The following is a 62598-nucleotide window of genomic DNA, read 5'->3' as shown; positions in this document are numbered from 1 at the left end:
TAATCCAATTATTTGAAAGGCTCCACTGGAGGTTGAGAGCAAGGCAAGCCCATAACCGCCTCTGGCAGTGTTTGCAATGATGGTAAAGTTATTTCATCACTCAAAATAGTCCCAGCTCCCCTGTCCTACAGACACTCATCCAACTGCAAAAGAGGAGTTTTATTCTAAGTGTATATAAAAAGAGTAATATACCTTAAAAAAAAATCCCTCGCCCCCATGTGGTATTATTTTCTCCATGTTATGTACTCCATTTACAAATAATTATGAAACCTAGACACACAGATGTATTCCAAATTAGCAATTCAGCAAAAAGCACTGCTGTTAACACATTTAATAGATACTTTACTTCTTTTATATCTCTCTAGTTTTCCCAACATCCTCTCTGTAACTATGGGTTCTATGATTCAGCAGTTAGTGACTTTACTATTATGTCCACAGTGGCTATTTTATAAGTTATATATTTTCACCTATAGATAATATGAAGGAAATTATGTTTCCCATAAAATTTTTAAAAGCTATAAAAAACTTAAAAAAATTTTAAGTCAATAATTAACTTTAAATTTCAACCTCCTTAATTGAGCAATATAAGACATATCCAGAAAAATGCATATAAACAAATGTATAGACCAATAAATAATTTTACATTGCCTACTTACCTGTACATTCACCAACCAGGCCAATAAATAGAACATTCCAGCACACCAGATGTCTCTGGGAGTTCCTTTCCATTTATTTCTCCCTCCCCACCAAAGTAACCCCTATCCTATCTTCTATGATAATCAGATCCTTCATAATTGATTGTGGAAGCACGTTTCTATTTTTCGCTATTCCTAGTGTCGTTTTACTTGAACAGCTACAATGCACCCTTAAGCAACATGGTTTAAATATTTGTGTTTTACTCACTTTCTTTCACCAACATGACTTTTGTAATAGTCATCTGTGTTACTGCGTGTAGTTGCAGTTTATCTGTTTTCATTACTGTATGGCTGTCAATATATCAGTACTCAACAGTGTGTTTATCTGTTTAAAGGCTGATGCACTTTGTCTTATTTCCTGTGTATGGCTTTTGAGAGCAAGCCTGGAGCACACTCTTGTGTGCGTCCGCCCAGGTGTACATGTGTATGCAGTTTTCTGGGGCTGTATTTCAGGAGCTGAATTTCTGGGTCAAACACTGAGTTTGAAAAATGAGAGCAAGCTACAGAAATGCAATATATATATATATTTACTTTCAGTTAATAACACAACTGAGCTATTTTTCAAAGCAGTTCATTCTACTAATGTTTAACAGGTAATACATGTACCAGAATCAAAATTTAAAGGAATGCAAGGGTATATAGTGAAATATTTGTTTCCTATTTCCCCCAGCCCCAACTATTTAGTTCCATATGTACTATTTTTTTCCCCACATGATCTCCTCAGTTTGGAAAACAACTGGAGAAGTGCTAACTCCTAATAAGCAAAAAGAAGTGCTTATGAGAATACATCCTCCTTGTCTTCTACTCAGCAATCAACAGAGGGTGACAGGCTGCAGCACTGAATGCTGCTTGCAAAAACTGAACAAAACCTTACTAAGTGCTAAAATGTGGAAAAGTAAATTAGGGGGTCTGTTGTCTGCATTCTATAAAGTTTCTTTTTTAAAAATGCATGTTTGAAAATAAGGGAAGTGCCACAAAAGTGGCATTTATGACATTTATTTTGTCCTTTCCAAATGCTTAAGACTTTTAAGGGCCACCAGAAACAAACTCTGAGCGACATGCTAGGTTAACAGTTACAAAATAAAAACTTAAACTCAACTTTTCAGGACTCATCTGGTGTGTAAAGCTGGGCACACCTACAGTGGGTCTTTAAGCCCTAGAAAAGACTATAGTGCAGGTTCAGGTAAATGTTTAATGAAGAAAATGATTTGCAAAGGCCTCTGGCCCTGAGCCATATTAGTACTCTGAAGCCACTGCAAATACTTCTTTCCACTGTAGTCTCTTCTGACTGCAAGTTTTCCCACGTATCCGCCCCTTACAAATCCGGTCCAAGTCTTGACTGCTCCAAATGTCAAAACCTTTAGAAATTAAATCCCCCCTTTTTAAGTTTTTATTATAGAAAATTTTAAACATACGTAAATGTAAAGAGAGTGATAAAATGAACCCCCAAGTACCCATTACCCTGCTTCAGTAATTACCCACTTACGGTCAATCTTGTTTCATGTGTATCTTCCCTCCCCCCACTCTCCCATCAGGATTATTTGGGAGCAAATCTAAATCATGATACTTAATCTGTGACTACTTCCCTACGTACCTCAAAAATAGAAGTATTCCAAAAATAGCTTACTATTATTATCAAATGCAAAAAACTAATTATAATTCCTTCATTTCATCAAATATACAGTGAACATGGACATTGCCTTGCTTTTTTGTTTGTTTCTTTATTTAATCAAGGTGACTGTTCTAGTTTGCTGGCTGCCGGAATGCAATATACCAGAATGAATGACTTTTAAAAAGGGAAATTTAATAAGTTTCTAGTTTACAGTTCTCTGCCACATAATCTCCTAAATTTTGAAAATAAGTGGAGAAGTGCTAACTCCTAATAAGCAAAAGAAAGTGTTTATGAGGATACATCCTCCTTGTCTTCTACCCAGCAATCAACAGAGGGTGACAGGCTGCAGTATTGTCATTTTTTTTGCAGCAAGACTGAGAAAATGTCCCAAGTAAAACAAGTCTATAGAAATGTCCAATCTAAGGCATCCACGGAAAGATACCTTGGTTCAAGAAAGCCGATGAAGTTCAGGGTTTCTCTCTCAAGTGAGAAGGCACATGGCGAACACAGTCAGGGTTTCTCTCTCATCTGGAAAGGCACATGGAGAAAACAGCATCGTTTGCTACCTTCTTCTCCTGGCTTCCTGTTTCATGAAGCTCCTCGGGAGGCGTTTTCCTTCTTCATCTCCAAAGGTGGGTGGCTGGTGGGCTCTGCTTCTTGTGGCTATGTCACTCTGCTCTGCTCTCTCTGAATCTCTCATTCTCCAAAATGTTTCCTCTTTTATAGGACTCCAGAAACTAATAAAGAGACACGCCTCCAGCTAATCCAGTTTAACAGCCACTCTTGATTAGATCACCCCTCCAAGGAGATGATCTAATTACAGTTTCAAACATACAATAATGAATAGGGACTAGAAGAAATGCTGCCTTTACAAAATGGAATTAGGATTAAAATATGGCTTTTCTAGGGTACATACATCCTTTCCAACTAGTGCAATGACATAAAAGTTTGAAAGTATACAGAGGAGTTAGCATGATTTTAAAAAGACATTTTTTTAAAAGTGCGTAGGCATTGTCTAAAACAATAAGGAGGGAAATGGTCAACATACACATTAATAGTATATTGGTCTGATATACCTTGCTTTTGACACAAACATTTTTGTTTGTTTACGATTTGTTTGAATCAGGGACCAAACAAAGTCCATACATTGCAACAGGGTAAATTGGAAACAGCAACAATACAGAGAAGGGACAGCCTCACCAGACATTACAATATATTCTTAAGCTTCAATAATTCAAGCTGTTTGATATTGGCTCAAGGATAGACCCCCAGACTAATGGACCAGAGCAGAAAAACGGAAAATTGACTCAATTACATATGGTAGGAGGGGAATTTGGCAATATCTATAAAAATTATGTATGCCTTTATCTTTTGATCAGGCAAATTTCACTTCTACAAATCTACTTCCAAGGTACATGAGCCAAAATATAAATATATATATGCACAATGTTTATTTTTATTTATTTATTTATTTTTTGTAGCACTATTTGTAATGGCAAAAATCGGTAGATGACCCAAATGTCTGTCAATAATGGACTGGTTAAACAAATTGTGGAACTTTGATGCAATGCAGCTGTGCAAATGAAGGGAGAAGACTTCTATGCACTACCCTAGAGTATACTCTAGGGCATACTGTTAGGGCCAGAAGCAAGCAGAGAAAAGTCTTTATTACATGCTGCTGTTTAAACAAAGATATCTATGTATGTTTAAAAAGGGTGAATTTTATGGTATGTGAATTATATTTCAATAAATATGTCATAACATGTATACATTTAAAAATGGAGGAATAAGGCATAATTATTTTAAATACCCACCAATTAGAGGGAGGGAAGGATGGAGGAAATAAGGCAAAGGAGGCAAAAATAAAAGGTAGTCTTTTTTAAGATACCAAGTTTTACAGATTTTACTTTGGGGCCAGTAAACATTTTACATTATTACAAAACAAAATTAAATCAAAAAAGCAATTCCTAAAAATTGAAAGTAAAATGAAACAAATAAACCAAAGTGTACATCCATACCAGAAGGAACTAATCCAAGTGACTTCATAAAACTGTGATTTGGCTGTACATGCTTGGGTTATACCCTAAAAACAAAAGGAACTGACAAATAAAAACATCTGAAACTGCTCATATGTTGATGGTTGTGATGGCATCTTATTTTGAGACTGTTGGTCTGTGTGCACTGTGGGAAAAATCAAAGGAGCAATATGCTGGGACCCGAGGAACTTAAGGTAAAAGATCACGAAGTTCAGTAAAACCCTGTAACCTTGGGTTGGAACTGAAGTATCAGTATCAGTTTAGGAGGATTTTAATGGTTAAAAACTAATGCATATTTTCTAGTTATTGACAAGGCCTGGAAAATAAGGCCCATCTAGCAGTAACCGGCCTTCCCTGCACACAGGACTGTTGCATTTCCCACGAAGAGGAAACAGGAATCCTCTGAGAAATGGCTGATTGTGGTGCATTTTCTGCCAGAAAACAAAGAAGCTCGGAGTCTCCTCAGGTGGCGTCAAAGGAAAGGACCCGGAGCCAGGGAGAGGCTCTTGTTGGCTAAAGACGGGATAATCTGAACACTAATGAGGATGAAAACCACCATGCATCGAAACCTGTCAGATGCGTGAAATCCCGTGATCCAAAAACCCACATAACAACAGCAACTCACTGGTTATGTTTGGATGGTGCTGAAGTGACAAATGTTTATAGAATTTTGAGAACTGGTAAATCAAGGGAAAGAAGAAGCATTTGTCCTTCATTTCCTATATGGTCTGCGCTTCAAGCTCACCAAGGTTTGATGAGAAATGTTTTTCTTGATATTCCACCTAAATGGATACAAGAAGAATTAGAATATCAGCATTTTGTAAGCCCAAGTAAGTTAATGAATGGAGGTAATAATCACCAACAGTTTTAACACAGAGCAAAAAGCGATGTCATGTACTTCTTCATGAAAGGACACTTGATCGCCTATGACGCAGTCTGCTTACACACATACACCCACATGCACATCATGTGCATGCACACACCTGAGCAAGGCTGTAGATCTGGGAATGTCAGGGACAAAAGAACCTATTAAAAGACACCACGGGGCGGGCCACGGTGGCTCAGCAGGCAGAGTTCTCCTCGCCTGCCGTGCCGGAGACCCAGGTTCGGTTCCCGGTGCCTGCTCCATGCGAAAGAAAAGAAAACGATGCCACAAGAGTTCTACCAGCAGAATTCATCCTGCAGTAAACTCTAATGATTCAGTTTCTTCAAGACAGGGAGGGTGAGGGCAGGGGTGTGGATTTATAGATTAAAAGACACTCAAGAGACGGATCCCAATCACAGATCTTATTTGGATCCCAATTCAGACAAGCAAATGGGAAAACATTTATTAGGCAATCAAAACAATGTGACAGTGACTGGACATTTGAATGATATTATGGAATCATTGCTAACTTTTTAGGTGAGTTAATAATAATAGTTTGTTTATGATTTTTAAGAATTTTTATCCTTTAGAAATTCTTATTGAAATATATATGGATGATGAGATGCCAGGGATTTGCTTCATAATAACTCAGATGGTTGGGGTGGAGAGGGGAGTGGGGCGTGAGAATCAGAAACAAAATTTAACAAAAGTGTTGAAGCTGCATGATGGGTGGACCAGGGCTCATTCCACTGTTTCTTTAGTTTGCACACTGAGGCTTCCATCTGCCCCACTCACGGCTCTCCCTCCTCCACCCAGGCAGACAGCAGCCCCAGGAAGAGCAGCTCAGGGGGAGCTGCAGGGTGGTCCGTGCTCCCCCCCCCCCCCACCGCAGGGCGCCTGGCCCCGGCCCATCGCTGGAGGGTGCACGGAGAAGGGGCCGCGGCCTCAGGTGTGCGGCGGGTGGGGCGGCAGGATGGAAAGACCATGTGGCATCTTCTAATCCAGAGATAACAGATCTGTAAATCATAGGAATGCCAGGCCAGCTGAGTCGCTGAGGTTCTGTTTAGATACCAGAGCAGATTGCCGATGAGGCCAAGGAGAACAGAGTCGCCTTAGGAGTAAAGGGGACGCCAAACACCCAGAGCAACGGCTGAGGGTCTTTTTCCTGCTAGAAATTGCACTCTGCTCTAGCAGCTCCCTGCAGTGCATCCTGCCCCCTCCCACCTCTCTCTCTCTCACATGCACACGCGCGCGCACACACACACGTGCCGCGTGACAAAGCCACTAGGCCACATGGTGAAGACCCTGCGGGCCCGAGAACTCTGATCCTCTGGCCTCTTCTGTCTGTGCCCCCGTTTCATAACAGCCCAGCAGGAAGGGAAAAAGACTTTCCCCCTGTGATTTAATAAATGTCCCCACACCCGACCACGCATCTCGGCCATCTGTTGTTGGGCTTACCTTAAGTGATGGGAGATTTATGTCCAAGAACCCAAAGCACATGTCCCCTTTTCTTTAAAAAAAAAAAAAAAAGAGCTGGTGTTACTGCAGCTGAGACGTGTATGTTAAAAATCTTCCAAACAACAGACTCCTCCAAGATGCTCTGTCCTAGCATAGTTACTCAGACTGCGCAGGAGCTGGTCTGTCCCAGGGCCAGCCTGGCCTGAGGTGGCAGCTCCCGGGGGCTGGAGGGCGCCCCCCTCTGTGGCCGCCAGACTGGCCAGGTGTGCCTGAGAGCGCTGAGGCGTGGGGCCCCCGCCCACTCACCCTGGGCTGCAACCCCTGTCAAGGCAGGGCAGGGCTGAGGTCCAGGGGACAAGAGATGGCATGTAACCCGAGATGCCCTGCTTGCCCCTCTCCTCCCCAGACCCCTCAGACTCTCTCACACAGGTGGATGCCATGAAACCAGGGGAGGGTCTTTGTCTGTGACCACCAGCGTCGCTGTGGCCACGTGGCACAGGACTTAGAAGGGGCTATGAAGATAGCAAATGGTGTATCGGGTAATTTAGGCTAAATATATAAAAAACGAGACATCCCTAAAGCTCCCGCCTTGCCCTCTCTGCACTCTGCCCTGTCTTTGGCTCCCTGGGGCTGCTCCCCTGCTTCCTGGGGTGGGAGGGAGAAAGGACAGTGTGTAAACCACATAAGCACATTTCTGAGCGCTTATACACGTTGTTAACTCTTTGGGCTCACAGCAAATCTACATTTTAGGTACTATTTTATGAATAAAGAATTCAGGATTATCCAGCTAGAAAGTGCAGAACTGAGCTTTGAACCCAGCAATCTGCTCCAGAGGCCATGCTCCCTTCCAGGGACCCCACTGTCTCCCTCATCTAATCCGATCTCCAAGCCCAGCTTTCCAAACCCTCCTTAGCCCCCAGCCTGCCCCCTTCTTGTCCCATCCACACACTGGCCAGGTGAAGCCACCTGCAGCCCTTCAGCCATGCTGCACTCCCCTTCCAAGAGCCCCTCCCTCCTCTCCACCTGTTCAGGTCTCTTGGGATTCCCTGGTCCCCCAGATCCCTTGCTCTCTGAATTCCTGTGCAGTTATAAAGCTTCTCACACCATTCGGCCCTTGCTGAGCACACTTCCTATGTTTCTGTCTTTGATCACTGACAGTGTGACTATGTCCTGTGATGCATAAGGGACCCATTGTTGATTGGCTAATTGTTCGGACTCAAAGTCCAAGGGCGCTGGGGTGATACAGGGCAGTTTGGATGCAGGAGTTAGAAGTCCACGCAAAGTTAATGTTTCTTTATATTTTATGTTTAACACGCACATAAATGTTGCATTCTACCCTGTAATATATTTGTTTGGTTTAGAAGAAAACTTAGGTCACGTGCCATAATGAAAACAGAATCGAAATGTGATTTTAAAAATCTTTGACTGATTTGTTAGGAAAGCAAATCAGGTCTTTTGTTTTCAGTTGGAAACTAATGTGAATCATTCCATTGTCAGATCCAGTACTGAATAGTATTTAAAAAAAAAAATCTTTGATTGGGACTCACCCTTCGGGAAGCTATGCCACAGTTCTCATCTGGTTTCTTGCCACCCACCCCCTCTGCTGGCACAGCACCCCACCAGATACATGCCCCAAGGAATATGTAACAACCTTACTTAGGAAGCCAGGGGTCAGGGAGCTGTGGGGGGCCTGACTGTTGGACCGCCCCACACACACTGGGCGAATAGATTTCTCCACCCGTGGTAGACTGAATTATGTGCTCCAGCAAAAACAAGCTCTTAATCTGTGTCACTGTGCTTGTAAATAGGACCTTTTGAAGAAATCATTCGTCAAGGTGTGATCCAATGGAATCAGGTGGCCTTAATCTGTATTACTGGAGGCCCTATAAAGAGAAGAAACCAGAAGCCAAGAGTCAGAGAAGACCACAGAGGAAGAAGCCAGCAGCAGCCCCAACCGGAAGAACAGACAGGAGGAGACCAAGAACCTCACCTTCCCACGGGAGGCCCCTCTCCCATCTCTGCGCACCCACCAGTAGGCTGGGGCCCCCACCCGCCCCCATCCCCACCCTGTAGGAAAGAATCCACCCTGCGAAGGTGGGGGGAAGTTGACTGAGCTTGTCAGGCTCTCCCCAGATCTGCTCGTCCTGGTCCCCGCCCCCCAGTCCCCCCCCCCCACCCCACCCCACCCACCCCTGTCAGTTCTCTGGGAAGAGTGCCTCCATTCAGTGACACGCACCGCGGCAAAATGCTTCACTACAAGTTGCTTAACTTGTCCAATGATGAAGCTGCAGAGAGGGATTCGAAGCCAACACATCTGATTTCACAGCCCCGGCCCTTTCCCTGCACGGTGTCTTCTCGCTTATACAATGTTTATTTTTCTTGGTACCCAGGAGGCAGGATCCCTTTCTCTTAAGAGCTCCCCAGCTGGGCGGGCACCGCTCGGTTGTTACTTCCTCACCCCGTGTCACGGTACAAGGACCCGCTCTCTGGCCACTCAACAGCCCCCATGGGACCCAGTGTCCCCATCGCAAAACCATCGCGGGAGGCACCATGAGGGAAGGAGCAGCAGGAGTGCAGAGGGCAGCCGGTCTCGGGCTCTTCCCCCGGGGAGCTGGGCTCCGGGGCAGCGACCTGGAGAGACCCCGCCACTGGCACCAGGAGCCAGTGCTGGGAGGGTGGTCAGTGCGTCCTAAAGGTGAGCCCGTGTGACTCCTTCCAGAATGATGCATCAGCCACTTCCTTACTTTGTGCTGTTCTGTGGTTACCAGGTGCAACTCAGAAATCAAACATTAGCCTGTTTTACAAACAAGGAAATCCTAGGGAGGCCACCAGAGTGGCCAGGCTTAGCCTAGAATTTGTTTGAAATCAAACTAATTCTGGAAAATAAAGATATTTTAAAGACTGAGCAGGCTTCTTCGTGAATTTTCTTACCTGTTCTCCGACAGAACCAAGCTGATCTCTACCTGGCAAGGCTGATCCTGGAATCTAGGAAACACCCACGGGGTTCAGAAGAAGGTTTCAGGGGGCTCCTGTCTTCCGGAGGCATCGTTCCCTGGTGAACAAACGTTGCAAGGCAGCGTTAAGGGGCACACGCTGTAAGGGGGGACAGGACCTGCTGGATTTTCCCATTGCATCTGCCAGCTCACTTTCCTTATTAGCACAGGGGTAATCCTGGTGTGCTTTTTGCAACAAAGTCTGCCAACCTTTCCTTCTGAGCACAGCAAATCATACACTATGTCATCAGCACAACTTGCTGCCACGGGTCACATTTTGTATCTTTACTTGGCACCATGGCTCTCTTGGGATATTGCCTTACATGGATACATATATTCTTGGGGAGAATTTATCTTTTTAAAAACATGAGTATGCATGTGTGTGCACACTCTGAAAGCCTGTGGTCAACCATCCCCAACTTGTCCTACTTTTAGGGACCGTGTCTTATTCATCCCCCAAGCCGGTCCTGGCTGCCTGGTGGGAGTGGGTGTCCGTTAAGTTTCCAGAATGAATGAATGACCCTAAGATGCTGCCTGCTGCAGGAAGCTTCCCTGAGGAATGTGGCTCCTTAGGGAAACCCTCCCTCCGTCCACCTTCCCAGACAGATAAGTGGGCCACAGAGGCATTTCTTAGAGAAAAAACTGCCTTCAAGCCCCTTATTAGTGTAACCCCCTTTGGTCCCTTAGAAAGGAATTTGCAGTCTGGAAAAGACCTCCCAGCCTCGGGCGATTTATCTCCAGATGTTACAGAGGCAGCAACCCTACCTTCTCCCACAGGTTGGAGTGTGGGGTCGCCCCCCCGCCGCCAGGTGGGGGACAGGCGACCCCTCCTGGGGTTTGAGCCTGTGATGTGGGGGCGGACTCCCACCCCAGAGGAGGCCAGTTCCCTGAGGGAAGGCGAGGACACCCGGCCCACCATCCACCCCCCGCCCCCCCACTGATCCCGGCCAAGTGAAGGGCGGGTACCTCCGTCTCCCCACCCCGGCTGTAAACACTTTTATTTTCGCTGGGGTTTATGACCTCCCCTTCCAAGGGCTCACGACTTGTTTAAACCAGCTGTAAACAAAGGGCCCTGGTTATTACAGGCAGGCTGCGGGTTTATGGAGGGCTTCCTTTGTCTGATTTTCTCGGCTCTCTTCCTTCCTCCCGCCCGCCCCCCCCACCAGGTACCCCGAGTCTTTTAGGACAGCCCCCCTCCCCCCCCCCCGCCCGCCGCCGAGCAGGGAGGGGGGCTCCCGCCCAGAGCAGCTGGTGCCCGAGGGCTGCGGGGGCTGTGGTGGCTGCAGCGGGGTGGGGTGGGGGTGGCCCGGGCCAGGCTGGAGCTTGTCCCTCCCTGGGAGTGGGAGGGGCATCTTCGGAAGCCCTCGGGGGGCTCACCTGCCCAGCATCTCCAGCAGAGCCTGTGGAGCCCCAGCCCCAGCTGTGCCGGGAAGAGAAAAGGAAGAGGCCTGGGGGCGCGCGGCCGGCCCTTCAGCCCTCCCGGAGCGCCCCTTGGGGTAGAGCATCGGATCACGGTGTCTGTGCAGCCCCTGCAGGTCCACCCCAGCGTGGAGGGCTCCAGGCCTCCCCAGGCGGCCCGGCCCTGTCCCACCAACCCCAGACCCTGCCCCCAGGCCCCAGAGGGCGGCGGGGAAACAAGCTCACCTCTCCAGCCGTCAACCCCTCTGCTGCTGTTTCCGAGTCGTGAGCTCCCCTCCCAGCTGCTTTCCGGGTGTCCTGGAACCAGGAGGGGTGCTGAAGGAGCTGCAAGTGCTCGAGGCTCCCGGCCTCACCTGGGGTCTGCTCGGCACTAGGGAGAAAGGCCACCTGGGTAAGGTCACCGTCCCGCTGGCCGTTGACCCTGCGCAGTGGGGGCTCCTCCCCGGGGGGTGTGCGGACAGAGCCTGGGGGACCGGGAGAGGGGAAGGAGGCAGGGACCCGTGGAAAGGAGAGGCTGTCAAAGTGCAGTTTCTTCGTCTTCTTGCAGCCTGTGGATGCCTCTGCGGCAAGAGTATCTGTTCATGAATTTCAGTGACTGCTTGGGCTTAATGCCTTTTTCCCTGTTGTGGTGCCTGGCCATTTCACCTCCAGGTGTGTTTCATCCCACACAGCATAAAACAATTGGCAACTCCAAACTGTACCCGACACAGAGTGTTGGGAAAATAAATGCATCCTGTCATTCTCTTCTCAGAGCTTCCAGGCTAAGAGGTAAAGACAGAGAAGGCAAACGCATGAACAATCATTGTAAGAGAAGATGGCACTGAGAATGAGCTGGGATGGTGGAGGCAAATCTCACCTGCCCTACTTTACTTCGCTGAATTCCAGCCTCTGGGTTAAAAGCCAGCGTGAAGGAAAGAGCCCCAGTGGAGGTTCTCACGGCCCAGTGGGGAACCCCAGAGCCGGGTGGGGACCTCGACAGCAGTCCAAAGTATCTCTGCCCTTTCTAAAGCCCATTTAAAGCCTATTTTGTTCCTGTCATTTCTCTTTTTATAATAAAATCCAGCATTTTGGTAGCTTTTTTTTTTAAAGTCTATGAATACCTCATCTCATGCAATCCTCATGATAGCTCAATATTTTTGTCCTATTTTTCCAGGAGAGGAAAGCAGGACTTAGAATGACTAAACAGCTTACTCCCCAAATTGACCTACAGATTCAGCACAATCCAAATAAAAATGCCAGCAGCTTATTATTATTATTATTATTTAGAAATTGGCAGTCTGTGTCTAAAATGCCTGTGAAATTACAAAGGCCCAAGAACAGCTAAGACAGTCTTAAAGAAGAACAAAATTTGGGGTTCTACAGTATGGACATCATGACTTATTTTAAAGGTACAGTAAACAATTAAGGCAATATGCTACTGATGCAAGCACAGAAAAATAGCCAATGGGCAGAATAAAGAGTCCAGAGATGTATCCAGACACACAGACGCAGGACTGATGACAAAAGTCCAGTACAGAGGAGACGGGAAAGGATGGCCTTCTCAACATTCATTGTCAGAACAAGGGATTATCCATAAAAAAAAAAAAAAAAAGAATAGCTCTTGGCCCCTTTGTCTGACTCCATATATAAAAATCAATTCCAGATGGATCAATGGCCTAAATGTGAAAGATAAAACAATAGAGTTTCTAGAAGAAAACAGAGGAAAGTATCTTCATGAGCTTGAGGTAGAAAAAATTGTTCTTAATCAGTAAGTTAAAGACCCTTCACGTTGCCCCAGTGTCAGTGGAATTGGAGTGGTCTGATCACTGGCATTTGGGGGGTCCTGCTTGGGGAAATCGAGTAAAGATGTGTTTAATGAGGGTTGGTGAGACATACTTAAGGGGTTGACACCCACTTCTGTGTACAGTTTAGTTATGACTCGCTGTCCTGGTGTAGGAATGGCTTCCATGGACATTTCCATTGCCCACCGCTCTGATTCTTGCAGCGTCATGACACGAAGTTGGAAACTCCTTCCAATCTTTCAGCATGTATAATTTTCAATGGAGAATTTGGTTTTTGGCAATGCTGAGCCAAAACAGAAATTCTCTCTTATGAGGAATATATACAACCATGCAAGAAATAGAAATATGAATGCAGCATACACATTTTTTTATGGAAATCAAGTGTCTATTGGGATTGCTGTGTCTGTAGGTATGATAACAGCCCTGAAGCAGTTATCATACATGGTGAATGGGTCTGCATAGTGTCATATACTTTATGAATTCCAACCACCAAGCTGTGGGAAAGACTGGAGTATCTGCTTTAAAAAATGATATTACATGCCCTTGATCATGGGGCTTACTCTTGTGAAGCTTATGTAGGTACTGGAGAAGCTTAGACTACCTATAGACATATCTAAGAGTTACTTCTGGAGGACCTCTGTTGTTGCTCAGATGTGGCCTCAGTCTCTCTAAGCCCAACTCTGCAAGTGAAATCATTGCCTGCCCCACTACATGGGACATGACATCCAGGTGTGAAAGTCTCCCTGGCAAAGTAGGAGACGACTCCCAGGGATGAATCCAGACCTGGCACCATGGGATCAACAATTACATCCTGACCAAAAAGGGGAAAAGAAATGTAATTAATAAAGTATCAGTGGCAGAGTGAGTTCAAATAGAGTTGAGAGGCTACTCTGGAGGTTGCTCTTACACAAGCTTCAGGTAGACCTTGCTACCTATTGTAGCCTGCCAACCCCCAACCTAGACCATTCCAGCCAATCTTAAAGAACACCTAGGACAATTTATAAGGTTCCACAAGGGTTCCAGGCACTAGAGCAACTTTCCAGAAACGTACAACCTCCAGATGGGTCCCTGGTCCAGATCTAGCGCAGCCTCTCCAGAACATCAGATAGTTCCATCTCCCTACCCCATATTAGTGACAGACCCTTCCAATATAAAAAATTTAGAATTGCTGTAACCCAAACAACCCCAAAGAGAGATATGGAAAGATCAAAGGTGATGGTGCAGTTATACAGAGAAGATAGGACTTAAATGAATATAAATGCTGAATCATTAAATTTATACCTCCTTTAATCTTCAGTATTTTAGAGTAGCTAGAAGTAAAAACCTAAACTTGTGAAATTGTAACCCATGTCAAAGTTAGAAATATGTTCTACAACTAATTGTAGTGCTGTGTTTTGAAATTTATAGCTTTTTTGTATATATGTTATTGTTCACAAAAAAAGAAGAAAAAAGAAGTCGATTGTGATGATAAAAAAGTATTTAAGCCCTCTAGCCTCCTATATTCTGGAGCAGCTAGAAGGAAAAATAGAAGAGAATTGTATGGTAGCCGATGACAAACTCTGGGATCTGTCCCATAACCACTTTTTGAAGAGTGCTTTGAAAACTGTTGCTTTTTTATTTCTTTGCTTTGTATATATGTTATAGTATAAAAGTTTTAAACTTTTAAAAAGTTTAAAAAAATGATATTACAAAATCATTGGCATGTGAGGAGAAGATTAAAACGTATGAAATTTAAAAATAGGATCATATAGAAGTTTATTAGCTAATTAAAATACTACAGTGTTTTCAGGTGGGTTGCAGTGGCTCAGCAGGCAGAGTTCTCGCCTGCCATGCGGGAGACCCGGGTTCGATTCCTAGTGCCTGCCCATGAAAAGAAAAACAAATAAATAATCTATATATTACAGTATTTTTCTGGAATTTAAGATTTTTATATTTGTCAGGTTTTTAAAATTTGTGATTTTGTGATTTTTTTTCTCTTATTCTAAATAAACATTCATATTCACGCCTCGTGGTTTTCAATGCCATTACTATTTGTGTGAAACTCAGTCCCCTTATCTGAAAAATGGGGTCAGTAATATACAATTTATATAGTTTAGTACGAACTTGAAATGAGTTTAAACATATAATACAGAATAATATATTATGCATAATAGCTAAATTTTAACATATAAAATAGGGTTAGATTATTTCTTGAGAGGCTTGACTTACTGCCAAGTGTTCTTTTGCGTCGTGATAAATTAAAAAGGGTTTTAAAAGCAAATGCAAAAAAAAAAAAAAAGAAAGAAAGAAAGGTATAATGGAACTTGGTAACAGCCCCTTTCGTGTGATTTTAAACTTTGCAAATCCATCAGCGGTGGGTCCTTGGTGCGCTGCCCGGAGCAGCCTGCATCACCTCGCTGCACGGTGCCAAGTCTCAGGCACGCACAGACGAAGCTGGCAGGAGGACGCGAGACAATTTCACTGCAGTGGCTGGTGGGCTCTTCCCTTCTGCCCTAATGGCGAGATCGTAGTCCATGGGGACCGAGGAAGTGGAATCCTTTTGCGGGGAGGAGGATGGGGGTGAGTGGGGCGAGGGAGGGAGGGGACGTAGGAGAGGGAATTGAAGGAGAGAAGGGTTGCGCCCCCTGGTGGCGAGCTGTGGGAGGGCTGCGGGTCCCGTCCAGGTGGTCAGGGGCTGCCTTTGTCTTAGCCCGTGCTATTACCAGGGCGGTTTACAGCTGAGGCAGCCCTTTCCCACTCACTCTTTAATTTTTTCATTTCTGCGGACATTCTTTTGTGCGTCACTGAATGCATCTGTCCCTCTTGGCCAGACAGCTTTTTTTTTTTTTAATGTTATTGATATAAAGATTTCTCTTCTTCCAGCGTAAAAACATTCTTTTTTTTTTTTGGCGTAGGTTAAAATAATAGGGTCATAAGATATTTTGTTTATATGATATTTTCGTTTTATTAGCAGTAAACACATACACACAATTAAAACTTCATGTTCTAAACATGGTTTGTAGAAAAAGATTAGTTTTCAAACCGACTCAGGGAATGCAGAGCGTAGAGTTGGTGGCAATATCGCTTAGTGATTTAGACCCAAATGACAATATTCAGTGGTCACGTCAGCACTAAAGAAATAGCGGTTGATGATTTCAATGAGAAAAGATATTGTGAAAAGTGTTGTTTCTTTCCAGGTGTCGCGTCCAGGTAAGGGGCAGGTGGTGGAGCCCTGGGAAGGTGCTGGGTGGCTACACAGCGGCCCCTACTGCTAGGACCGCCTAGCGGGGAGTCGAGGAAGGACCCTGCTGCTGATTCCCGAGAGCAGAAGTGTGTGGGGCGGTGCTGTTTTTTCTGTACTTTACGAGCCTAAGGATCCCTCAAGCCATCGGACACAAAGGGAGGCTCGCAGGAGCTGCTGACCCCACCTGCATGAGGCTGGGCCAGGGTGGGTCGGGGAGACACACCCCGATGGGCGATGGGCGCAGGAGGGTGCGGGTGTTTGTTTGCTTGCAGGGTCAAGCAGCTGATTGGCTCAGCAACGGCTGGAGGAAACTAACCCTTTCTTCACCTTTGCCAGGAAATGGCACTTGCAGGCACCAGAGTGTCCAGGGCTGGGCGTGGAGCCTGGGGTGTGACGCCCTATTGATGGCCGGCAAATCCTGTAGCCTTCCACGTCCTTCCATAGAAGACTCTCTGAGGTTTTTCTGGATCCCTCGCTGGCCAGCGCAGGGCACGCCTCGGGCTGGGGTGGTGGCTCACAGAAGGCCTCTGTGGCAGAGGGGAAAGAAGGCCAGGGGTCTGACAAATGGCCAATCAAGGCAGCTTGTCAGCTGTGCAGGCAGTGTGAGCCTAAGGGGGAGCTTGCAGTCCTTGTTGGCCTTATTTCATAAATCCCACTTTATCTTGCTGTTGATTAAAGCAGTGTGGCTGTGGAAGGCATTGCCTGACATTCTACCCATGCAAGGGCCTCATGGCTCTCAGCTCAGCTCTAAATATTTGTCTGTCACTTCTAAGCTGGAATAAAATAGTGTACAAGAAAACCCTTTGTAAACCGCCCACGCTTTCCTCAAATAGCGATGCAAATTTAAGAATAATGGGGTATATAAGTAAATATTTCCGGACTGGTCTGGCTAATTTTAAATTTCTACAACGAGTCAACTCAGAAGAAAAATCAGATGGTGCCTGGGCTGGATGGGCCTGGGGGGTGACCCACAGGGCTGCCTGCAAAGAAAAGGAGACCAGAAGCAGCCTGCTGAGTGGAAACGCTGACAAGCACCCCTGGTCCCAAGTTCACGTCCTTCCGCTGGACATGACGGCAGGCCGCGTCCACCACACCCTCGCGCCCAGCGCTTTCGGCAGGAAGACAAGCAAGCACGGATGTCCAGCAAGAGTTCATCGTGTGCCAGACCCTTCTTCTTCTTGGTTGACCCTTATGTGTTCTAGGGACCTTATGTCTATTAATTTACTTAATCCTCCCAACAGGATCATTATCCCCATTTTACAGGTGAGGAAACTGAGGTGCAGTGCGCACTAGCCACCTGCGGGGAACCACGGTCTGAACCGGGCGGGCTCGCAGCAGGTCTGCCTTATTCCCCACCCCAGGCTAGACTTCCTAGCAAGAAAGAGGACGGTCTGGGACAGCAGGGTCATGGCAGGGCACATGTATTACTGTCATTACACTGTATACACAGGTTTATATATGCTTTGGTGTAAATGCTTTATTTCTAGGTGTAATTTTTTTTTTTGAACCCATGCACCAAGGAAAGTGCCTGTGAAGCAGCAGCCAGCAGCACCTGCGGGAGCCTGCCGCTCCCCCGGGTGGAAAGTGCTCCCCGAGGCTTGCTCAAGGCGGCGTGTTTGCTGACAACACACAGTGCAAACAGGGACCCCGGTGGGGACGTCAGGGGAGCAGCTGCTCGGTGTCGAGGAGAGCTTGAGTGTGGTTTGCAAAGTAAACGGACTCTAATTTGGACAAATACCGCGGTGGCCCGGGACCTACGAAAGCGGCGAGGAAGTATTGACCTGGATGTTTCCATGGGTGAAGGGGGGGTGGCACAGCGGGCAGCTGCCGTGGGCAGGCCGGCAATACCAGGGCTGGTTCTCTCCTGGATCCAGACTCCCTACTGCCAAGGACTTTATCTGCTCCAACCAGAGAAGAAGTAAACCTGACGCTGTTGGCCCTGCCTGGTGGTCAAGGAGAGATGCTGGCAAAGGGGAGGCAAAAGTTGCTTGGGAGGAGGCTGTGTTTGACCAAGGCGTTGCTTAAATGCTCTTGCTGGACAACAGCCTTGCAGGTTAGCACAGGCCCAGATCTCCCAGAAGTCAGCTGGTAAAAGGAAAGAACACAGATGAAAGCTGTTTTTAAAAGAGAGAGAGGGAGATCTCAGTGTCCTTTTTCTAATCTAGCGCTTCACAAACTTGAAAGTGCATGTGTGCCACCTGGCGACAGAGGAAGTTGAGCTGGGTTGGAGCCGTGGTGTGGCTGTGAATCCTGGACACGTCACCCCGCTGTGCCGGGGAGGGATTTCTTCATCTGGGAAGTTGGTGACGCCCGCGGAGGACACCTTTACAGACCGAAGGAGTAAAGGCCAGAGCTTGGTGCTTTGCACAGAGGGAATGCACAAAATGGCAGCTACTTTTGTCTGACTGTTATTTATCAACACACATTCACTCAACAAACACTCACCCGGTGCTGCTGGTGCCCCCCTGCCCAGCTAGTCCCTCCCCAGGTGCTGTCAGTGGCTCCTGACACAGCTGCACCACGCTCCTGACACACCTGCACCCTGCTCCTGACACAGCTGCACCCGCTCCTGACACAGCTGCACCCCGCTTCTAATACAGCTGCACCCCGCTCCTGACACAGCTGCACCCCGCTTCTGACACAGCTGCATCCTGCTTCTGACTCAGCTGCACCCCACTCCTGACACAGCTGCACCCCACTCCTGACATAGCTGTACCCTGCTCCTGACAGCTGTACCCCACTCCTGACAGCTGCCTGCATCCCCTGGAAACACCCGGGAGCTTCACCCACTTCCCGGGCCGGGCTCCAGTGCGGACACGCAGGAGTACAGGAGCTGGCCCCTTGCGCCAGGCAGCTGGACTCTGGGAGCCACTCGTGTTCCAGAAGCCTCCAGGGCGACGGGGAGAACCAGGCTGCGCTTGGACTTCAGTCGAAGCCACATTTTAGCTGAGCTGGTCCCCACCTAGCTCCCTCCCGATTCCTGCTGAGAGAGAACCCTGTGCAGGAACCCCGTCTCGAGCTCTGCTTCTAGGGGACCTGCCACGAGACAGGGCCTGCCATGGCCAGGTTGGGGCGGGAGAACAGGAAGCTGGCCATCGGCCTGCCCTCGGGGAGCCTCTGCTCTCCTGGAGGACACGGACAGGCCAACAGCTCATTGGGAAGAGTCGTCCCCAGTGACCCAGAAGCCCCAGGCTGGCCCCTGTGCAGAGCCACCGCGCGGCCCCCGGGCTCACGCTGCAGGGCTTAGCGGGGGGCAGCGGCCTCCTGCCGGAATGACCCTTCCTGGGGGGTGGCCCTGCCCTGGGTGAGCCCTCGGGTGACCCTCCCTCCCACCAGGGCAGAAAGAGCCAGGCTACTGCTTCCGGGTCGGGAGACCCTGCACGTGACAGTGTAAGACTCAAACTCCCCCAAACAAGTGCTTTAACACCGGCAGGCAGGGCGCCCGGCGGACAGCAGGTGCACAGTGGGTGTTTCAGAAGGAGGAAGGGAGGGAGGGAGGGGGGGAGTGGGGGAGGGGGGTGGGGGGAAGGAAAAGGGTGGGAGGGAGGAAGAGAAGGAGGGAGGGTGAGGGAGGGAGGGGCGAGGAGGGAAAGAGGAGGGAGGGAAGAGGTAGGGAGGGAGGCTACCTCCAAGGCAGTCCAGCGCCCGCCTCCTCCTGGTTCAGGTAAAGGCCAGTTGGGTCCAAGCCCTGGAGGCGAAGTTCAAGGTCACTGGCATCAGGCACCCCCGTGGCCCTGCCGTTACAGGAGGGCCCCGTCCCGCACAGGACAGCGTCACTGCCTTTCACTGGAACCGCCACCACCCACCACCCAATGACTTCAGTTAAGGCTAATTAACTTCCACCTGGATTTACTAAGCTTTTGTGTTTCTCATATTTGTCTCTTTGATACCTGGTGTTTGCCCAGGTAAAGTAAACTTTTTAAAGATATGGAGCAGGGTCAGAAGGCCTTGCTTTCTACACAGCGATCAGGCTAGGAGAGGGGCTGTGTCTCCCAGTGTTCGTTTGACTAACAAATTGAGGCTTCCTGGACCTGCATCCTGCTCCCAAAGGAAGAAAGAAACAAACAAAAAAACCGGGGGTGGGGCGGGGTGGGGGGCCACCAAGCAGCGGCCCTCCCACATTATCCCCTTTAATCCCTAAGGAAACCTGGATAAATCATTACCCACCTATCCGATCCGGCCGAGGCAGCCGAGCCTCAGGGCCATGAGCTGCAAACTCAGGGGGTGGGGGGCTGGGATTTAAATGACACAAATAAAGAACTCAGTGAACTCAGCACCTTCTTCTCCGACCCCTACCTTCTTGCCCCTTGTGCCACCGCTTGGAAGGCTCCATGTGCACCCGAGAAAGTCCCAGCCATTAGGGTGGGACTATAGTCAGGTGGGGGCAACATGACAGAAACAGGAAGAGAACCAGCAAATGGGGGTTATTTGTGGCTCAAGCCCATGAGGTAAGAGGGTAGGGAGGGTGTTGTGCAATGAACTGGTTAATTTGTGTCCAAACACCAAACGTTGAGACAGTTAAGAGATATGACGGCTAAGGCCCAAGGACACTTTTAAACCAGCAGAGCGGCACGCCAACGGGTGGGGACTGATAAGCTGGGGTCCCCTGAAGTAGCTCCCCTAGCCCTGTGTGCCTTTTTCCACCAGCAGAACAGAAAGAAACTGCAGGGAAGCCGATGCCTCTCCAGCTAGTGAGCCACCCCGAGCCCCTCCACCCCACCCCCACCTTCCAGCCAGGAGCCCAGGAGCGTGGGCAGTTGATGGGCTCTGGGGAGAGCACCATTCCTTTGAGGTTTATGGCCCCACCTTCTCCAGTTGATGAGTCAGGAAGAGCTACCTGGAATACCTGGCGCCCACCAGGTGTTCCTTTTCATCGTGGCTCATTCCAGGTTCAGCCGCTTAGGCCCTTGGGCTGGAGAACTCTTAGAAGAGGGATTTCAGGTGAAAAACACAAGGCAAAATTTCAACAAAACATCGTGGGAACCTGGTATTGTGGGAGTTTTGCAGGGATCAACTACTCTGGCGTAATGCTCTAAATTTGCTTCCAAAGTGGAAGTCTAGATGGAGGTGGTATGGTCAGTGCTGAGAGTTTGTCCTCCTGATCGGGTGGCCTGCACCCTGTCCTTTTCCACCCTGGTTGCTGCTGAAACTATTTATTGAAAGACTGCGCAAATATGCCCCGCGGTTCCAAGGTCATTAATAATCCGCTGGGCAGAGCCGGCTCCATTCCAATTGATTTTTGAATTTTTGAAAATGTCACATTTCTGGAGCAGAGATGAAAGGCCTGGAGGGGTTGCCACAAACAGTGAGCTCATTGCCTCCCCTGGGGCCAAGCCAGTGGGAGCAAGAGATCAAGAGGCGCAGGGAGGGGGCATCACAGACAGATACTCTCCGGACAGGTCTCATGACACAGGGCCGGGGTGGGGGGCTGCCATTCTCTACGCTTCAAAAGCAAACACCCATATCCAGACTCTTGCCCCATCTGCTGCCAGGTGTCCTGCTGCCTACCAGTCCACTGAGAGGTGGTACCCAACACAGGCCATCAGGGCACCTGTGGGAGGAGGTGCGGTGACAGCTCAGCCTTGGGAGCAGGCCTCCTGGCTTTGGAATCCAGCTCCCTGGGATGTAACTTTGAGCAAATCAATCTCTTTGATGTTCTCTGATGGTCATTGTGAATTGAGGGTTTCGCCATCACAAATGTCCTGTTTCAGAAAAATTATTTTCTCAGGACATTGTTTGCTTAAGAACTCAAATTCTAAGGATGGAGAAGAGTATCGGAGAAGGCCGTTGGCCACTGCAGCTGTAAACTCCATAAGCAGGTGCGTCATCAGACATGCCCAGGCCACCTGTCCAAAGAACATGCGCGCGCACGCACACACACACACACACACACACACACACACACATCCGAACACCAGGTCTGTTGCCCCAAGTTTTCATCACATCAAACAGAAACTCTGCACCCATTAAGCAATACCTCCCTGCCCCCTGCTTTGCCCCTTGCAACCTCTAGTTCATCATCTACCTCTATGAATTTGCGCATTCTAGTTATTTTATATAAGCAGATCACATAATAGCTGCCCCTTTGTGTCTGGCTTATTTCACGCAGCACGAAGTTTTCAAGGCTCATCCGTGTCTTTCCTGCCACCAGCTGGGAGATCTTACATGGTCAGAGCTCACATTTCTCCATCTGTTTCACAAACATAGCAGACACTCAAGAAAATACCCAAGGGCATGATCTAGCAGGAAGAACACAGACATTCGTTACCCACCTCCCCGCTTCCCATCAACAGACCCGGGGCAAGTTTTCTATCTTCTCCGAGTCTCAGTTCTGTCATCTGCAATCCTGGCAGAGGGCACCGCCCCCAAGGAGCTGAGATGGATTGAATGAGAACAGGGGCAAATGCCAGAAAACACTCATCAACACAGTCCACTTCTTTTCCCTCTAGGGAATGCGAATAATATTGAATTGCATACTCAGAAGTGGTTAAAATGGGAAATTTTGAGTTGAACATATATTACTATAATAAGAAGTTTATAAGGAGAAAAAAGAAAAAGGCTGGAGTTGTTAGCAAAACGTTGATATGGTTCGAAGTTCTACTTAATCTTCTCATCAATGACAAGACATAGAAGCACGTTTATTATAAGTGCTACGCGACAGAAACAGCTCATGGGATAGGGGGTACAACCAAGAAACAGAATAAATTTCACTGCGAAACTGGAAGGGAAAAACACTAAGTTTTCATTTTGGACACACGGCACGGAGGGGTTTGACTTGTGATCTCCTTGGCCAAAGCTTACCTGGAAGCCCCAGCGCCTCTGTATTTTACTGGATGCCCCCCGCTGTGGGCTCGCGGAGGGCAGAAACCCCAGTGGGGGAGCAGGGACCAGCCCAGATCCCCACTGAGGGGCCAAGCCTGGCACCGAGGATGCATTTGGCTGGTATTTACCAGAAGGAAGAGGTCAGGAATAAATACAAAGCAAAAGCAATTCTATGCCATACTAATGGAAGTATGAGACCCTAAGATCCAGTCCCCAGCTGCACTTGTGTTTAAGTCAGGGTGGAACAGACTGAATATGTGCAGAGGCCGGGGCGCAGAGGGGCTGGGGCTCCAGCGGGTGAAGAGGAGTCGGGGCAGGAGGTTGTGGGCAACACATCTATCTCCACGTACCTTACGGGATGTCCTATGGTGGTCTCTGCTGTGTGAACCCCAAGGGGCTGATAACATTGCCAGCTGGCAGATGATGGCTCAATACAAGGGAAGAGTTCCCTTCCCCAGGGCCGCCCTGGGCTGAGCAGCGGGTTCTTTCCTCCCCCACCTCACAACTTCTACTGTTGCACTCTCCACCCCCAAACCACGGTGACTGCTCTCCAACAAATCCCATCTGCCTGGGGACTGTGGAAGGGACCTCAGGCTCCCATTACACTATTAACATACTTTTTACACTTAGTTTTAACTCCTGTTACCAGGTAAACCCCCCCAAAAGCCCAGTTTCTGGGAAATGGAGTATCATTTTAAATTTGTTACATACCCTTGACCCTATTGGCCAAAACAGTTTAAAATGGCTCAACTCCAGCTTTACTTTTTGTTAAAAGTTAACTTAGGTGATAAATTCCCAACTAAACAAACTATGGGAAATTAGATGTCATGTCTTCCCTCATGGATTCACTTTCCTTCTCCGTATTAGATTACCTCTGAGGGCCCTTTTTAGAAACTTCTGAGATTTGATGTGAAAAATGAACAGGACCTTCCTTATCAGGTGTAGCAGTCTAAGCTGGAAAAAAAAAAAAGAGCAGAAAATTAGTTCTTCTTCTTTCCTCTTTCCCTTCCTTCCCTTCCTCCCCTCCCAATTTGTCCATCAAGTCTTTACTTTGTGCCCAGTAAAAATAATGTTTCTGGTTAGAGACATCTGTTGTCAGTGAGTCAGAAGTACTGATATTCTTTTCCAGAATACACAAGCTTTAATTCCTCTTTGCGTGAGCCTTAAGGTGCCCTCAAGCCAGCTGCCATCCCATATTATTGGATGTGTGGACCCAAAGTTCTGGGATGGGATGGAGGGGAAAAGGTGGAGAAGGCTGGATTGAGGACAGGAACACATCTGCCAGGATGCCCAGCCATGGCCTTAGTTCACAAAGTCACTCCCCTTTCTGCAAGGCAAACAGCCCCCATGCAGCCTCTCTGCCCCCAAGAGGCCATTTTAGGCAGTCTGAGCTAGGAAAGAGAACTTTCCTCCATGCTCAGAGCTGCCTTGCTCTCCCAGGAGGCCTGAGGAAACTGCTCTGTCCCTAAATGTCATGAATTCTGTGATCCCGAGCAAATGCGGCCGGCGGTGTAGTTAAGCTTTCCTTGTCTTGCATTTAAGATTTGAGGACAGTCACAGTGTATGCTAAAACCTATTTTCTGCTTTGTTTTGAAGTTAACTCCAGAAACAGAAGCTAACGCCTAGGCTCAGAATCTAGGTAAGATCTTCTGGCCTGGAGGAAATGCTTCCCCCCAAATCTATTTATCACTGTTAGGGGGTCTGGGGGTGGGGAGCAAGTCTTCTTGAACACTGCTCTCTCCACAACCACAATCAGCAGAAACTGCATGGTGCTGGACACCAGGGCTGCTCTTTGGAAACCTACCCTGGCCTACCTGGCCCACCTGGCGTGACCTGGCCCACCCAGCATGACCAGGCATCTGTAGGAAGAACACAAGAGTCAAGTCACCCATCAGAGAGAGCAGCCCTAAAAGGCACAGTCTCCCTGGGGCGTCCAGCTTATTGCAGGCATGGGAGACCCGACACCCCCCCAACCCCCGAGGAAAGTCAGGGTCTCCCCCCTCCCCTCCAGGCCCCAGGTGTCCTCTACCCTCCCTGCTGGCACCACTCACTGGCCCCCTCTTTCCAGTCCTGGCAGGGGTGGGCTTGCCATGGGGTGAAAGTGGACCAGACCAGGTGTCAGCTCTACTGCTCAGGGTGGGGGGAGGACGTCAGGACCAGGCTCGGTGGGGGCGGGGTGGTGGTGGTGGTAAGACAAGGGGTGTCAGAAACAGGAGGATGGGCACGGCCCCCTCTCAGCCCCCTCTTTAACCCCCGACTCAGGCTAAAGGATGTTCTCGGGGTGGGAAGAAGCTCGGTGGGACCAGCTCCCCCAATCCCCGCAGCTGAGTCTCCCCGGCCCCTGGTACGCGCGTTATCAGTGCCAGCTGTGAGTTGATGATCCACCTTCCAGGTGAGCTCCTGGAACCCAGCCAGGCCGCCAGCAACGCCACCTGCCTCGGAAGAGGAGGGTCAGTCCGAGGACCCCAGGGCGCCCCACGCAGCGCCCAGCGAGCCCGGAGTTCCCGGCTCCTACGCACAGCGGCGACACCAGCTCTCCAAAGGAGAAACCCCATGGCGACAGCGCTGCGGCAGGCCGCTCAGTGAGCTAGTCAAACTGGAAGGCGGATCCAGGGCAGCGATTTTCTTAGAGCCAGGAGGTGAGGGGACAGATGTGAGATTCGCATCATTCATCCCAGGACCAGCTCGCCCCTGAAAACAGGCCCCCCTGCCTGCACCCCTCCCCCTCCCCTCCCGGGGTGCGGGACGCCCTGGCACCTCCTGCCTTGTGTGAGGGCGGCATCTGGTGGCCGCCGCCGGGACTGCACCCAGGTCCTGCCGGGGCCCCAACCGCCTCGTCGTCGGTCACTGGCAGCACCCGGAGAGCACGCTGGGGTCACGAGGCTCGCTCTGGGATGCCCCCTCCCGCGCCCACTCGGGCTCCTGGTGGTCCCCAATGAGGTAAAAATGTCTTGAAAAGCATCCACATCAAAATACCCTTCCTGCGATTATTGTCTCATTCCACTTTGATGAAATCTCTAGAACAAGCAAATTTGGAGACAGGGAAAGTAGATGAGAGGTCTTGAGAGGTCGCGGGGGCGGGGAGCGTAGTGGGTGCGGAGTCTCTGTTTGCAGTAAGGAGGAAGTTCTGATCGTGGACGGTGAGAGCGCAGCAGACACCCGGAGTGTGATAGGGTCGCCCCACTGTATACTGGGCAGTGGACGCACAGGACCGTTTTGTGATGGCACATCTATATATGTACACATATGTACACAAAGTAAAAACGCATATCCATCCTTCCCTCACCCGGAGCAGGGGACGTGGCGGGCGGGGCACACCTGCACAGACACACCACTTGATATCAGAAATAGAAAGGCGTAGTGGAAGGGGGTCGGGAGACAGCCCCTGGCCCAGGCTGGGGTGGCTTGATAAACTGATACCGAGGCCAGCATCCTTTGGAGACATGCCCAGATGCGGTGATCTGATCGCCTCCTGCAGAAACGCTGTTTAGAGAAGGGCTCGCACCTCACCTCACCCTTCAGTCCTGCTCCCGGGCGGGGGTGGGGTCCCCCGTAGAGCCTGTGGGAGCTGACTGGGGGGCGGCTGGGCAGGGGGGCGGCCTCTTGATCTTCTAAGTTCAAGTTCCAAGCGCACATGGGCTTCCTCCATTGGGCAGTCGCAAGAACCAGGTCCTAGAAATTAGGATTCTAGACGTCCGAATCTGAATCGAATTGCTGACTCTCTTCTTTAAGTAACTAAATTTTAAAAGATGAGATTAGTTCATTCATTCAACACACATTGGATTCAACAGGTCTTGGATGCTGTGGAGAAAGCAGAGATCAAGAGCCACCACGTCTTTCCCTGCCACAGGGAAACGGCGCTCACGTCGAGCCGGGAGAGAGACCCGCGGTGAGTAAGTGGATGAGATGGTTTGCAGAGGCTGGAGCTGTCGTAAAGGAGAAGAAATGTCTGGGATGCTTGTATAGGGGAGGGCGGTCCCGGAGGGGCAGTGAGCGGCGTGTTTGCTGCCGGCCGCTGCATATCCCGAGCTGGGCACGGCGGAAAGAGGCCTCCGGGGAAAGGGTGAGCGCGTGCCAGGGCTGAGCTGGCGCCGGGCGGCGTGGTTGAGGCCAGCAAGCCGGCCCAAGGGGCCTGGAGCCCATTTGGCAGGAGATGGGCTGAGCACAGCAGGGCCGCCTGTGCAGCGGCTGTCATCCTGGAATTTGGCTTTTCTGTCACAGAGAAACGGGCGCGTCACACAATGTAGGGGAGCACCCGGGTGGGTCTTATTTATGTAGCTGAAATGGAATTTCAAAACAGTTTCTTCCTCTTAAGTAAAGAACGCTTTGCAGGAGATGAAAATGTCATCAGAACAGGGATGAGCATAATTTCTCCAGTAGTAATAGCTTGCGGTGAAAGGAGTGTGTTAGTTTGCCAGCTGCCAGAATGCGATATCCCAGAACTGGGACAGCTTTTAAAAACGTAATAGTAGGTTACAAGTTTACAGTTCTAAGGAAGTGAAAGTGTCCAAATGAAATCACCCACAAGAGGTTACTTTCGCTAGAGGAAGGCCGATGGGTCAGGAACCCTCTGTCAGCTGGATAATCACGTGCTGGCATCTGCTGGTTCCTGGCTCCTGGGCTCTGTGCGTTCAGCCTCTGTTCCTGTGGGAATTCCTCACTTTGCTTCTCTGGGGCTTTCATCTCTTGGCTTCCCTTGGCTCTCTCCAGGTTCTGGTTTGCTTAACAGCTCATGACGATGTCTGCTGGGCTTCAGGCATCTCCAGACATCTGTGTCTCTGTTCTCCAAGTGCCGGCATCTGGGTCAGCTCTGCTCTGAAGTCTCTGCCTGCTCTGTCGCTTCTGGCTCTCTTCAATATTTCCTCTTTTAAAGGATTCCAGTAAATTAATTAAGACCCACCTGGAATGGGCAGAATCACCTTTCCATTTAATCAAAAGGTCACACCCACAATTAGGCGTGCCATATCTCCGTGGAGATAATCTAATCAAAGTTTCTGCCCTCCAAAATTGAATAAGAATGAAAAGAAACGGCTGCCTCCACGAGACTGAATCAGGATTAAAACATGGCTTTTCTGGGGTACATAATATTTTCAAACCAGCCCAAGAAGTAAATTGGATAATGTATTTAATTTTAAAATTATGGAGAAATTCTTGTTAGTAAGGGGACAGGGGCAGTCTGGGCCACGGTGAGGGACGACTGTGTGTATGCACAGCCACCAGGTGGCGCTGTCGCCTCAAAAAATGTTGGTGAAGAGCCCAGCTGCCTAGGTGGAGCCTGGAACCCAAAGGGCAGGGCAGTTGCTTAAATATTTCCATTTTTAATATTAACGAGGGCTCAACTGGGTCTCCAGGCTAGGGTTTTGGGGTACACCCTGGTGCCCAAAGAGTAGTAGGCAGTGGAAGGAACTGAAAGTGTAGTGAGGGCAGCCGCTCCAAGTAAGTAATGAGAGGTTGCAGGAATGAGTTTGTTGGGTAGGCACTAGAGAGGTACTATGACAGGCATGCATTGGGGATGGGGAGAGAGTTTGTGGGGTGATAGTCTAGGATTGGGGGAGACGCAGGGTGGAGCCACGGACCTTCGAGCACTGAGGCCCAGCCTTGTGCCAAACGCTTTGCGTCCATTACAGCATTGTAATGTCACAACAACTCCCTAAGAATGGGTTGCCACTGTCCCCAATAGATGGATAAGGAATCTGAGGCTCCGAGGAATTAACTAACCCACCCGAAGACGGTGCAGCTGGGGGGGGGGGGGGCGGGTGCAGGAGCTCAGGTGGTCATTCAATATAAAGAAGATTGTGTGAGTGTATTTGTTTGTTAAAGCTGCCGGAATGCAACATATCAGAAATGGAATGACTTTTATAAAGGGAATTTATTACGTTACAAGTTTACGGTTTTAAGGACATGAAAATGTCCAAACTAAGGCATCCAGGGATAGGCCAATGGGTTCAGAAACCTCTCAGCTGGAAAGGCCCATGGCTGGCATCTGCTGAGGCCTTTGGCTTCTGGTTTCAGCTTCCCTGGGGGTGTTTTCTTTCTGCATCTCCAAATGTCTGGGTCTTGTGTTGGCTCTGAGCTCTCTCCAAAATGTTCCCGCTTTTAAAGGACTCGAGTAAACTAATCAAACTTACCTTGAATGGGCAGAGTCACATCTCCATCTAATCAAAGTGCCACACTCACAGGTGGACATGCCATATCTCCATAGAAACAATCCAGTCAAAGTTTCCATCCCCCCCCCCCCCAACACACAAATGGAATTGGGATTAAAAGAAACATGAGTGCCCTCACAAGGTTGGATCAGGAAGAAGGACATGGGTTTTCTGGGGTATGTGACAGCTTCAAACTGGCATGGTGAGCAGTTAGAGTAGAAAGGAAAATAACCTGGACCAACACTGATCAGAGACCTTATCCAAGGTAGGTGAGGCTGTGGGCAGTCCGATGAGCTGACATCCAAGGTCCCTTTCCTGCCCCTATCCACGGGCCTGTGTGAGCTCCATGATGGATGGTGGCAGGCAGGAGGCGTGGACGCTTTAGATGTCTGTGACCGGGAGACGGGCAGAACAGGCCTGGAAGTGAAGGAACCAGTTCGGGAAAGGAAGATGAACAAGTGGGGGACAAAACTGGATTTTGGAAAGGTGGGAGGAGAGTTTTTGTTTCCTGCTGTGATGCTGTGATTCTTAGCATGGGAGCTAAGAATCAACGAAAGGACAGTAAGAGATTGGGAGAGGATAGCAGATGGGACCAGGGAATGGAGGCAGGGCCAGGCCTGTAACGGGCTCCTATGCAGCCTGCCAGGCCCCAGCACGGGGAGCCAGGGAGTGGGAGGCAGGGCCAGTGTCCTACATGCTGCTACCTCCACTCTCACGGGACCTGAGTGTGGAGTCCCTGGAGGAGGATTTTCCAGGGTCTGTGCTGGTTAAAGTAGAGGCTTTAACCCCAAGGGCAGTGGGGGGAATCTGCTGCAATCAGATTGGGGAGGGGGTGTCCTAAGGTCAGGGGGTTTGGAGCAGGGGAGTGGCCTTTGTAAAGCAGGTTTTAGGAAGTGGTATGTGGTGGTGGGTGGGCTTTCAGAGACGTCAGCCAGCCATGTAGAGAGACCAGAGCAGGGCAGTGACAAAAAATACCTGGGCTTTCGAACCATGCGTGACTTCCTGTCTGTGCAATCTGAGGGGCTTCCCTCAGACCGAAATGCCCCCCTCCTGCCCCTACCCGCCCTTTACCCATGTGCATGCCAAGCACCCTTCCCAGGGCCTCTCCCCAGCCCCCAGGCGTGGTGCCGGAGCGGCTCAGCCCACACAGCGGCATCTGTGTAGTTTTTAGCAGGTCTGTCTTCTTTCTAGACCGAAAACAACTTGAGGACAGGGCTGGGGTTTTACTGATGTTTCCACCTTAGCTCTCGGCACAGCTGACCGACTGCAAATGCTCGAGGACGAGGCTGACCCGAAGAGGGGCTGGCTGGATGAGTGGGTGGATAGGCAGACAAATGCATGCTGTGGTGTACACCTCAAGTAGAGGGACAGCAGGACACTGGGGTAAAGGAGCTGAGAGCATGAAAGGGCCTCCTTTCCCTGGACCATCTGCAAAAATGCGTTAGAACTCTTCCTTGTGCTGCGCCTCCCGGGACAGGGAGATGGTGGCCAAGAGGGAGCTGAGCCACATCCTTCAGGCCGCGAGACCAGGCCCCTGGGCGGGACAGCAGCTCACCCTGCACCTTGCTTGAGCCACTTCTTTTGGATCAACTTTCTGCTCCCTGTCAGGTTGCCATGGCTGAGTTTTCTAGCTCTGGACCAGGGGACTTTTCCCAGGAGACTGCAATATAAGTCTCTATTTATACATCAGCTTTTCTATGTTTCTTGTTCAAATTGTCCTTTAGCCATTGTGTCATTTGTAACTTCTGTTACCCGGCTTGCACACAGGCCTGGCCGCTCTTCATCAGTGGCCCTGGGCTGCATTTATTGGGGCATTTGTCTCGTCCAGTGGACACTCAGGGCCCTGGAAACTGCAGTCAACATCTGCTTCACTTCCTTCCCTGAGAAGGAGCAGAAAACAAAAAAGAAAACTCCAAAATTGGATGTGGCTTTACAAGCACAAACCCATCACTGGTTCCCTGAATTATTTCCCCAATTATTTAGCTTTGGAACCTGCCTGTGTGGGAGAGACCAAATGGCATAATGCTCAAGCGCTCACATCCCAACTTTGCTAGCCGTTGGCTGTGCTGCCTTGGGTAAGTGACTTAACCTCTCTGAGCCTTGGCATTCTCATCTGGAAGACTGAGGTCATTTTAGTGTCTATATAATGTCGTTGGCATGCAAACATGGGAGCTATTCTTACTTCTTTTCCAAAGTGCCTTTCTGCTCCCTGCCTCTGAACGTTCCATCTCTGTTCCACAGCTGACAAGAGGCTGTTCCAGATGGTACAGATTGAGGACTGAGAAGAACTGTAAATAACCAAGTCTCTGTCATCCCAGAACATAACTTCTCGAGAGGAGCACAATGACATTTTAAAGCAGAACTAAAAAGTGGTATCTCTTTTACTCCTGTCAGGCATAACTCTGAGTTTTGGAGGGGGGGGGTCTTACAATGATTCCAGTGTGGGGTCCAGCTGGGGGGCACTAAAGACCTCTCTGTGTCATTCTTCTCATAAGGTTAGGGCCGTGCCTTCCAAACCCACAGCTTCCTGTGAGAAAGGTACCATGCACCCAGCTTCCTAAACCCCACTGACCTGATTTGTGTTTTCAGGCAGGACAATCTAAAGACGAAACTGAAAGTCAACCAGCCAGGTGGCCGGAGTCTAAGGGGCAGAGGCAGCGCGCCCCTCCTGGAGCAGCCCAGAATGCTCAAAACTTTAAGGGCTCTCAATAAACACGCACTGAGTGCCTTGAACCAAGGGCACAGGGATCTACATCCTCCCAAGGAACAATCATCATCCTTCGCCCAGCCAGGGAAGGCAGCTGGTGTTTATTCTCCATAGAATATTTTTTAAGCAAGATGGTTTCCTTTCAGCCCTCTGCGAACACTCTGTAATCCAGTCACTTTGGATCCCTGTCATTTGGCATAAACTCGTAAATTGGATTTTTGCCTCTTTGCCTCCTGATAGCTCTCCCAAGTATTTATGTTATTGCTTCTGCTTGTACCACCTGAAGCCTTGCGCTTATTACCCAGGTAACTCATTTGCTTCCCTGAGTCTGGGCACCAGGAGACGAGCCTGACACAAACTCTCCTTGGCACAGGAGATGGATGCCTGATCTTGCCTTCCTGGCTGCAAAATTCTCTCCTCTGACCGAGGATAAAAAGCTAGAGCAGTCTAGCAGCATTTGCCTTGGCAGAACAAATTTCATCCACTCGGCCAGGCTGGTGCTTCCTTTCGGGGCCTCTGGGAAGGCCCCTTCCCGTCCTGTGGGCTCCCCTAGGCCAAGTCTCCTCCCCGGGCTGGGAGGACAGCGTGACCCAGGGGATGGCCTGCGAGCCTGGGAGTGAGTGTGGGCGCCCGGCCCTGAGGCCCTGAATCAGCAGCTTCACCTCCCCCAGCCTCTGTCCCCACAAGGGGAGCGAGAGCAATCAAAACAACTCTGCAAAGTGGTTTTGCAAATCTGAGATAATTATGTTGTCTCATAAATGTTTTACTGCTTCTTCAATAAGGTAATTAAAGGCAGCACCGGCCATGTCAACTGGAAGAGAATGGGGCTTAAAAATACCCCCCCCCAAACATTTAGCCTACAGCCTTGCCCTGACCCTTTCCTATGGCCTGTGTGTGCCTTCCTTCTCCACCAAATTATTTTCCAGTTTTCTCTGGTCATTAAAAAGAATTATAAGGGGCAGGCCACGGTGGCTCAGTGGCAGAGTTCTCGCTTGCATGCTGGAGACCTGGCTTCGATTCCTGGTGCTGCCCATGCAAAAAAAAAAAATTATAAAAGACATATAACACTAAAAGAAAGAAAAGGAAGTTTTCATCTTAGATGATAAGAACAAAGGCTTTGGAGTCACGGGTACACCCACTTTCAAATGGCTGGGTGTGCTCATCTGTTCATTCGTTCCACAATTTATTTATGAATGGTAACCCCGTCATCTCCTGGGGTTTGCCATTTCCTCTCCTTCTGCCATGTCTTTCAGTGGGGGGTGGGGGTGGGGGAAGGTGACGCCATGGGTGCTTGTCGGGGGGAAGGTGAGGCCATGGATTCCTAGGGGCTGGGGGTGGGGGCCATGGGTGCTTGGGGGTGGGGGGAGGCCATGAGTGCCTGGCCCCGAGCCTCCAGGGCCCACAGATGCAGTGGCACCGAGGACGCTGGTGCTGTCTCCCGCGGCTGCTGACTCCTGTGGAGTCTGTGGTCCACCCTCACGTGTGATCCACACGTGGTAGGGAAGTCACCCTTTTCATCGTTATTGGCCCTTCCATAGCGCTGTCCTCGACTGGGTCGTGTCCAGTTTGGGCAGCAGAGGAGGCGGGAGCTGGATCCCAGTAGTTCTTAGAATGCCCCTCACTTCCCCTGCCCCAGCCCATCTCTTCACGTAGCCACCCAGTCTATATCCAGCGCCTCTTCACCAGGCACCCTGCTCAGTGCTGGGGACACAGTGGGGGACACAGTCAGGCCTCGTGGAACCCACAGGCTAGTGAGGGATGGTTATAGCCCAGCGTGCAGGTTTGAATCTGTTGGACACCCAGAATAGCCATATCCTTTAATCCTCCTTCAGTAATGCTGGGTGGAACCTTTTTTATTGTTTCCAGGGAGATGTGACCCACCCAATTGTGGATGGTAACTTTTGATTAGATGGTTTCCATGGAGATGTGTCTCCACCCATTCAAGGTGGGGTTGCTCTTACTGGAGTCCTTTAAGAGGGAACCATTTTGGAGAAAGCTTTAGAGCCACCAGAACCGACAGAGCCCACAGAACGGAGAGAACCCGGGAATGTTGTTGAAGATTCCTGGAGAGAAAGCTAGCAGACATTGCCATGTGCCTTTCCAGCTGAAAGAGAAACCTTAAACATCATCTGCCTTCTTGAACCAAGGTATCTTACCCTGGATGCCTTAATTTCGACATTTTCACAGCCTTAGAACTGTAAACTTGTGGTTTGCAAATACCAGCGTGTTGGAACGGCTTTTTAAATGGATAAGGGGAAGATGCTGGAAGAGTTGTGAGGAGCTTGATAGAGAAGATCTAGAATGGTTTGAAGAGTCTGTTGGTAGAAATGTGGATTCTAAAATTATCTCTGATTAGGCTTTAGACTGAAATGAGGAATGTGCCATTGCAAACTGGAAAGAAGGTGACCCATCTTTTAAAGTGGCACAGAATCTTGAAAAGTTGTGTACTGCTGTTGGATGGAACTTAGAATTTAAAAGTGACAACCCAGGATACTTAGCGGAGGAGATTTCCAAATTCAGTGTGGAAAGTGCAGCCTGGTTTCTCCTTGAAGTTTATAGCAAAATGCGACAGGAAAGAGATAAGCTGAGACCTGAACTCCTGGGTATAAAGAAACCAGACATTGATGGTCTGGAAAATTATGGGCTTCCAGAAAGGGAGACTTCAGAGAACAGTGTCCCACATGAGGATTTAACCAAACGTGGAAGCAGTCAGCCATTTCAGAAAAAGCCAGGATTGGAGATGGAGTTATTCAGGAAGGATTTACAGAAACACCTTTTGTCTGATGGGCATGATCCAAGGCTACTGCATAAATGAGAGTGTTGCGGGATCTGTATATAGAGAACCACTGCCAGTTGGGACTGAGAAGGACAGAGAAGGGACACATTGGAGGAAAAACACGCCTTTTTTAGGGTCCAGAAGGTAGAATGTGCTGGTTTGAAAGGATGTATGTACCCATGTTTTAATCCTATCCCATTTTGTAAAGGCAGCTGTTTCTTCTAATCCCTATTCAGTATTGTATGTTTGAGACTATAATTATATCATCCCCCTGGAGATGTGACTCAATCAAGAGTGGTTGTTAAGCTGGATTAGGTGAAGGCATGTCTCCACACATTTGGGTGGGTCTTGATTAGTTTATGGGAATCCTATAAAAGAGGAAAGATTTTGGAGAAAGCTGGAGATTCTGAGAGAGCAGAACGACATAGTAGAAGCAGAGCCCACCAGCCAGTGACCTTTGGAAATGAAGAAGGAAAATGCCTCCTGAGGAGCTTCACGAAAGGAAGCCAGGAGGGAAAGCTAGCAAATGATGCTGTGTTCGCCACATGCCTTTCCATGTGAGAGAGAAGCCCTGACCTTGTTTGCCATGTGCCTTCTCACTTGAGAGAGAGACCCTGAACTTCAGTGGCCTTCTTGAACCAAGGTATCTTCCCTGGATGCCTTTGATTGGACATTTCTATAGACTTGTTTTAGTTGGGACATTTTCTCAGCCTTAGAACTGTAAACTAGCAACTTATTAAGTTCCCCATTTAAAAAGCCATTTTGTTTCTGGTATATTGCATTCCAGTAGCTAGCAAACTAGAACAGGCAGGCTGTGAAGCTGGCAGCTCCAACGAAAGGTCTTGATGAAATCCAAAGGAGAGGCTCATTGGATAAAGCAGAAAGAAGTGATTGTCTCTTCTGGATTCTCCTTAAAAGTCTTCTGGTGATTAAATTAAACATCTCTCATTGCAGAAGACACTCCTCTTAGCTGATTACAAATGCAATCAGCTGTGGGTGCAGCCAATGTGATCATGATTTAAGTCCATGAAATGCCCTCATAGCAACAGACAGGCCAGCGCTTGCCCAACCAGACCACTGGACACCACCACCTGGCCAAGCTGACATAGGAACCTGACCATGACAACACTAGTAATGAGAAATCTGAGGAGGATTCAGGAAAAACATTCCATTTACAATTGCAACCAAAAGAATAAAATATTTAGGAATAATTTAACTAAGGAAACAAAAGACCTATACACAGAAAACTACAAGAAATTGCTAAAAGAAATCACAGGAGATTTTAACAAATGGAAGGGCATACCATGTTCATGGTTTGGAAGACTTAGTATGGTTAAGATGTCAATTCTACCTAAATCGATTTATAGATTCAATGCAATACCAATTAAAATCCCAAAACCTTACTTTGCAGAAATAGAAAAACCAATAACTAAATTTACTTGGAAGGGTAGTGTGCCCCAAACAGCTAAAAATATCTTGAGAAAGAAAAATAAAGTCAGAGGTCTCATACTACCTGACTTTAAGGCGTATTATGAAGCTACAGTGGTCAAAACAGAATGGTACTGGCATAAAGATAACTATACTGACCACTGGAATTGAATAGTGTTCAGACATAGACTCTCCTCTCTCTGGACAATTGATCTGTTTTTTTTTGCATGGACAGCACTGGGAATCGAACGCAGGTCTCTGGCATGGCAGGTGAGAACTCTGCCTGCTGACCCACCATGGCCCACCCGACAATTGATCTTCGATAAGGCAGTCAAGTCAACTCACCTGGGACAGAGCAGCCTCTTCAATAAACGGGGTTTAGAGAACTGGATATCCATATGCAAAGGAATGAAAGAGGATCCGTATCTCACACCTTATTCAACAATTAACTCAAAGTGGATCAAAGACTTAAGGATTAGGGCTAAGACCATAAAACTTTTAGAAGAAAATGTAGGGAAATATCTTATAAAACTTGTAATAGGAGGTGGTTTCCTAGATCTTACACCCAAAGCATGAGCACTGAAGAAATAAATAGATAAATGGAAATCCTCAAAATTAAACACTTTTGTGCATCAAAGAAGTTTGTCAAGAAAGTGAAAAGACAGCCTATGCAATGGGAGACAATATTTGGAAACCACATATCAGATAAGGGTTTAGTATCCAGAATATATGAAGAGATTCTTCAACTCAACAACAAAAAGACAAATAACCCAATTTTAAAAATGGGCAAAAGACATGAAAAGACACTTCTCAGAATAGGAAACACAGATGGCTAAAAGGCACGTGAAAAGATGCTCAACTTCACTGGCTATTAGGGAAATGCAAATCAAAACCACAATGAGGTATCATCTCACAACCGTCAGAATGGTCAGTATAAAAAAAACAGAAAATGATAAATGCTGGAGAGGGTGTGGAGAAAGAGGCACACTTTTCCACTGTTGGTGGGGATGTAAAATGGTACAACCGTTGTGGAAAGCTGTTTGGCGGTTCCTTAGGAACCTAAGTATACAATTGCCATATGATCCTGTAATCCCGTTGCTAGGTATCTGTTCAGAGGACATGAGGGCAAGGACACAAACAGACATTTGCATACCTGCGTTTATAACAGCATTATTTACAATTGCCAAGAGATGGAAACAGCCTAAACGTCCATCAACTGATGAGTGGCTATACATATTACACAGCTGTAAGACAGAATAAAGTCATGAAGCATGTAACAAAATGGATGGATCTTGAAGATATTATGCTGAGTGAAATTAGCCAGAAACAAAAGGATAAATACTGTATGGTCTCACTGATATGAACTAACATTAATGAATGAACTTGGAGAATTTCAGTTAAGAACACAGGTTATCAGGAGATAGAAATAGGGTAGAGATTGGGTAATTGGAGCTGAAGGGATACAGATTGTGCAACAGAACTGATTGTAAAAATTCGGAAATAGATAGCACAATACTACCTAATTTTAGCACAATAACGTTGGTACACTGAATGAAGCTGAGTGTGAGAGTGAAAGAGGGAGGAGGGCTGGGGGCACGTATGAAACCAGAAGGATAGACAGACAATTCAGACAGATAGTATAATTTAGGAATGCCTAGAGTATACAATGATGGTGATTAAATGTACAAATTTAAAAATGTCTTTGCATGAGGGAGAACAAAGGAATGTCAGTATTGCAAGGTGTTGAAAATAATCATTCATATTTTAAAACTTCAACTTCTGTGTGAGACTAAAGGAAGAAATGTTTATTTGGTGCAAAAATTATATTTTGGGTAGTGCATTTCCTAATTTAACTTGTATGATTAGTTTAGTTGAACACCATAAGTACATGGAACCTTGAATAGGGCATGAGATTTTGTTGGTTTGTCCAGGTTAGTGTGATGCCCTGATAAATCCCAGAGTGATTTGAACAGTGAATAAATAAGTATTTGCAAAGTCCCCTTGGGGGGATGGGAAGAAAGGGGGAAAATCACCTTTTCCACTTGGAGAATTCTTGATATTCTTGCAAGCAGTGGGGACAACCTAATCAGTAGGCCAAGCCCTCGATCTTGGGGTTTGCCCCTGTGAAATTTATCTCTGCAAAGGACAGGCTAAGCATACTTAAAATTAGGCCTAAGACTCACCCCCAGAGACCGTCTTTTGTTGCTCAGATGTGGCCTGTCTTTCTAAGCCAACTGCACACCCCCCTCTACATGTGACATGACTCCCAGGAGTATAAACCTCCCTGGCAACATGGGACAGAAATCTTAGGATGAGCTGGGACTTGGCATCAAGGGATTGAGAAAACCTTCTCGACCAAAAGAGGGAAGAGAGAAATTAGACAAAATAAAGTTTCAGTGGCTGAGAGATTTCAAACAGAGTTGAAAGGTTATCCTGGAGGTTATTCTCATGCATTATATAGATATCCCTTTTTAGTTTATAGTATATTGGAGTGGCTGGAGGGAAGTGCCTGAAACTGTAGAGCTGTGTTCCAGTAGCCATGTTTCTTGAAGATGACTGTATAATGATATAGCTTTTACAATGTGATGGTGAAAACCTTGTGTCTGGTGCTCCTTTTATCTACAGTATGGACAGATGAGTAAAAAATATGGATAAAAAATAAACAAATAATAGGAGGAACAAAGGTTAAAATAAATTGAGTAGATTGAAATACTAGTGGTCAATGAGAAGGAGGGGTAAGGAGTTTGGTATGTATAAGTGTTTTCTTTTTTATTTCCTTTGCTGGAAATAAAAAATGTTCCAAATGATGCAAATGTTCAAAAAATGATCATGGTGATGAATATGCAACTATGTGATGATATTGTGAGCCATTGATTGTACACCATGTATGGAATGTTTGTATGTCAAGAATGTTTGTATGCTGTTTATAATAAAAATATAGATAAAAAAGATTTAACCACTGTCATTTCTCATAATCAGGTTTTTCTGATAGAATAGCAGTAACTTGCCTTTTCTGCAGAAAAAGTTTTTCCCTTTCCCTCCTATCTCTCTTATTCCCGCTTTATTTTTTCTTATCCCCCAGTACATTCTCCTTCCTTTAGTCACTCAAAAGTAAAGCAATCCAGTGCTCTCTTCAGCAGCACATATACTAAAATTGGACCAATACAGAGAAGATTAGCACGCCCCCTGCACAAGGATCACCTGCAAATGCTGTGAAGCATTACATATTTTTAAGAGCTTCTTCCTCTAAGTCAGAGTCCAGTCAAAAATAAGATTTTCTGAGAGTTACAAATAAATAAGATCAGAGATTTAAAAAATAACAAAGTAATCCACAGTCATTTGTGATTTAAAAAAAAAAACCTTTCAGAAAAATAGGAATAGAAAGAATTTCAAAACTCGATAAAGAGAATTTACATAAAAGCTACAACCAACTGTATGCTTAAATGCTGAAAAGGGTGGACGTTTTCCATCTAAAATTGGAAACAAGGCAAAGGTGTCCACTTTCACCACTGCTATTTGCCATGGCTAGAAGCTCTAAACCATTGCAATAGACAAAAAAAAAAAAAAGGAAATAAAATGCACCCAGTGCAGAAAGAAAGAAATACGACTGTTCTATTTGCAGATAACATGACTGTGTACATAGAAAATCTTTCAAAAAACTCCTACAGGTGAGTTAAACCATCAACTGCATTTCTGTATACAGTAAGGAACATGTAGACATCTAAATTTAAAGTACAGCATCATTTACAATCACAAAAAAAATGAAGTAGGTCTAAATCTAACAAATCGATGTACAAATCGTGTATGCTGAAAACTACAAGATGCCAATAAAAGAAATAAAAAAGCTCTACATAATTGGCAGACATTGTGTGCTCGTGGGTTGGAAGAAACCATTGGAAAGACACCAAGACTTCCCCAAATAATATATATATGTTTAATGTAACTCCTATCAATATCCACAGGAAAGGTTCTTTGTAGATTCAGGCAAGAGTATTCTAAAATTTATCAGGGAAGCAAAGGAACTAAAACAATTCTGAAATAAAGGAGAATGGGAGGAATCAGTCTCCCCATTTCAAGACTTCTATAGCTGCAGTAATCGAGACCGTAAGATGCTGGTAGAGAATAGACGCAGAGACAAATGGAACAGAATAGAGAACTCAAAAATAGCACAAATAGACCAGGCTGATTTTTGACAAAGACGCAAAGGCAATTCAGTAGAGACAGCATTTTCAACAAATGGTGCCAGAAGAATTGGACATCCATTGGCAAAGAATATGTATGATTGTCAAACTAAGTCTCAAACCTTGTACAAAAATTAATTCAAAATGGGTCATGGGTGTAAATGTAACATAAAACTATACATCTTTTGGACAAAATTGGAGAAAGTCTTTCTTAGATTTTACACTGACATCACAATCCAAAAGAGGGAAAACTGGTAAACAGGACTTCATCAAAAATGAAAACTTTTCTCAAACCAAAGACCCTGCTAAAAGGAAGAAAAGACAAGCTACAGATTGAGAGAAAATATTTGCAACCACATATCCAACAAGGGATTAGTATCTCAAATAGATAAAGAACTCTCAAAACTCAACAGTAGAAACAAACAATCCAATTAGAAAATGGGCAAAAGACATGAAGAGACCCTTCTCTAAAGAGGGTGTACAGATTGTATGTGAGGACATGAAAGAATGCTCAGCATACTGTTATTTAGTATAATGGACCATTAGGTAAATGCAAATTAAATCTCAAAGCTGTGACTACACTCCTATGAGAATGGATGAAATAAAAGTGACACCTAATATTGACAAGGATGCAGAGAAACTGGGTCATATATGCCTTGCTGGCGGGAATATAAAATGTGTGGCTACTCTGGAAAACACTTTAGTTAGGAGTTTCCTAAACTAAATTTCCAATCACCATACAATCTAGCAACTGTGCTTCTGGGAATTTATCCTAGAGGAATGAAAACACAAAAATCTCTACATGAATGCTCACAGATTTATTCATAATTGTGAAAAAAAAAAAGCAAATTCAATAGGATAAAAATCCTCTTGATTAAAGAGGTCTCTTGATGCATCAGCTTGGAGCAGAGGGAAATTTGCATCTCTTCAATTTCTCCTAATTATTCATTTCCTTTTTCTCATCCCCATCCTGAAAATAATTACCGCGAGAGTAATTTTTCTCTAGATGCTGCTTGCAATGACTCAGCTTTATTTTTCAGAATTTTTAGTGTCATTTGATGGCGTGCTCCTAGAAGTGTGACCGCGCCCCATCAGGAGAATAAATCTGAAAGGAATAGCAGGACACACTGAGTAATATTACTGCAAAGGCAAGTTTCTGTGCTGTCAGCATTTTCATATTTAACATTTATGTTATCCACTTAGAGGACATCTGGGGTGAAGGGGAACTATAAAGAGTTCACAGTCAACGATAATAACAATCAAAAGCTTAGCCTTTTATAGTTTGCAATTTGGTTTCACATGCATTTTGCAGATGAAGGAACAGAGAGGCTAAGTGACTTGCTCAGCCAAGAAGAGAACTCAGTTCCCTGGGAGAAGGTGGATCCCAATTTGCCACCTGATGGAAGCCACGGATTTGCCCTGCTCCGGCCTACGAACATCAGGACCCACTTCATTATTTTTCAAAACCAGAATCTTGATGTTGGAGACCCCCAATCACTGTCCCTATGGCAGACCTGTCCCAGGCCTCAGGCTTGTAAGCACGATTGCCTTCCAGACATTTCTCCTGCTGTCTCAGTCAGCTCCACCTCAACCTGTCTGGAGCTCACAGACAGTCTTCTCCAAAACACCTGCTCCTTCTACTGAACTCTTCGTCAGGTGGGCAGCAGCTTCTGCCCGAGCTCCCAAGCAACAAGCCTGGAAGTTATCCGTGGCTTCCTTCGGACTCAGGAGGTGAAGGAACAGGGGACACGGTCCTTTTTAAGAGCGTAAACTCCTCCCCATTGGCCCCACCCCGAGTCACTGGAGTGTAACACCAGTGAAAGGAACTGTCAAAGATGGACCCACACCAGCTCGTTTCACTTGCATTCATTCGTTCATGTCCTAAGAGTATTTAGATGAGTAGGGGAAACAGATTCTATCTATTTGTGTGAGGGGTACTTGGCACTTCTAAGTACAAAAGAATTAGAATAGAGAACACTTATTCACACTCTGGAAAGGAGGCCCAGGAAATAAATTAGTACGATAGGTGAAGGCTAATTATAAGGTGTGTTAGTTGGTAAGCTGCCAGAATGCAATACATCAGAAATGAAATAGCTTTTTTTTTTTTTTGGTTTTTATAAAGGGGATTTATTAAGTTACAAGTTTACAGTACTAAGGCCGTTAAAAGTCTACCAGCCTCAGGGTTATCTACAAAATAAGAACTGAGAATAAACTCTTTTGAAAACACTAATCTCCTGCCATCTGATTTTGTGAAAGACCCCTTGTTCCACTTTATTAATGCTGATGGAATGAAATATAGAGGAAATGGACTGGCTTTTATAAAGGGGATTTATTAAGTTACAAGTTTACAGTACTAAGGCCATAAAAATGTCCAAACTAAGGCATCCAGAGATAGATACCTTGACCCTGAAGAAAAGCCAAATGGAGTCTAGGATTTCTCTGTCCACTAGGAAGTCATGTGGCTGGTGCCTGAGGTCCTTGCTCATGGTTCGTTGCATTGTGCTTCTGATTTCAGTGGCTTCCTCTCCAAGCATCTGGAGGCTCTCTCTTAGATTCTCAGTATTGGCTTTCTCCAAGTTCTGAGTTGCTTAGCATCTCAGGGAAGGCCCCTGGCAATGTTTGTTGGGATCTGGGTTCTAATGACTTTCCAAGCATCTGTGTCAGCACTCCCCAGCATCTCCAAATGTTTGTGTCTGGTCGTCCTCCAAAAATGTTTCCTTGGGTTGGCTCTTTTGAGGATTCTAGTAAACTAAGGTCCACATTGCATGTGTGGAGTCACAACCCCATGGAAATAATCCAATCAAAAGCTCACAGTCACAACTGAGTGGATTATATCTCCAGAGAAACAACCTAACCAAAGTTTCCACTCTAAACAAAAGGTCTGCCCCTCCAAGATTGAAATATGATTAGAAGAACATGGCTTCTCTTCTGTACATTACAGTTTCAAACCAGTAGTCACCTCTTGGCCATATTCAACAAAACCAAGAGCAGGAAGCTCGTTGATGCAGTTCAGTTTGTTTAGACTACAGGTAACAAAGAAGACCTTGATTCAGGAAAGGCCAATGTATCTGCCACACCTGTGTCAGGTTTGAAGGCCCATGGCTAACATCAGCTGGGGTCTGTGGCTTCTCATTTCAAACCTGTTCCTTGAGGTTATTTTCTTTCTCCATTTCAAAGGTTTCTGACTGTGTGAGTTCTGAAGCTTTCTCCAAAATGCTTCCCTCTTAGCAGACTCCAGTGTGTAATCACACTTAATCATCTAGATTGATGCTGAAGAATCATTGGACAGAATTCACCATCTTTTTCTTTCATTATTTTCAGATGACATGATGCTATATTTGGAAAATCCTGAGAAATCTATGACAATGCTTCTTGAGCTAATAAACAAATTCAGAAAAGTGGCAGGATGCAATATTAAGGTGCAAAAATCAGATATGTTTCTATACACAAGTCTTGACTTTACACCATTTAGAAAAGTTAACTCAGGGTGGTGTGATGGTGGCTCAGTGGCAGAATTCTTGCCTGCCATGCTAGAGGCCCAGATTCAATTCCCAGTGCCTGGTAGTTCCCTGGAACTTTGGGTAGCTGTGTGGCACCTGAGACACAGAGTTAGAATACTCTAGCACTGAAATTCAACACTCCAACATACAGCAACTCAATTTTGGTTTTGAAAAAATCCAATTCCTTCTTCACACAGTTCTGCCCCTTGAACTAACTTTGAAGCTACATCTGATTTACAGACTTGATATCCCACTGAGAGTAGATGACTGATATTCTCCAGCATCACATCTCTGAACAGCCTTCTCTGGGATGAATCCAGCATGTCCCACTCTGCCTGAGTAAATTTTATAACTACATCTTTCAATTTCACTAACTCCAGTGACTGCATAGTCAACAGCTCAGCTGAGAATTGTCTTCCTCTGGGTTTACACTCACAACAAGATAAGCACTAGGTAAACAAAATGATGATGCTTTCATCAAATTCCACACTCAGAGGTTCTTTATCAGTTTGGAAAAGGTAACATTTTCATGGAGAACTCTCCTTTAATGCAGTTGAAAGTGTGATCATCTGCCATGCTGGAGACCTGGGTTCAATTCCTGGTGCCTGCTTGAGGCCTCACTTGAATCATCTTGCAGGCGATCCCACTAGTGCAATCACTTCCCCTTTCACTTCGGACTCTGAGATGTGGCTCGGCCAGACTGGCTGGTCCCTCAACTGCTGCACTCAGTCTCAGGCATGAACAAGAAGCTATTTACTCACAAGCACATGGCCCAAGTACTCCACGAGCTATCGAAATAGCTTTTAAAAAGGGACTTTAATAAGCTACAAGTTTATAGTTCTAAGCCTATAAAAATGTCCAAACCAGGGCATTCAGGGAAAGATATCTTAATTCAAGGAAGGTCAATGGGTCTGGAACAGGTCTGTCAGCAGGGTAGTCATGTGCTGGCATCTGCTGACCCTCTGCTCCTGGGCTCTGTTGCTTTCAGTCTCTGTTCCTTGTGATGGTTCCTCACTTTGCTTCTTTGGGGCTGTTTTTCATCTCTTGGCTTCCCTTGGCTCTCTCCAGGTTCTGGCTTGGTTAATATCTCATGGCAACATCTGCTGGGCTCCAAGAATCTCCAAACATCCATGTTTCTTTTCTTCAAATGTCAGCATCTGTGTCATCTCTGCTCTGTTGGCTATAAGCTCCCTCCAAAATGTTTCCTCTTTTAAAGGACTCCAGTAAACTAATCAAGACCCACCTGGAATGGGTGGAGTCACATCTCCTTCTAATCAAAAGGCCACACTTACAATTGTGTGTGTCATCTTGTTCTAGTTTGCTAGCTGCCAGAATGCAATACACCAGAAACAGAATGGCTTTTAAAAAGGGGAATTTAATAAGTTGCTAGTTTACAGTTCTAAGGCCAAGAAAATGTTCCAATTAAAACAAGTCTATAGAAATGTCCAATCTAAGGCATCCATGGAAAGATACCTTGGTTCAAGAAGGCCGATGAAGTTCAAGGTTTCTCTCTCAAGTGAGAAGGTACATGGTGAACACAGTCAGGGCTTCTCTCTCAGCTGGAAGGGCACATGGTGAACACAGCATCATCTGCTAGCTTTCCCTCCTGGCTTCCTGTTTCATGAAGTTCCCTCAGAGGCGTTTTCCTTCTTCATCTCCAAAGGTTGCTGGCTCGTGGGCTCTCTGCTTCGTCGTGCTGCAGCATTCTCTGCTCTCTCTGAATCTCATCCTTTCTCCAAAATGTTTCCTCCTTTATAGGACTCCAGAAACTTACCAAGACTCCCTCCCACCCCCAAACGGGTGGAGACATGTTGTCCCCTAATCTAGCTTAACAACCACTCTTGATTAAATCACATCTCCAGGGAGATGATTTAATTACAGATTCAAACATACAGTATTGAACAGGGATTATTCTGCTTTTATGAAATGGGATTTAGATTAAAACATGACTTTTCTAGGGGACATACATCCTTTCAAACCAGCACACATCTCCATGGAGATCATCTAATTAAAAGTTTCCACCCTATGTTGGGGCCTATTGTAAAGGGTCCTAGAGCACGAGCTCTTACAGCAATCACATCTATTCAGGAGTTGTAACTGTTGTTTCTAAATTCTGAGATAATGAGCTGTTTGTATGTCACTTGGTCATTCCCAGAAACTTTGGGATGCCTGAGACTCAGAGTTAGAGCTCTGAAGCTATGAAAGTCAGCACTATACCGTACAGGAACTGTTGAAAAAGTTGAGAAGGGATCAGACTTCGTCTAGAGATACGAGTGAAGCTGATCTGAATAGGACTGGGGTAGACAGAATACAGGGTAAAGGATGATAACATCCATATTTTAAAACTTCAACATCTATGTGAGAGCAAAAGGGAGAGATGTTTATTTGGTGCAACATTTATATTTTGGGTAGCGCATTTTCTAATTTAACTTGTAGGATCGGTTTAGTTGAACACCATAAATACATGGAATCTTGAATAAGGCATGAGATCTTGTTGGTTTGTCCAGGTTAGTGTGATGCTCCGATATATCCCAGAGTAATTTGGACAGTGAGTAAAGAAGTATTCGCAAAGTCCCTTTGGAGGACTAGGAGAAAGGAGGAAATATTCAACTTCCCCATTTGGAGAATTCCTGGTATTCTCACAAGAAATGGGGTGAACCAAATCATTAGGTTGAACCCTCAATATTGGAGTTTTCCCTTATGAAACTTATTCCTGCAAAGGATAGGCTAAACTTACGTATAATTAGGCCTGAGAGTCACCCCCAGAGAACTTCTTTTGTGGCTCAGATGTGACCCTTCTCTCTAGGCAACCTCAGCAGGTGAACTCACTTTCCTCCCCTCTGCATGGGACATGACTCCCAGGGGGTCTAAATCTCCCTGGCAACCTGGGATTGAGAAAGCCTTTTTCACTAAAGGGGGGAAGAGAGAAATGAGACAAAATAAAGTTTCAGTGGCTGAGAGATTTCAAACAAAGTCAAGAGGTTACCCTAGAGGTTATTCTTATGTATTATATAGACATCCCTTTTTAGTTTATAGTGTATTGGAGTGACTGGAGGGAAGTACCTGAAACTGTAGAGCTGTGTTCCAGTAGCCATGTTTCTTGATGATGATTGTATAATGATACAGCTTTCACAGTGTAACCGTGTGATGGTGAAAACCTTGTGTCTGATGCTCCTTTTATCTACAGTATGGACAGATGAGTAAAAAATATGGATAAAAATAAACAAATAATAAGAGGAACAAAGGTTAAAATAAATTGAGTAGATTGAAATACTAGTGGTCAATGAGAGGGAAGGGTAAGGGGTATGAAATGTATGAGCTTTTTCTCTTTTCTTTTTATTTGTTTCTCTGGAGTGATGCAAATGTTCTAAAAGTGATCATGGTCATGAATACACAACTATGTGATGATATTGTGAGCCATCGATTGTACACCATATATAGACTGTATGTGTATGAAGATTTTGTCATTAAAAACATTTTTTTAAAAAAGTTTCCACCCGACAATATTGAATCAGGATTAAAAGAAATGGCTGCCCACACAAAGACCGAATCAGGGTTAAGACGTGGCTTTTCTGGGGTACATAATACTTTCAAACCAGCACATGAGGTGTTTTAGTTTGCTAACGCTGGCAGAATGCAATATGCCAGAAATGGCTTTTTCAATGGAGATCTATTGAGTTACAATTCTAAGACCAAGGAAATGTCCAAATTAAGGCATCAAGAAGAGGATACCTTCACTGAAGAAAGACTGATGGCATCCAGAGCTCCTCTGTCACATGGGAAGGCACACGGCCAGCATCTGCTGGTCCGGCACTCCCCAGATGTACTGCTTTCAGCTTCTGATTCCAGTGGCTTTCTCTCTGAGCGTCTATGGGTCCTTCTGGCTTCTCCTGGGACACTTTCTTTCTCTCTCTCTCAACATCTCCGGCTGTCTCTCCTGGCAAGGATTAAGCCCCACCTTAAACTAGGCGGGTCACATCTCCATGGAAACAACCTAATCAAAACATCCCTCCCACAATACGTCTGCAAGCACAAGACTGGATTAAAAGACCACGGCTTTTCTGGAGCACGTAACAATTTCGAACCAGCACATGAGGCAACTTAGAAGGCCAACACAGGACACGTGTGTGTGTTAAAACATTCTTGTTGACTGACTGTCATGCAGCCAAGGGAATTGAAAAGAAAAGTACAATTCATCATGGAGAGGATTAGTGAGAAAGTGTCCATGAAAATAGCGCACCTCGAGGGATGTGCCATGTGGACGTGGTGGGAAACTACTAACAAAGAGCCCTGTGGCTGGGTGGTAGGTGGACATGGCCAGAGGAGAAGTGGAAATGAGGGAAGACGGAGGGGGGAGAACAGAAGTTGGTCTGGAGAGATCAGAATATAAAGAGTGTTACAGCAAGGAAATCGGGAGAAGAGTCAGACATACAAACCCTAACACAATTTGGGAAGCAGAGAGAAGAGGGAGGCCTGGGGTGCCTGGAGAAATAGACAAAGCTGCGTAGGGAAGGAATTTCGAGCTAAGTTGTGGAAGAGGAGTGCGGACTCATCCAGAAAGCATGCGGCAGCAGAAAGAGCACTGAACAGGGCATGGTGGTGCCTGAGTTTGCGACAGGGCTCAGGACCAGGGTCAGACGGGAGAAGCCCCTTGGATGTAAAAATCAAAGGATATTTTAGTTTATGGTGCATTGGAGTGGCTGGAGGGAAGTTCCTGAAACTGTTGAGCTGTGTTCCAGTAGCCTTGATTCTTGAAAACGATTGCGTAACGATACAGATTTTAAATTGTGACTGTGTAATTGTGAAAACCTGTCTCTGATGCTCTTTTTATCCAGGGTATGAACAGATGAGTAAAAAATATGGATAAAAATAAACAATGGGGGGAATAAAGGGTAAAAATTTGAATAGATTGCAATACTGGTGGTCAACGAGAGGGAGGGGTCAGGGGTATGGGATGCATGGATTTTTACTTATTTCTTTTTCTGGAGTGATGCAAATGTTCTAAAAATGATCATGGTGATGAATACACAGCTATGTGAAGATATTGTGAGCCATTGATTGTACACCATGTATGGACTGTATGTGTGTGAAGATTTCTCTATTTAAAAAAAAAAAAAGCAAGGGTTGTAAACTGTAAGTGGTCACAAAGGGAGGGCAAGTGACCCCTTAAACTCCACTGCCCCCAGCACCTCTCTTGCTTGCCCCAGCCTCCTCTGTGACTGTCCTGCTCTGTCAGCTCCCGTCTGTCCCTACGTGTTGGCACTAGACTGGGCGCTGGGAGGACGCTGAGCTCTCAAAGACCTAGCACATCTTCTGTTACCAGCAGAGAACTGGAGTGCCCTGGGCCTTGGCTCAAAGAGCTGAGGAAGCCTCCGGAAGCCTGGATTAAGCTTCTGTCCTCCTTTGTGTCCTCTGTCTTTCCTGCTACTTGTTGCTTTTGAAGCTCTCTCCCCTACTTAGCAAGGGGAGCTAGTGTACTGCCATTTCACAGTGAAGGAATTAGATTTCCAATAAGGTTAAAATGGAAAATGAGCTTCTAGGTACCAGGGCGAGCAGTTCCACCTCATAACCGAGGGAAAAGAGGCCTGGAAAACCATCCTTCTCTGGGCCTCAGTGAAGAAGGATGAGTCACACAGAATTCCCAGCAAGCAGGGGGAGTTCCCAGGCCCTCTGGTCAAGTAGGAGAGGAAGTAACTACTCAGCGTGCCTTAAGGTCTGTGGAGAGGGCAGTGGGCTCCTGGCTCTGCCGAGCTACAGATCCCTTTATTGGATACTCTTTTTGGGTCTCCCACAAGTACCTCAAATCCCACTTGCCCTGAACTGAATGGGCCATCCTATTCAACCCACTTCCCCGCCAGCCCACCCGCCATGGACCCATGAATTGCTCAGAATCCCACCAGAGAGCTGGGAGTCATTACACGTTCTAGACAATCCCATTTCGCTCACTCAGTGCAACATCAGCTGCCAAAGCTACCCTGGGAGTCTTGCGCCGCCGTCCTCCAGCCACAGCCCGAGCTCAGGCTCTCGGCACCTCCTCCCTGGGCGCCCCCCACTCCTCAGCTACTTCCCACCCAACCCTCCTCATCACGGCTCTTATTGTCACTTTGTTAATCTTGGAACAGATTGTGTACACCATGACACAATCATGGAGTCACCAGCACCAGGTGGAGAAGTCGCCCCTTGCCCTGGCTCTAGAATGTTCTATGCTGCCTCCCCCGTGCCTCACTCTCCTTGGCCTTCTGCATTTTTACACATATCTTAGAGTCAGACTGGAGGGTTCCACCAAAATCCCCTGTGGGGGTTATAGTCGTTGCTGTTTTGCTGCTGTTGGGATTTTATTGAATCTCTAGGTGAATTTGGAGACGGTTGATGTTTTGAAAACATTGAGTCTTTTAATCCATGTTCACGGTGTGTGATCTAGCTGGATCTTCTTCAGTGGTTCTCAGTAATAAGCTCTCAGTAACCCCCACGGAAGCCTGTGAATAGTAATTCTTTTTTGGTATTGCTATGCCGTCTCTGATTGCTGTCATATTGAAATGCAATTGCCTTTACAGTGATTGTGGGCCCAGAAACTGCTGATATAACTGCAGAATCTACACTGCTCTTTGAAGCAGCATTGCTGAAGCACGTGCCACTTTGTTCATTGGCACTGCACAATTTTTATAGGGATCTGTGCTCGATTAAGCTGAGAGGAAACCACCCGAGTGTACCTGAGAGATCAGACAGTTGGGGGGCGAGGGGCATGGAAGGGGGGATAAGCACGTGGGCAGTAGGCACTTCCTGAGCCTCCAACCCTACCCGCATCCCAGGCCCACGCGAGTGGGGTTCTCAGGACGCCCTCGGGCTCTCACCGGGCTCCTTCCATAGAGTTAGCAGAACCGTTGTTTCTCTGCCCAAATCACAGGCTCTGTCTTTGAGAAGGTCCTGCACAAGCCCTGCCCACTGTCCCCTCTCAAGGTCCGCCCTCGGCCCCCTCTGCTCATCTGCAGCTCTCAGACCAGGGGGCCGCTTACCCGGGAAATGACGGGCCTCCCCGGGAGCTCAGCGCCCAGGCCGGGGGTCCTGCCTGCCGTGGGGTGGGGTGGGGGGGTGGCCTCTGCAGGGCTCCTGCTTGCCTGTCCCCTTTGCCGGCCGCTGTCCTCCCTGGTCCCACTTTCCTTCTTCTCCTTGTCCCTCGGGCTAATTCCTCAACTGGTCTTTCTAGGCAGGACCGTGGCCTGGGCCTGCCCTGGAGACCTGAGGGCATGCTCAGGCCCCCGGGTACAAGTCAGGAGTGTCCAGCCGGGAAAACAGACACGGCCCCCAACTATTGAGGAAGGGATTTCAGTGCCAGCGACAGGAGAAGAGGCCAAATGAAGGACTGTGAAGCCACCAGGACTATCAGTGTCAGGGTCAGAAAATCAGAGGGGGCAGGTGATGGGGGCGAATCCCAGGGCTCAGCTGCAGGCCACGAAGCCACAGGCAAGACTCAGCCGCTGCAGCGGGGAAGGGACGCGGGCAGCGAGGCGCTGGGGGTGCAGCTGGGGAGGGGAGAAGCCAGCCACGGGGCCCGGGAGAATGAATCAGCTGCAGAGAAACCCAGCTGCTGCAAGAAGGGGGACGTGCTTCCCAGCTGAACCCACTTCTGCGAGACAAGGTCACAGAAAGAGGAGCCATCGGTCCCCCTGCGCAGGACTTCGGGGCCGGGCCACCCTCCCAGCTGGGCCCACAAGACCCATCAAACGCCACCAAGTTACCACCTGGGCTCACCCTGTCCCCAGGGCTGGGGAGCGGCCTGGCCCGGGGTGACCCCACCGAGGGGCTCCGAGGCCAGACAACACCCTCAGAGCCCCACCCCCTCCCCGTTGGGTGCAGCCAGCACTGGGCAGGAGGTGGCCTGGGGGTCCTCTCAGTCCCCTCCCAGGCCCCGGCGCGTGCTGGCAGTTGGTGTCACCCCCTCTCGAGACAGATGTGGATGTCCATGAGGCAGGTGGGTGGGCGCTTCCGGAAGGGGCCTCAACTCACCTGGAGGGGGTGGAGGAAGGGGCAGGGAGGGCCGCAAACTGCTGAGGCCGCAGCTTTACTTGTAACTGCAATTGCTACTTCTCTCATTTCTGTTCCTTTACCTGGAAGTACAGTTATCTTGTGTTAACTGGGTGATTTGCACTGGTTATTATAATGACTACTACAGCTTCTTTCCATTTCTTCACCTGTAACTGGAGTTGTTTACACTGCTCACAAACAACCCCACCTCCCTTGTTGGAATCCCAGAAAAACCCCAAACTCCTTACACGCAGGGAGACAGGGTTGAGCCTGGCATTGCCAGTCGATGTGCATTGAAGCGCTTTCATTTCTCGGAATCCTGGCTTCACTCCCTGACTTCTTGAGCCTCCGCCCCGGTGACCCAGGGACCAGGTAGGACGGCGTCGCCGCCATGACAGGGACCTGGGGACAGTGCCTGCAGTGCCTTCCCTCCCGTCCGGCCTCGGCCTCGGCTGCTTCTCCTGCAAGGAGGCCCTCCGGGCTCTGCCTCCAGACGGCAGGTGAGAGGAGTTCCTCGGGCACACACCGGGGCCCCTGGAACCTGTGATCGGAGCAACGTGCCCCAGGGCGGTGTCACTTCACGGGCACCCAGGCGAGGGGCGGGAAGCCCCAGCTCCACAGCGGAGGGGGGCGTGGGGAGGCAAGTTCTGCTCCGCGTCCTGGACGAGGCGCTAAGGAAATCGCTCCCCGGGTGCTGAGGTTGGGCCTGGGGGCCGGGAGGGGTCCCTCTCGTGTTCCAAAGCAGCCTGGCCTGGAGATGATTCTGGCGAGGGGCTGGGGGCTGATGGGGAAGCATTCAACCTCAGGGATTGGGGGCCTGCCTGATGGGGTGGGCGTGAGGATCAGAGGAGACAGGCTCAGAATGCTGGGAACAGGGCTAGACAGCGCCTCCTATTAGCATTATTATTATTGTGTCAAGAGAGACAGAGTTGGGGGGGAGAAGGAGGGGCAGAGGGAAGGGGGAGAGGGAGGTGGGGGTGTGGAGAGAAGGAGAGATGGAGAGAGCGCGAGAAGAGGAGAGAGGCTAAGGGGTATAGGGGAGAGACTTTAGTGAATTCTCCCCCTTGCCTGCACCCCTGTGTTTGGCAATTGCCTCGCCACTAAATGATCACCTAGTCTCTTTCCCAAGAAGGAAAAGAAAAAAAAAAAAAAAAGGCATCCATAGTGCTGGCACTTCCAAGCTGCTCCTTGGTGGTCCTTTTAATTCATGCTTTAAGAGTCAGTGTTCCTGACTCAACCTACCAGCCCACCCCACGGGACCTAAGGCAGAGCTGGGTCCCTGCCCACTGTGGGCTCTGTCGGACAGGGGACGAGCCATTGGTCAGACGTTCCTGCACGGCCCCACCTGCACTGACCTCTGGGCCACCCTGCCCGCCCTCTGCCACCCGCCACCGCAGGCCGCTTCCTCACTTTTCTCCTTGCCCCTTGGCCTCCCCTGAGCTCTTGGAGCCTCCGCGCTCAAGGCTGGCACCATCTGCTGTGGCCTAGAGCGAAAGGGATGTTGGGAGGGTCTTTGTGACAGCATCTCCTCCTTTGGAATAAAAACACCCTTCCTGATGGTGCCAGGGCCTGGGCCAGCCTGCAGAGGCCGAAGGAGCCGGGAAAAGGTGAGAAGGCGCACGCTCCGGAGAGCCCTGGGGCATTCGGCGCCCGGCGCTGGGGCAAGGCCGGGTCCAGGCTGCAACGGTTGGCTTGGTGTGGACTTGCCTTTGGAAAGGAGGCGGGGAGCAGGCACGGGTCCCGGGCCACACGGTCACCCGAGGATAAAGCCCTCCTCCGGCCCGGGAACTCAAGCCCATGGTTTCTGCGGAGTTGTCTGCAAACAGTCAACTCTAATTAATAATGGACAGGAAAGCATTGAGCTTACTAAATGACGCCGTGTGCTTGCATCCTCAGTTTGGGTAACAGGAATACGAACCTGTGCTTGGCTTGCTTTATAAATATCACTGAACCCTATGTCCGCGTGCACATGTGTGTGTCTGTGTGTGTGCACGTGTGCACATTGCTACAGTTTTCTGGCCACATGGCAAATTCCAAAGCTACGTCTTGCAGCTCTTCTCCAGGCCCAGCGATGCTGCTCTTCCAAAATCTGTTGCCAGAGACGAAAGACTGTGAATCATCTGCTGAAAGACCTCTCCCAGCTGCCCATTAGAGTCAGGTGAAATTCCAAACTCCCTTCCACCACCCAGAAGACCCTACGTGGTCTGGCCCCAGACCACCCAGCTCCCTGCTGACTCCCCCATGTGCCCTGTGTTCAGACCTCACTGATCTTCTCGCCATTCCCCAGACAGGCCAGGCTGGCTCCCACCGCAGGGCCTTTGCACGCACTGCTCCCTCTGCCTGAAAACCGCCTTCCTTATCGTCATATAGCGCTCTGCTCACGTGTCACCTTCATCAGCTCTCAACCTTTCCTGCCGGCCCCAGCCCCCTCCAAGACTGCTAATTCCTGGGGTCGGTTCTCAGGTCCGTTATCACCTACAAAGAGGAGAAATGGCAGAAGTGCTGGAGGCCGCTAGCCCCTGGAGACTGTGCCTATCAGGCCATTACTGGGAGATTCTACCACCCTTGGCTGAAAAAGGGGGACACCAGCATGTGCCTCAGGGGGTTGTCGTGGGGTTTAAACTACATAAGACAGCGTGCCGGACAACCCCTGTTCCGTCAGTGGGCGCTTGAGGACAGACCCTTGAGCCCGCACTGCAGGAAGGAGCCCCCACTGGAGGAGTAAAGCAGAAGAGGGACACTTCCTCTCCCAAAGAAGAAAGTCCCTGTGACTCTCATCCAAGAAGCATGAACAAGACGGAAGAGGGAGAGAGGCAAGGCAAGAAAGAGGATTCTAGGGGACCTTGAGACGCCTGAGTAAGAAAAAGGAGTGGCATCTCCGCAAGGTGAGAGCTCGGTCCTGGGGGATGCCTAGGGGACAGCTCTGGGCTCTGGAAGGAGGTGGGTCACTGTCATCCAGGTGTGGGGCTGTGGCATAGGGCTGGCCCAGGCATCAGAGAGAAGAGTGGGTTTGTGGGGCAACAGCCAGCCCTGACAAATCAGCCTATTGATTTGTCTTCAAATCTTCACAAGAGAAGGTGAAAGTCACGGACACAGTCTGTGGGTCCAGCGCGCTGCCTCACATGCAGAATTCCAGAAGGTTCTGAGTGGCTCAGTCCTGTGCTGGGTCTCCAGGATGGCTTGGAAATGTTTGCAGACAGCACTGCCTCCAGCTCTGCTGCATCAAAGAGCATAGGCACTCACTCTTGGGAGGTTGACTTTTTTTTTTTAATTCTAATACTTTAGCCACATAATAAGTGTTAGCTGAATATCTGTATTTTATTTGGATTCAGAAATTTGAAACTAATTTTAGTTTGGATTTTTTTTTTACTGTAGTAAAAAAGTATATATATATAACCTGAAATTGGCCATTTTAACCATTGCACGTGTATAATTCAATGACATTAATAAAGTACTTTCATAATGTATGCAACTATCACCACAATCTATTTCCAAAATTTGTCATCACCTCAAACAGAAACGCTATTTATTAAGTTATTAATAAGTCATCTATTATTATTAAGCAGTAACTCCCTTTTCTTCTCCTCCAATACCCCCAGCCCCGTCCCCAGCCCCTGGCGACCTCCAGTCTTCTCTCTGCCTCTATGAACTTGCCTAGTCTAGATATTTCCTATACGTGGACTCATACAATATTTGTCCTGAAACTTCTTTAATCCCAGGAAAAGCTGTATACTTATTTTTTTCATTAGAGAAGCTTTAGGTTTATAGAAAAATCACATAGAAAATACAGAGTTTCCAAATATTCCCCTCTCACACACAGTTATCCTACTATTAACACTTTGCCTTAGTGTAGTAACTTTGTTACAATTGATGAAACAACGTTAATATAACTATACTATTAATTATAGTCCCATAGTTTACACCAGGGCTCACTGTTTGTGTTGTACAGTTCTACATTTAAAAAAATTTATTCTGGTAGCATATATCCACACTAAAATTTCCCCCTTTTAACCACATTTAAATATGTCAATCAGTGATGTAAATATTAGTCACGTTGTTGTGCTATCATCACCACTGTCCATCACCAAAACCTTTCCATCGCCCCAAAATGCTGTATGCTTTTGATAATCTTAAGAGAAGTCAAGAAATAAAAATTGAATTTTTCAAATCAGATAAATTAGAGTTGATCCCCTCTCACTGCAAAATTATCATTTATTTTCAAAATGCCCCTTTATTTCAAAAAATAAATTATCATTTATTTTCAAAGCGCTTTTATAAAATTTAAACTTTAAGTGGTAGCAGCAAGATATTTTAGAATTATCTGGTGGGAACCTTGAAAGTTTTTCTAGAACATCCTTCCACTCCAGCGTGGAAAGATGATTAACCTTTAAGCGCAGTGTCACAGAGATTAATACACTTAAAAGTTTGTGTTCGGCGGGTGCTTGCCTTTCAAATGAAATCAACTGGGTTACATTTCGCTAGCCCCCACACTCATGCCTCGATTTATACTTAAAGCAATCAATTAAAAATTTAAACACCAAAATAAAACTGTGAAGAGAAAGGAAATCGAGCTCTCAAGTGGTGCAAAGCTGAAGCAGGAAGGCACGTGGTGCGGGGGCCAGAGCTGAGCCCCACCCCTCCCACACCCCCCCAGACCCCCACTGAGCAGCAGGAAGGGGGTTCCCCAGGAAGCTTGAGGAACCTGCCAGTGACTCTCCTCTCAGGTCCCCGCAGGTGGCCTGGGGAAGGGACCCCACCCGCCCCAGGCGCTCCTGAGCGCTTTGCTGCCTCTGTGCTCCTCCTGGCAGAGGGCAGGGCCCGGCCAGCCTGAGGCACCCAGCAAGCTGCCCCCAGCCACCCTGCTGCCCGCGTGGGGCCCAGCGCTCGCCGGCTGCAGACACCCACGAGGAGCAGAGTCTGCCTGCCTCAGGGTCAGGAAAGGAGCCAAGGGAAAGCGCGGCCACCACCGCTGGGCGTTCCGCGGGTACTTTGACTGTGGACACCTTTCCCAAGCTGGATGGCCGCAAGCAGGAGCCCCGACTCTCCCACGCCGAGCAGTGCCTATGGGGAAGGAGCCAAATTCTGAGTGCTTCCAGTGTCAGCTCCCCAAGTAGGGGCTGCAGCCATCCTAAATCCCCTGCCCCTTGTTATCTGAGTGCTGCCCACTCCTCCGGCCCCTCCTCCCTCCTTCAGAGCCAGAGTAAGTCCAACTCCAACCTGGCAATCAGAGGAAAGGGCAGTTGTGAAAACTCACTCACCCCCAGGGAGAATTCCACTCTGGTGACAGCAGCTGGTGACCTAATCACAGCCCACGGCACCAGCTAGGGCTCCCGCAGGAAACGAAGCCACTCGGGCTCTGCGAGCAGCCACTGTTTGCCTGTGGGGGGTTTACTCACAGATTCCTACATGGGATCAGATGTTTCCAAAGTCATTGGAAGAGATGGAGGAAGGGCCACAGAAAAGCCGAGCCAAGCGTCACAGAGCTGATGAGTGCCACCTGTTTGCTCCCTCATACCTCTTTTATGGTTGGATATGTGTCAGCAGATGCCCTGGGTGAATGTTAGTGCTGCTTCCCAAATACTCTCAGCTCTGCCCCTTTCTAGGCACAAGATAAGAGTGTATGTCTGATCCTTTTAGATATGTGGCACCGTGTGATTCATTGTAGCAATGAGTAATGAACAGAAATTACATGTTTCTTGGGGGCTAAACATTTAACTGCCAGTGTGAATCTTCTAGAACTCTTTTTACCTCTTTAGCATCTAGCAACATTCCAGATGGTGGCAGCTCTGTCCGCCTGGGTTCCTGAAAATTTCAAGGAATAGAGCTCCCTGTCAATTTGCAACAGACATGTAGTAAGACTGCAAAACAAACAAACAAAATCTTCACTGGGCTTGTTTGTTGCCCCAGCAAAGCTTAGCCCATCCTGACAGATGGAATGCTTCTGATATCTTCTACAGTTTTGTTTCTCCTGGATTTTGCCTTTTTTTTTTCCTCCTTTCAGACCCAACGTATTAAGAAAACCAAAGGTAGCTATGCTACAGATTAGCTTCTCAAAGTTTTCAAATAGAGAGTTTGAGCAACAGGGTGGAAATTTGCACCTTATGCTTCTGGATGGTTCTGGAAAAGGGTCCAGAGTGTTCTGTGCAATTGGGCTGCCATTGTCTGTCTTTTCTGAAACATGAAAATAAAACCAGAAGGTTTGTGTTTATATTTTGTAATCGTTTTTAGTGTCATTATTAGGATTTTATATGTGTATTGTAATAATTTGAGTACTGTTAGGCAGAACCCCTTCCCCCATGACGTGGCCAAACCCTAGCTTGCCCCTTGCATGATTTCCAGGAAACCCACCCAGCCTACCCCAGCCCAGGCAGCAGCGGCAGGTCTCCTCTTGCCCTCCGGCAGTTACAACCCTACAGGACTATGGAGGCGCTTAAAATTTAAACCTGTGCCGATGAAGAGCTCCCAACCCCCTCCATAGCCCCCCTCTTCTAAACCGAGCATTGAAGACTAACCAACTTCCCGAGCCCAAGTTAGATGATGAGAACCCCGGCCTCCTTTTCCCTGCTTCCTGCCGGCCGCCCTGTACAAGCCGTTCCCCTTCCGCAGCTGGAATTGTCACCACCTTAGGATCCAGCCTGCCTGAGCTTTGTCTCGCAATGAAGTTCCTTCGATCGAGTCCAAGCTTTCGTCTCTCCTTTTCCCAGTCAAAACAAACAAACAAACAAAAAACCTATCAAGTGTTTGCTGTATTCCTTCAGGAAATTTTATTAAGATCCGATTTTTTTTCTAAAGAGGTATGTCTTCTGTTTAATAATGCAAGTCAATGGAAAAATAAGATGTGGCACTTCAGAATAGTTTACAAGTCACTTACTTTTCTTTTTTTTTTCACATGGGCAGGCACCAGGACTCCGGCATGGCAGGCAAGAACTCTACCAGTGAGCCACCGAGGCCCACCCTACAGGTCACTTGTAAAGGCATCAGCCAATACCACTTGGAGAGATTTGATTATAATTTATAAGAAGTAGTTAGATGCTACTATGTTAATAATAACACTACAACTATTACTGCTCCCAACTTACCTGCCATGCTAAAAGCTCAGGGCAAGCATCACCATGCCCAAACCTCACGTGGGGTAGGCTAGAATTACAGGCAGAAGAGGTTGCCAGATCGGTCTGTCTGCATCCTGCAGAGAATGCCCTATGGGGAGGCGGGCAAGTGTGGATATACTGGGGGGCTGGATTCCTGCAGAGACTGGATTCAGCAGCATGAGGCAGGGTGAGAGCAGCCTTTCATGGGGTGGCGGTGGAGGGAGGATTAAACTATTTGGCCTCAGCCACCAGACAGTGTGAAGTTAGGTGTCGGATATTCGGGAGAGTCCTGAGATTCACAGTCCAGTGGAGAGCTGAGAACAGGAGCAGCTCCTATGATCGGAAGAGTTGAAGGCGGGGGTCCCTGGGATGCTGGTCAAAGAGCCCTCACTGCTGGTCTCCGCACAACCACATCCTAAGCACCCGCCACGTGTCAGAGAAGAAACAAGGTGCTTTATACATGCCAGCTCTCACCTTCCCAGCAACACTTCGAGACAGGATTAAGCAGTCCCATTTTATAGATGTGGAAAATGAGGCTCCAGGGAAATTGATTTACTTGTCCAAGGTTAGCTGACTGGAAAGAGCAGGGTCAGGATTCAAATCCAGGTCTGTGCTCTTTCCTCTGCATTTATTGCTTCCAAACAGAATAGTAAATACATAGAAGAAAGGGGTACCAAAAAGAGAATTCAGTTCAAGGTACTTTAAAGACACAACTTGCTTAACCATCAGTTCAAGGATCAAACGGTGTCTTGGAGGCGGACGCTCTTCCTCTCGCCAGGAATCCAGCCGAGACCGCGCCCTGTCCGGCTCACGGCCGAGGAGGGACACCCACTGAGCTGACCAGAGGCTGGGGCGCTGCACTGGGAAGACCTTGTAAGGATCTGAGGATGTGGAGGTGGTGTGCGTGAGTGCATGTGTGCGTGAGTGCATGTGTGCGTGTGTGTGTATGTGCACGTGTGTGTGTGTTTTGTGGGGCTGGGTTCCCAGCATGGGGAACAGAGTGAGTAGTGAATACCCTTGACTGTCTTTGGACCTGAGGCATCTCCCAATCCAAGGGCCACCCCGGAAATCCAAGATCCTGAATACACTGAAATGAGGGAGAGGAGCCAAGACCCAGGAGGAAATCATGGAAGCCCCGAAACCGGCCCATCTAGCCACAGGCTCTCGAAGACGTTTGAGGTCCAGAACGCTCCCGCGGTGTGAATGCTGAGCTTCATCGGGGTCCCAGCAGGCACGCTGCGGTTCAGGGGCCGCCAGGAACCGGGACCTGCAACCTTCGGCCACACGGAGTAACATACACACCTGCTAACAGCAAATGCGAGTGAGCAAAGTGCATTCCTTAGGAAAGGCACGAGGGACAGGGGCTGCAGACATCTGTCAACCACATTCTGCTCCTACGGTGGCCCCCTAAGCCCCATAGCACGAGAAAAGCAAACTGGGTCATGGACCGCTGGTGTAGGAACTTGGTGTCAGGCTCCTGGGAAAAGTGGATTGGCCTCAGTGGAGCAGGATGATCTGTTATTATTTTCTGCAGGCTAATTATAAGTCTGAAATCAGTGTACTGCCAGTTTTGGAATATCCTCAGAGGACAACAAAAAACTGACAAAGGCTAGCTTTGAGCTTAACTTTATTGAATGGTCTAACATGCTGTGGCCCAGATTTCTTAGCTATAAATAAGAGTATCAAGTTATTTATTTAAAACCGGGCCGCAATAATATTATGAAAAATGCTGCATAAGAAAGGGGCTTGTGGAACCATGGAGTCTCAGAAACCTTATAAGGTCAAAAGGTTCATCTTCCCATCTTCAGATAAGCGAATGCTCACTCTGGTCCACCCAGAAGAGGGGCCATTCTCATTTTATCACGCTTCAGAGCAGGTTACACGCTTTTGTTAGCTTATTTTGATAGCCAACAGCTTGTTAAAAAATCCTTCTCCATATTATCTTAGTTTCCACGTATTTCATTCCCTGAATGACTCCCTCTACAGTCTTTGAGCTCCCCTGGTATCCTCCCCCGACCAGCGCTGAGTTGTTTTATTTTCCTCCTGTCGCTGCCCTCGGTGAAGGCCACACCTGCATGGTTGGGGGTCAGCATCTCCTCCAGAGCTAAGTGACAAGCCCAAGACCTTTGGCAAGAAAGGAGGGCCTGGAGGAGTTGATGCTGACAGCCCCGGGAGGTCTCAGAGAAGTGGAGACCTTAACCAGGGGCTGACGCTGTGAAGGCTCTTGACTCAGCCCTAGGAAATTTTAAGAATGTGAAGACTCGTCAGTGTGTACAGCCCAAAGAGTTTAATGCATAGTGAAAGTGCACACTCAAAGGGGGTGAGCGGGGGTGTTCTCCAGAGCAGAGGGTCGGGATCCTTGTACCATAAGGATTGGAGGGGCCCTTCCCCCTCTGGATATGCTAATAAGGGTTGGATGAGCTGCACTTCTCATTGTTTTTCTTTTTTCAGGTGCCGACCTGAGTGAGGGCTAGGTATGCAAATGCCAATAGGAATTGCTCATTAGGGGTCTTAGGGTCACTTTCCCCTCCCTCCTTCCCTACCTAACCTGCCTCAGGGTCAGGCAATGGCTCTGCCTCTCAGAGTTATAATCCCTTGGGTGTAGAATTCGAAGGATCTAATGTGTTTGAAGGAGTCCCAGGGGGTAGGAGTTATAAATGGCCCCTGTCCGATGGAAGCAGTCCAGGAACTAGGCTAAGAGGTATCCACTGGAGGGACCACAAAAGAAACACAGGACAGTTAAATCTCATAAACCAGACTTTCAGTTGCATATTCCTAAACGTGCTTTATTGTCCCTAGGGCTCCACTTTGGGTCTCCCTGGGGGTCCATCTTTCTCTTAAGAGGGTTATTTGAGTGGAAATTTTGAGCAATACTACATCATCATAGCATTCCATTTGTGAGAATAATTTCCAGTCTTTTTATTCATCTTTTTTGTTTGTTTTCCAGGTTGCTAAAGCAAATTCTATGCAATGGCTTGGCTTACCAACAGGAATTTCTTGTTCATGGTTTCAGAGGCTAGAAGGCTTGCTTTCTCCCAAAGCTGGTATCTTCCAGCTGGCTGGCAATTTGGGGTGGGAGTGGGGATTATTGGCTTTTCCATCACATAGTAATGCCCGTGGAGGCATCAGGGCCTCTTCTAGTCTCTGGCTGCACCTTGTGGCTTCTCTTTCCCTTTGCCTGATTTTCATTATGTTTACAAAGGACTCCAGTTATCAGGTCTAAAGCCCAACCTGATTCAATTGGGCCCCACCCTCACTGAAGTAACATCTTGAAGAGATCTTAGCTCTAAGTCTTTTCTGTAACAATGCTAACTGTAAAGTCTCATCAAAATCAGTTATGGGCGTGGTCTGTCTTGAGGCAAAATTCCTCTGTCTGATGGACCTGTTAAACCTAGAAAACAAGTTATCTGCTTCCAACATACGATGGACAGACAGGTATGAACTAAACAATCCCATTCCAGAAGGGAGCAATTGGAAGGGTCCTGCAGGTTCCAAGAAAGACAATCTAGCTGATCTGCCTACAGGGTGACGGAAGGCCAGGCACAGGGACTCAGGGGCACCGAAGGAGTCAGTGACTCTGTGCAGATGCTCAGACACTGCAGCGCCTGGGATTGTCTACTTAAAGACTGGGCTGACTCAGAGCAGTGTAATTGACGAGGAATGTCCACTAGGGCTGCTATTAAACTAGCCAGATGCCCACTCACATGCCCTCTTACAACTCGGTCCTCAGGACTGAGTCACAGCCAACTCCCAAACTAATGAAATAATAAATCTTGATGAAACACGATATCACTGACAGAGGATGATAGGATAAAGGACCTTGGCAGGAATGATGGGTTTTCTGGT

The 62598-nt window shown here is 47.7% G+C and overlaps 1 protein-coding gene, 1 long non-coding RNA gene and 1 other non-coding gene across 3 annotated transcripts; 1 reads left to right on the top strand and 2 right to left on the bottom strand.

Annotated features, from left to right (window-relative positions):
- Positions 1-2405: 2405 nt before the first annotated feature.
- Positions 2406-10522, bottom strand: LOC143681676 (uncharacterized). Its single transcript, XR_013174779.1, has 5 exons — positions 10425-10522; positions 9598-9718; positions 7690-8549; positions 6667-6718; positions 2406-5125 (listed from the first exon to the last, which is right to left on the bottom strand). It is a non-coding gene; the product is annotated as an uncharacterized LOC143681676 (long non-coding RNA).
- A 7031-nt stretch (positions 10523-17553) lies between these two features.
- LOC143680600 (uncharacterized) lies at positions 17554-30042 on the bottom strand. The gene is made up of 9 exons (XM_077156936.1): positions 30026-30042; positions 28627-28641; positions 26770-27116; positions 25669-25751; positions 24719-24763; positions 23777-23858; positions 19709-19770; positions 18281-18405; positions 17554-18167 (listed from the first exon to the last, which is right to left on the bottom strand). Exons 1-9 carry the CDS (start codon positions 30040-30042, stop codon positions 18164-18166), a joined length of 780 nt encoding a protein of 259 aa, XP_077013051.1. The 3' UTR covers positions 17554-18163.
- Positions 30043-39085: 9043 nt separating this feature from the next.
- On the top strand, positions 39086-39193 carry LOC143681831 (U6 spliceosomal RNA). Its single transcript, XR_013174888.1, has one exon. It is a non-coding gene; the product is annotated as a U6 spliceosomal RNA (small nuclear RNA).
- Positions 39194-62598: the final 23405 nt, after the last annotated feature.

The sequence above is a fragment of the Tamandua tetradactyla genome, chromosome 4, assembly GCF_023851605.1.
Source record: "Tamandua tetradactyla isolate mTamTet1 chromosome 4, mTamTet1.pri, whole genome shotgun sequence".
In the NCBI taxonomy this organism is placed as follows: Eukaryota; Metazoa; Chordata; class Mammalia; order Pilosa; family Myrmecophagidae; genus Tamandua; species Tamandua tetradactyla.
The sequence above is the reverse complement of the archived record's forward strand: the minus strand, read 5'-3'. Positions and strand labels throughout refer to the sequence as shown.

Bases quoted from the DNA above. Each gene is read 5' to 3' on its own strand.
- LOC143680600 (XM_077156936.1), bottom strand. The intron at 19,771-23,776 runs GTAATCTAATAC...CTTCGCCTCCAG, and splicing joins TCTAAAAAGGGCCCTCAGAG to GGCTTGGACCCAACTGGCCT. The intron at 18,406-19,708 runs GTAGCCTCCCTC...CGGTCTGTAAAG, and splicing joins GGCGCTGGACTGCCTTGGAG to GTGTCCTCCGCGGGCGTCAC.